Consider the following 71,394-nt stretch of genomic DNA (forward strand, 5'->3'; position numbering starts at 1 on the left):
TTGTGGCGTAGTTTACTGGAGGCATGGACATGGAAATATTCTATGATGTGTGTTGATCTTTCCCTGCTGCCTCAGTAAGCTGCAGGCTCCTTGACTAGCCAGGTCAGCCGTGGTCCCTAGCCAACTTGCGCAATGCTGTTTCACCGAACGACCACTACTACAACTCACATATTTCATAGCAGAGCTGTAACCCCACATCGTAGTCCAATTTTAGCCTCGCAGTAAGCTGTCGACAGTGATGATCATAGCCTTCAACATCGGCATCTCGGACCGACTGCGGTGTACACTAAAACCGCCGATTGGCTTATGATCCGTCCGTGATTAGTGTCCTTACTTCAGTTGCATTTGAGTACGACACGGCTATGGATGTACACTAATACCGCCACATTGGCAAATAATCGACTGTGTCGAGGCTATCAAAACCGTCGTGTAGGCACATCACCGCCTGTGTAATGGTCACCAGCAACATCAACCTTGTACTTTGACCTGACTGTCAGCGGTTGTTCTACACCAAAATTTGAAAAGAAGAACGCGGGAACTCGAAGCTTCTAAGATTGTATTGTCGGTGCAGAAAGTGACCAACACGTAAATATTTGTAGTTTTGCTGTACGTTGTGGATCGGAGGTGGCCTAACACTCAATGACACAGGATTATACTGGTTCAGCAACGTGCTCCTACGTTCAATTGAGTCGGTCGGTGACTTTATTCATGAGCCTAGGTGCTCGAAGTTGCTGTGGGGTTACAAACGAAAGGGAGAAAGATGGGGGGTACAAGAGGTTCCGGTCGGACTCTGGTCTGAAGGGGCGAGAGTGACGGAAGCCTCGCTATTGTCCTAAGTGTTCGAGCGTGTGCTCGGTATAACTTTAGAGTGTCTAAAGTTACAGAGGGTGAATTAATGTAGGTGAACTGATCCATCTCTTTTGGGAGAGATGCATCCCCTTTTATAGATAAAGAAGATGGCTTTACAAGAGAGAGAGAGAGAGAGTACGTATGCTAAGCCTTGTTGCCCACGCCATCGGGTACAAGATGATTGTAGGCTGCCTATAACACTGTTAATGTCACTGTTTAATGTAATGGCATGTGGGAGGTTGCGTCGTCTTCTTTCGGCATAGCTAGATGTCGATGCATGCTATACTGTTGATGCCCTAGAGGCATGTGATGGGTTTTACCGCGTTTCGCCTGTAAGGTAAATGTCGGCGCCCACAACACTGTTGATGTCCAGAGGCATGTGGGGGGAGCCTTTCCGTGTTTGTCTGGTATGGGAGTTGATGGCGCCTATAACACTGTTACAGAAAATGTCGGCGCCTACAACACTGCTTGGGTTCTGTCGTGCCAGGAGGATCGTAGGGTACTGTCTGGTAGGTGCACAGGGTATGGTCCCTGGTATTACAGTTTGACTTTGTGCGCCCTGCCTTACTTTTTCTGTCCGTTTCTTAGTTCCTTACCGAGCGGGCGTCCCCGGTCGGTTGGTCCCAATCGGCTTTGATTGCGCCAGTCGGAGATGAGCTGTAAGTAGGGGTTCGGCGTTTTTCCCGGTCGGAAGAGCAGGTCAGAGTCAGAAGTGGTGTTTTGGCTAGGCCTTCGGTCGAGAGGCCGTCCGAAGGTGGGCTGGAGACCGAAGTGAGCGCTCCGGTCGGAGAGGCGGGCCGGAGTTTAAAGCCGACGCCGTTCCTCTCGGCCAGGCCTTCCGATCGGAGACTGGATCGCCCTTCTGGCCGGTCGTTTTAGTACTTGGGCCGGCCCAAGAGTTGCGCGTTGGTTCGCAACATTGTCTGCTAAGCCGAGCCTTTGCTGGAAGCCAGGTCTATGAGGGACCCTGGTTTTTTGAACCCGGACAGGAAACCCCCCGATCCCCTCAGGCGATTTGGGTAGAATCATCTAGGGTTTTTTTGTCTCGACAGCGGGTGCGTGCGAGTGCACCCGCGGGTGTAGCCCCCCCGAGCTCCCAGGCGATTCGGGTAGATTGTCTGGGTGGTTTCATGTTGCCAGCGGGGGAGGTTTATTTAGTCAGTGGGTGGCACGCGAGCGCACCCGCGGGTGTAGCCCTCGAGCCCCCAGGCGATTCGGGCAGGATCGCTTGGGGGGTTTTGTCAGCGGGCATGTGTGCGTGTATTTGTCGAGACAAAGTCATCTGGCGTCGGTGCAGCCCATGCAGCGAGGCATTTCGTTTAGGGATCTAGGCAAGACGAAGCTCGCGGATCCTGGCATCGGTGCAGGCCGGCGCAGCCGAGGCAGTTAGTTTAGGTATCGGCGAGGCGGAGCTCGCGGATCCTAGCGTCGGTGCAGCCCGCCGTAGCCGGGGGGTAGTTAGTTTAGGGATCGAGCGAGACGGAGCCTCGTGGATCCTAGCGGCGGTGCCAAGCCACGTTGCAGCCGAAGGCAGTTAGTTAGGGATCGAGCAAGGCGGAGCTCATGGATCCTAGTGTCGGTGCAGCCGCGCAGCCGAGGCCAGTTAGTTCAGGATCATGAGAGACGGAGCTTGGCGGATCCCTGGCATCGGGCGCAGCCTAGGGATCGAAACGGACTCACAGATCTAGGCATCGGGCGCGCCGAGGGATCTAGGCGAGTTGGAGTCATGGACCCAGTGCCAGCTAGAGGAAGTTAGTTAGGGATCGGGCAGAGGCAGAGCTCGTGGATCTTGGCATCGGGTGCAGCCTGAGGGATCGAAACTGAACTCACGGATCCAGGCGTCGGGCGCACCGAGGGATCTGGGCGAATTGGAGTCGTGGACCCAGGTGCAGCCGAGGCATTTTTTGGTGTCTTGAGCCCCTGAGCCCCGTTGTCCTTTGGTAGGGTCGGTCGAGTTTGTGCGTTACCCTGTCCTGTGGTTTCTCGCAACCGAAGGGGCTAAGCCTAACGTCGCTTGCCTCGATCGCTCGGGCTCGAGTGACGCGCTAGTGAGCTCGCTGGCGGGTATGATCGAGTGAAATCCGGGTTCGTCGTTCGTGACGGGGTCGGCATAGCCCTCTTGTGACATTCCACTGCCCTCCTTAACCTACATCTCGGCAGAGGCCTGGGTCATTTTCGGAGATTCGACCCGGGTGGCCCGCTGGCCTCCCCTCGATGGAGATTCTGTGGGTTTGGTGGAGGTTTAGGATCGAACGAGAAGGTTGAGATGACCCTGTCCGCTTCAGGGCAGACTGGCGAGGGCCGCATGGAGCTCATCTATGTTTTCTCCCCTGGCTCTATTTTGACGTGAGGCGGGGCCTCAAGCCCTTCCTGGGCCGGCCTTCAACCCTGGTTGGTCGTTGCTCATGTTGAATGAGGCAAACTACCGCTTCGTGACGCAACACAGAGTATTGTGATGCATTGACTGCATACGCAATTGCTTTAGCCCCCGAGCCCCAGGCGATTTAGGGTAGAATCACCCGGGGGGCCGACGTATGAATGATTGCGTGTATGGATGATTTATATAAAGAACAGGAGCGGGGTGTCGATAATGTTACCTTGATGACACGATGATGGGGTTTGAGGAGCTCCAATCGAAAATGTCCGACTGGGATCCGTGCTCATCGTTTATGACGGAGTCGGCATGGCCCACACGGGGCATCCCTCTGCTCCTTACCTATCTCTCGGTGTTCGCCTGAGCGTCCGATCAACTCAGGAAGCCTGTTGGTCTCTCCTGGTGGAGATCCCGTCGCTTGGGCCTTTCCAAGTCCCACCTAGGAAGGTGGAGGGCCACCTGCACGCAGTGGCACCTTGTTTCTCGTGCCCGGTGTGAGGTAGTGGTGGGCCATACCTAGGCCATGTCCTGTCCGACCAGGTGCCATTCCGTCAAGCAGGGTGTGTCTTATTGGTCAGGGCGTGTCCCATCGTACCCCATCCACATTGAATGGGGAAGGGAGAGGGTTTTTTGCCCCTATCGTTTCACCTTTCCTCGTTCGCCATGCCTTTCCCAACTACTGTGCCCCTTTCTTTAGGTAGGAGACGGGAGAGGGCTTTTGCCCCGTTCCTTTGCCTATTCCTCATCTGCCATCTCTTCTCTTTCTTCCTTCTTGCCAAGAGCGTCTGAGTGTCGTAGCGGTTCCTAGGAGATAAAAAGGGGAGAGCGAGGGAGAGGGGAAAACTCACAAATCCATTCATGAATTTGGAGTGAAAGTTGGGCTGGAGGTGATCCGTTGTGAGGGAATCGGTGTTGGAGTCCTTCGCCGAGAAGGGGTTTCTGCCGCCGGAAGGACTGGGTGGCGCACTGGAGGGCTCCCGGGAGGGAGGATTTCCCACAACCTCGGGCTAGTAAGGTTGTTTCCTTCCTTGCCTTCCATGAGCGCAGGGTTAGGATACCCGCCGCACACTGGTTCCTGCGCGGGCTCCTCAATGAGTGGGATTTGGAGCTGCTAGCACCTCAATCCACTAGGGGTGCTGCATATCGCTGGCTTTGTCACCGTGTGCGAGGCCTTCCTCAGGATGGAGCCACATGTGGATTTCTTTCGGTGGATGTTCTCCGGGCGAACTTTGTCGATGGGGAATCCGCCGAGGCCACGCCGGTGGGGGGCTTTGCGCTACAGAAGACACCGAGCGCAGGGGGCTCGATACCCTGTGTATACCCCCTGCGATTCCAATTCGGGGGTGGCACGGGGAATGGTTCTACATTAGGAACCCGGTGGAGGCGTCATTTCCTCCTTTCACCGGTAGGAGGCCGGAGAGACTAGATAGCTGGTTGTGGGGCCCTGCTAGTCAGCAAAAGAAGAAGGTGGAGATCATCGAGGCAGAGCTCCAGAAGCTCATGCGGCGCGGCCTTGATGGGGTGCGGGTGTTCCACACCCTCTTTCCGCCATCGGGTTGCTCCGCTGTAGAGAGGACGCGGTCGACGTGGAAGTACAACGGGCCCGACAGACCCCGACCGTGTGTTGCTAGAGGAGCTGCCGAACGACGAGGTCTCGAGTCGTCTTGATCGGGTTGCTATAGCTAAGCCCAAAGAGAAGGTCGACGAAAAGCCCGTACCTCTCAATGCCGTGATGGTGTCCAAACTAGTATGCCCCTGTTTCTTTACTCATGTGTTCTTTTCCCCTTTGCTTTCCTATTTTTGATTTCGAGTCGCCTGTTTCGTAGAGACTTTGAAGCTTAGAAGTCCCGCCTACATCTTCCAAAGGGGCCGGCAGGGCACAGCTCGGCAGGCCACCCAAAAGGAGGCGGTAGATGCCAAGAAGAAGAAGAAAGCTGAGGAGGCTCGGTGGAAGTATGAGAAGGAGAAGGAGATCGCCCAGTGCGTGAAGGCCAGGGAAAATAGGAGCGACATCGAGTTAGAGCTCGAGTCGGAGGACCCCATAGAGGTGGGGGATGACATGATTTTCTTCGAGGAGGAGGAAAGCCAAGAGGTCATTGCGACCTCGACGGAGCATCGTGGTCCTATGGCCGCGCCTGCTGGTGGCGAGCAGGGGGCAGAGAGGCACGGTGTTGTTCCCATGCCAAGGAAGCGTGCTATGAGCGTGGACGCCATCAGCAAATGGGAGGCGAAGCGGACATGGTCACCGCGCCCTTCAACGGTGGTGCCGGCCTCATCCCCACCAATTGTGGACATGGCGGGACTAGCCCAACGGTCAGAGGAGCGGGCTCATACCCACAATAGGAGGATGCCCCACTAGCTGCTCCAGTCAGCGCGCCCCAAGCCGAAGGTCATGGTGTTTCGCAGGCTATGTAGGAACCGGTTGAGTCAACTGCTTTGGTTGAAGCGAGAGGGCACAGGTCGTGGCCTAGGAGCGGTCCTCGCCCTATGGGCCCATTGTCGTCGGGTTAGGGCTTCAGAGTCGTACCGCTTACATCCCGGTATGCCCTTTTTTGTTTCTTTTTGATCTTGCTGTTGAGTTTTTTGGAGTATGACTGACTTGTGTTTTTTCAGCAGTGGCCGGATGTTGACGGGGCTGAGCATCGCCCCAACTCCCATGCAGGAGGTTTGGAGGCCCACCTTGCAGCAAGCCATGATGAGCGGCGGGGAGGGCAGGGTGGTGGCGCGGATCCTTCCCTTCCGAGGGTAGCACCCCTCGGATCAGAAGCTAGTACGGCGGTAGTGGCAGCGTCAGCGTTGGCGGCGATCCTTGTGGCGACGGCAGAGGCCATGTCAGAGGGAACCTTTGTGGCCCCTCCTCCTCTGGCTGTGGTGGAAGAGGAGAGGGAGACCAGGTTCACTGCCTTGCCGGGCGGAGGGCCGCACGGTTCACCCTCCTGGTCAGAGCCGAAGGTGCCGGGAGATGTGGTCGGGCCAAAACCAGAACATCTGCCGGTGGCCCATGAAGACGAGGTGGTAGAGATCCCCTTCGACGATGAAGTAGATGACGCGGTGGAGCCGCTAGCGCCGTCATGGGAGCTGGTGGTGGTTGGATGGTCGGCCAGGGCCTTCAGTGGGTTCAGGGTGAGCCATAATCTGGTGTGGCCCTTCCCTGACTGACCCGAGGAAGGCTCGGTTCATCCTCCGCGATGAGGAGGAGGTGGCGCTCTAGCACTTCCTGACAGAGAGTGGAGTGTCGATGGAGTCCGATCTTGCCCAAACCAGGGCAAGGCTTGAGGATGTCTTGGAGTGGGTCAAGTCCTTCCATCGGACGGTTATGGTCGACCTACCCCACGCCGCAGAGGTAAGTCCTCTATGATTTGATCTTGATTCCTTGGTTCCTTGCTGGTTGCTTCATTATGTTAGCTCCTTGCTTCATAGGGCTTGGAGGGGATTTCATGCCGCAAGTCCCTTTCCTCCTGGAGGAGCACGCCCGAATGGCTGAGTTGGAGCACCAGCTGGAGTCCGCTCGCCGCGAGTCCTAGAATCGGGCGATAGAGGCGACCGAGGCACGGGCGGTGGAAGTGCTTGCAGCGGAACGAACGACTACCACCAAGCGGGGGCTTGAGGTGGCCAAGGCCCGCCAGGCGGAGACCAAGGCGGTGTTTGCGGATGTCCCTTGGCGGACACCAAGGCAACACTCCAAAGATCCCTAGAGACCTTGGAGTCAGAGCAAAATGCCCTAGAGTCGGAGTGAAAGGCCCGATCGGAGGTAGACCAGGAAGTGCTCATGCTTCGAGGCCGGGGTGATGGGGACAGAGGAGGCGAACGCCCGGCTACACGAGCAGGTGACTTGGTAGGCGGAGGGACTCTCTATCCTCGAGAATACCCACCTTGATAAGTACCTTTTTTGCTTTTGACGTGTTGGTTTCTTCGTTTAGCTTGATTCTAAGCCTGTCATCCTTTTTCTAGAGCTAGGTGGAAAGGTGGAATTGTTGGAGTAGGATCTGGAGATGGCCAAGGCAACATTTGGAAGGAATGCGGAGGCGCTGGCTAAGTCCCTTGAAGAGCGACATGCTCTTGAGGGGGAACTTGACCAGATACACAATGTTGCCTAGCTCGTTGTCTTTGAGGTCTTCGAGTCGGCGCCAAGTACTAGTGCGCCCACCTTCTGGCTGGCGAAGGTTCCAGATAAGGTGCGGGCCCTCATCATCGACGGGTTGTTCTATGGAGTGTCGGGGGTGTTGACTTCGGTGGCAACGTACCACCCGAACCTGGACTTCGCCACCATCTGCAGTGGGTATGCTGATGGCTGTAGCATAGAGGACATCTAGTCATTCAGGAGAGCTTGCTGCCACACACAAAGTTGTGGGCCGAGCAAGTCTCTGTGAAGTGGGTGATGGATGCTCATCGTGCGGACATGGCTGGAAGCGTGCGTTAGGAGGACATCGCCTAGCCTGTGGATGGCGTGGAGCCTGGGTCGGAGATGAACGTCACCCTGCCTCCGACAGAGCCGAATGTCGTCCAGCTAGGGAGCGAGCAGCCCATGCCTTCGCCAGTCGCACCAACAACAGATGCCGCTGGGCAGCATCAATAGCTTGTAAAGTATAAGTAGTTTAGTAGTTGTACAAAGTTAAGTTCATGGGGGAGCCGCTGTGTAAACATTCTTGTGTACTCAATGAATACAATCAGTTTCATTTTTTGTGATGGAATCACTCCGTTCGGGGAATCTTGTCCCATTCGTTCCTTAGTTTTACCTTAGCATAATTTTGTTTTTTATTCTTTCTTTTTCACACTTGCCCGTTCGTTCCGTAGGCTGCAACCTTAGGAACCCGAGCGTGGCCCCGAGGCTCAGTTGCTCGTAACCGTTGGTAGAGGCGGGGTGCGATTGGTTAGAATATTTAAAGCAAAGCTACGTAAGGTAATTTAAGGAACGAACTACCCTTTTGTTTGGGTAGGAAGGAGTTTTTACCATATGATAGTAAATAAAAGAGAGGTGATAGTGCACCCCCGTGGAGCCCCCCGAGTGACCCTAGGCCGAAAGTGTTAGGTCGGGGCACTTTTATAGTAGCAAACGTTAAGTAAAACAATGGTAAGACTGAATTTTAGGGGGAAGAAACGACAGTAGCTGTTCGCTGTTCCAAGTGTTGGTGAGAACATTGCCGTTGTCGTCCTTTAGTTGATAGGCGTCCGGTCGGATCACCTCAGTCACCGTATAGGGACCTTCAGTCGTCTGGATCCTTGTCCTGCTACACTCCCTTTCTTGGCCGCTGCTTCTTTGCCTTTTCCTTCCTTTGGCCTACCGGCCTATCATAGAAGGCACTTGTGGAGCTCGTAGTTCTTATAGAGGTGTTTGATGGAGTAGGCAGTGGTTGGTGCATGGGCTCTCCATGAGCTCGTTGAAGTAGTCCTGGAAGGCCCTGCTAGGGCTGCTTGTCCATGTGATCAGCCGTGGTGACCAACCATGGAGTTGGCCAGTCGGCGATGATCTTTTTTGTTCTTTTTGCCCCTCTGCGTGGAGGGGCCCTCGTCCTGATCCTCGCGCTTGGCTTGCCTCTGCCTTGGCCTACGTTGAAGCATTAGGGAGTAGCGCTCTCTGGATGCGTCGGGCAAAGGCCCATGGTCCTGGGCCATCCAGGCTAGGACTCCGGTCATCTGGCCGGCGACCACACCTAGGGTGTGTTCATCACCACTCCTCTTGATGGTCCTGGCCGGGGTCTATGTCGCCTGCTATCACATACGCTCGATGGACGTCATCATCTTTCAACTAACAGGGGATCCCACGCTATCCCAGAGTGTGGACAGGGCAGCGCCACGTGGGAAAAAGGATGCGGTAGGCAGAGGCAACAGAGTGACTAGTGGATCGCCTGCTGAAGCTGAAGCTGGTGGGAGCGGCCGGGCATGGACACCATCGTCTTCCTCTCGCCTCCTCTGCTGCTCATGAGCCACCGCCCCCACGCATCATCATCAGCTTACACTACTGCTAGTCGTCACCTGCCTCCTCTGGCTGCTGCTGCTGCATCATCCAGTTCCAGCCCTCGGCTGCTCATCAAGCAGCAGATGAGCAGCAGCATTATTGGTAATAATCATTCAACCCGGCAAAGATCACTATTACTGTCGTCTCGTGCATCTGCTGCTTCTTCTGCGTCAACGGCGACGGCGGCCGCAGCACTGGCACCGGCGCAGAAAGAGAGAGAGAAAGACGTCGTGTTCGTGGCTGGCGCCACCGGCAGAGTTGGGTCCCGGGCCGTGAGGGAGCTCATCAAGCTTGGCTTCCGTGTGCGCGCTGCCGTCAGGAACGCCCAGAGGGCCACGTCCCTGGTGCAGGTATCATATTCATCATGTATATAAGTATATTGTTTGGGAATGAATGAATTTGATTGACTTCATCATCATATCATATAATGCATGCATGGTGAATGAATTGTTTGCATTGATTTGCAGAGCGTCCAGCAACTGAAACTAGAGGCGCAGCTGGAGCTTGTGGAGTGTGACCTGGAGAAGCAGGCGCAGGAAGGCATCGTTTCAGCCATAGGCCATGCTTCCCTGGTGGTGTGCTCCATCGGTGCCAGCGAGAAGGAGATCCTGGATGTCACCGGCCCATACCGCATCGACTACATGGCCACCAACAAACTTGTACAGGCTGGTACGGTTAAGCTGCTAGTAGTTGCCGTAGGTTAATTCATTGTTTTAATAATAATAATAATAATAATAACTATATATATTCGTACTACATACTAACACTGTAGTATGGCCGCATTCAGCATCTGCTGCCAAGGTGGAGCACTTCATCCTGGTTACATCCCTGGGCACCAACAAGATCGGCTTCCCTGCATTCCTCTTGAAGTAAGTAAATAAACAGTAATTAATATGAAGTAATTTTAATTAATTGGTTGTGCTACCTACCTTGGGCACGCTTATTATACTATTGGGCTGGGTAATTAAATTAATAATAACTCCTGCTCGTGCTGGGCATATATATATATATATATATATATATATATATATATATATATATATATATATATATATATATAAACACAAGCAGCTTGTTCTGGGGGGTTCTGTACTGGAAAAGACGAGCTGAAGAAGCACTCATCGCAAGCGGCATTCCCTACACGGTATGTACCTGTACGTAGGCATGCATCATCGATAGATCTATCTTGGTTCATCACAATGCATGCGGCATGCTTTCAATGGTTGTACATGTACGTAGATCATAAGGCCCGGAGGCATGGAGAGGCCGACGGATGCTTTCAAGGAGACGCACAACCTGGTGTTGGCACCAGAGGACACCTACGTGGGTGGCCAGGTATCCAACCTGCAGGTGGCGGAGCTCATCGGATGCATCATGGCCACCAACAGCAACAGGAGGGCGGCCTACTGCAAGATCGTGGAAGCGGTGGCCGAGACCACCGCGCCGTTGCTGCCCATGGAGCAGCTCCTCTCCACAATTCCTTCCAAGAGGGAGAGGGAACCCCCTGCAGCTGACGATGAGCCGCCTGAGGACGAAACGGAGGCTGCAGAGGTGAAGCCATCAGATCCAAAGCAGCCAGAACCCCCAGCACCTGTAGCAGAGCCATCAGAGACAAGGACCGGAGGAAAAGCAGCAGAGCCAACACTCTCACCCTACACGGCGTAAGTAGAGGCACACACTTATATATGCAGAAGATTGTATTGTACTATATATGTCATATATCATACATGCCATGCATGCATATATACATACATACATACATACATACATACATGATACATATGCAGGTATGAGGCGCTGAAGCCACCTTCGTCCCCGTCCCCCAAACAGAGCAGCAGCAAGGCCTCCCAAGCCCAAGCGCAACAAATGCAAGAAACAGCGTCCTAGCTCAAGCCGGTCCCTCTCCCCATACCCCGCGTAATAAGCAACTTATAATTATATATATTATAAGAGATACATCTATCTTAAATTCTTACATGTAATCGATTGCTTGATTGATTCATGTACGTACGTTTTGTTTTGTTTCACATTCCTGGACTTGAAGAAGCCTCCAAGCTCGCCGCCTTCGCCTCCGTCTTCTTCCTAATTAGTACCAATGCTTCATCAGCATGTGCACTCTGCAATACGTTTTTAATTATATTGGGCTCCAATCCAATGGCATCTTCCCCGCCGCCAGCACCAGACCAATATTGAATCATATCATCGCCCCATCACAAGAAGCAACAGCGCCCACTTTCACCCTACACAAGGTATAGTACATACGCTGCGTAGCACATGCACACTTATATAAATTCAATGTCTTAAATTTAATTGTGTTTATTTCACCAATCAATATTATAATTCATTCATCTACATGCATGTAGTGTAGGCACGAGGACCTGAAGCCTCCAGAGCAAGCTCACCAACTCCGGCTGCGCCCAAACCATAGATAACACGTTACTCCCTTCGACCTTTGTCCTAAATTATAGGATATTTTGATATTTTTAAATTTATAGTTTTTTATTATGTATCTGGATATAACATATATATCTAGGTGTATAACAAAAGCTATGAACTCTAAAAAAACACTAAAACATCTCATAATTTAAAACAAAGAGTGTATGGAGACATAAATACTTCTAGCACTTCTCTCCATGCATGTCGTGAGTTTTGGCGGAGCAATATTAATGTGGCTCCGTACGAACGTACATGTCTCTCTGAGTGATACATGTGTGTATGTACTTTTTTTTTAGGGGGGGGGGGGGGGGGGGGGGGGGGTTGTTTGAGCTGGAGTTATCCCCACCTTTTCATTGCATTGGAGATACATTCATTTTAGGCTTACATTATGGAACAGCTAAATTACACCAATGCTCAACCACTGAGTGTTCTGCGACCGGGAACCGGTGCGACCACAGATGAGCTGCATCTCTGAAGTTTGTAGCAAGTTGACTGGTAGATGGCGGTAGATTGTTGAAGACCACGTCATTGCGGTGTTTCCACAGCATCCAGCAGACAAGATGTGTAAGAGTGCGTCGAAGTGCAGGGCGGCAACGTGGTTAGGCTTGGTTATAAGATGTGGCCTTGTTCGCTTGATCGTTTTTGTGACTTATAAGCCGGCTGATGCTGTTTTGTTGATAAGCATGGCGTGTACGCCGATTTTGTTCCAAAGCTGCTCCACAAAAGGACAGGTAAGGATCAGGTGTGTCGTTGTTTCTTGAGCACCGGCGCAGATGGGGCAAGTGTCGTCTTCCACAGGGTTTTTCTTCTTCAAATTTGCTCTGCACTTGATACGAAAAGTTGAACTTTTTTGGGGGGAGGGGGGTGCGGTTATTCCAGACGAACCTGGCATAGTCGGCGGGTGTACCATGATTCTTGATGGCTCGTTATATCTGCGACGTGCTGAGCTTATGATAACGAGCTGCTTCCATCAGGGGGCACAGTTGGTTATCCGAGGAGTTGCTCAGTTGCAGGTTGGCAAGGATTTCCTCCACTTGTGCCAATTCTCTGGCAGCCTACTGCGACAGCCTGGGCACCAGCAGCCTGCGGACACCCAGCGGCATGGCGTCCCTCACCGTCGATCCACCGATGGACACATGGCAGGCGAGGCTTGGAAAGGCAGCTGCAAGAGTCGCAGAGCCATGCCATTGATCATCCCAGAAGCTTGCCCATCTCCAACAATTTATGAGGTGATACATCGGTAGAAAGGCAGAAGGCTGCGGAGAGTATCCTAGTGCGCGCCAACCGCCTCACTACCAGTGAGGTTGTCCAAGTCAAGACCATTTCTAGCCCACTGAGCCCAGGCGGAGTCCTATGATGGGTGATGCAATCTGTGAATGAGTTTTAGGAGCAAGCACTGATTTTGCAGGCTCAGTTCACGGACGCCGAGGCCCCCCCCATCTCCTTAGTCTGACACACCACTATCCACGCAACAAGGCATTGGGAGCCTGTGGTTTTTCCGGTCCCTGTCCATAAGAAGGACGCCGTCTGGAGTCCAGGGCATCCAAGACGCCCTTAGGCATTTGATTGGCAGCCATCAGGTACGCCGCAGAGCCATCCAGAACCGAGTTAATCAAGATCACCCCACCCGGCCTCTGGCGTTCAAGAATTGATTTTGCCACCCCGCCAAGCTCTTATCCGCTCTTCCAATTAGCAGGCTGAACGCAGTAAGGTTCAGCTTAGTGTCCGACAGAGGCAAGCCTAGATATGTTTGCGGGAATGTTTCCAACTTGCAGTCCAGCAATCCGTGAAGTTCAGTGCACACTGTGGGGGAGACATTCATTGGGACCATAGCACTTTTGTTGTAGTTGATCTTCAAGCCAGTTGCATCTGCAAAATCATCGAGTAGTTGCCGCAATCGTCTCACCTAGGTTGTGTCAGTTGGCAGCAGAATGAGCGTGTCATCCGCATACTGTAACACCAGGCAGGGGAGGTCTGCAGCAATAGGATGCTTAATTGAGCCATCATGTTTAATTAGAGCTGGCAAGACATCAGACACGATCAGGAAAATATAAAGCGAGATGGGGTCACCCTGTCGCAAACCATGCTTGCACTTGATCCAGTTTCCAGGAATTCCATTAACCATAACCGCTGACATTGATGTCTGCAGGATCGCCTGAGCCCACTTGCACCACTTATTAGAAAAGCCACGAGTCTAAAGAATCCTGATCAGGCTGTCCCAATTGACTGAATCGAAGGCCTTGGCAAAGTCCAATTTGAGCACAATTGTCGGGATCTTCCTTTTGTAACAACACTGCACAAGTTCAGTCGCAAGGACAAAGTTTTCAGTGATCGACCTCCCCCGAATGAAACCGGTTTGATCCAACGCGACAATCTTGGTGATTTCACGCTGTAACCGAGCCGTCATGACCTTGGTGAGCAGCTTCACTGAAAGATTCTGTAGCGAGATCGGCCTATATGCATATGGGGTGATAACTCAGGTTTCTTGGCGAGAAGGACAACGTAGGCTCTGTTGATTCTAGCCAGGTCAGCTGCATGGTTGTAGAAGTCAGTGAGGAGACAATGAAGTTGGGGCAGAATTTCAGACCGTTCGTTTGGTCGTATTTGGCTTATAAGCCATGACTTATCGGTCAACGAACAGTATTTTTCTCTCACACCAAACCAGCCAATAGTACTTTCAGCCATAGCTTGTAGGTCAAACCAGCCCAAACGAACGAGGCGTTCCAGACTGCACAATAGAATGCTGAGCCAAACCCATCCAGTCTGGGAGCACTGTTTTTGTTCATGGACTGGACAGCGACTTTGGCTTCAGCTAGAGTGAAAGGGCTGGTAAGCATATCTGAATCAACTGAGCGAGCCCCCTGATAGAGTGACTGAAGATCGAATTGCCAGGATGCAAGTATCTCTGACCCTAACAGAGCAGTATAGTAATCTGTGAAGGTAGCCGATTTCCCCGTCTGATCCATGATCATCATACCGTTGCACTCAACCACATGTATCTGGTTGTGGCGTAGCTTACTGGAGGCATGGACATGGAAATATTCTATGATGTTGTTGATCTTTCCCTGCTGCCTCCAGTAAGCTGCAGGCTCCTTCACTAGCAAGGTCAGCCGGTCCCTAGCCAACTTGCGCAATGCTGTTTCACCGAACGACCACTACTACACTCACATATTTCATAGCAGCGTTAACCCACATCGTAGTCCAATTTCAGCCTCAGCAGTAAGCTATCGACAGTGATGATCATAGCCTTCACCATCGGCATCTCAGACTGACTGCGGTGTACACTAAAACCGCCGATTGGCTTATGATCCGTCCGTGATTATGTCCTTACTTCAGTTGCATTTGAGCACGACACGGCTATGGATGTACACTAATACCGCCGCATTGGCAAATAATCCGACTGTGTCGAGGCTATCAAAACCGTCGTGTAGGCACATCAACCGCCTGTGTAGTGGTCACCACCAACGTCACCTTGTACTTTGACCTGACTGTCAGCGGTTGTTTACACCAAAATTTGAAAAGAAGAACGCGGGAACTCGAAGCTTCTAAGATTGTATCTGTCAGTGCAGAAAGTGTCCAACACGTAAATATTTGTAGTTTTGCTGTACGTTGTGATCGGAGGTGGCCTAACACTCAATGACATAGGATTTATACTGGTTCAGGCAACGTGCCCTACGTTCAATTTGAGTCGGTCGGTGACTTTATTCCTGAGCCTAGGTGCTCGAAGTTTGCTGTGGGGTTACAAACGAAAGGGAGAAAGATGGGGGGTACAAGAGGTCCGGTCGGACTCTAGTCTGAAGGGGCGAGAGTGACGGAAGCCCCGCTATGTCCTAAGTGTTCGAGCGTGTGCTCGGTATAACTTTAGAGTGTCTAAAGTTACAGAGGGTGAATTAATGTAGGTGAACTGATCCATCTCTTTTGGGAGAGAGTGCATCCCCTTTTATAGATAAAGGAGATGGCTTTACAAGAGAGAGAGTACGTATGCTAAGCCTTGTTGCCCACGCCGTCGGGTACAAGATAATTGTAGGTGCCTATAACACTGTTAATGTCACTGTTTAATGTCAGGTGCATGTGGGAGGTTGCGTCGTCTTCTTTCGGCATAGTAGATGTCGATGCGTGCTATACTGTTGATGCCCAGAGGCATGTGATGGGTTTTACCGCGTTTGCCTGGTAAGGTAAATATCGGCGCCCACAACACTGTTGATGTCCAGAGGCATATGGGGGGAGCCTTACCGTGTTTGTCTGGTATGGGAGTTGATGGCGCCCACAACACTATTACAGAAAATGTCGGCGCCTACAACACTGCTTGGGTTCTGTCGTGCCAGGAGGGTCATAGGGTACTGTCTGGTAGGTGCACAGGGTATGGTCCCTGGTATTACAGTTTGACTTTGTGCGCCCTGCCTTACTTTTCTGTCCGTTTCTTAGTCCTTACCGAGCGGGCGTCCCCGGTCGGTTGGTCCCAGTCGGCTTTGATTGCGCCAGTCGGAGATGAGCTGTAAGTAGGGGTTCGGCGTTTTCCCGGTCGGAGAAGCGGGTCAGAGTCGGAAGTGGTGTTTTGGCTAGGCCTTCCGGTCGGAGAGGCCATCCGAAGGTGGGCTAGAGACCGAAGTGAGCGCTCCGGTTGGAGAGGCGGGCCGGAGTTAAAAGCCGACGCCGTTCCTCTAAGGCTAGGCCTTCCGATCGGAGATTGGATCGCCCTTTTGGCCTATCGTTTTAGGTACTTGGGCCGGCCCAAGAGTTGCGCGTTGGTTCGCAACGTTGTCTGCTAAGCCGAGCCTTTGCTGGAAGCCAGTCTATGAGGGACCCTGGTTTTATGAACCCGACAGGAACCCCCGATCCCCTCAAGCGATTTGGGTAGAATCGTCTAGGGTTTTTTTGTCTCGACAGCAGGTGCGTGCGAGTGCACCCGTGGGTGTAGCCCCCCGAGCTCTCGGACGATTCAGGTAGAATTGTCTGGGGGGTTTCGTGTTGCCAGCGGGGGAGGTTTTATTTCGTCAGTGGGTGCACGCGAGCGCACCCGTGGGTGTAGCCCTCGAGCCCCCAGGCGATTCGGGCAGGATCGCCTGGGGGGTTTTGTCAGTGGGCATGTGTGTGTATATTTTGGTCGAGACAGAGTCATCCTGGCATCGGTGCAGCCCGTGCAGCCGAGGCATTTAGTTTAGGGATCGGGCGAGACGAAGCTCATGGATCCTGACATCGGTGCAGGCCGCGCAGCCGAGGCAGTTAGTTTAGGTATCGGGCAAGGTGGAGCTCGCGAATCCTAGCGTCGGTGCAGCCCACGTAGCCGGGGCAGTTAGTTTAGGGTTCGAGCGAGACGGAGCTCGCGGATCCTGGCGGCGGTGCAGCCCGTGCAGCCGAGGCAGTTAGTTTAGGGATCGAGCGAGGCGGAGCTCACGAATCCTAGTGTCGGTGCAGCTCGCGCAGCCAAGGCAGTTAGTTTAGGGATTAGGAGAGACGGAGCTTACGGATCCTGGCGTCGGGCGTAGCCTAGGGATCGAAACGGACTCACAGATCTAGGCGTCGGGCGCGCCGAGGGATCTAGGCGAGTTGGAGTCATGGACCCAGATGCAGCCAAGGAAGTTAGTTTAGGGATCGGGCAAGGCAGAGCTCATGGATCTTGGCGTCGGGCGCAGCCGAGGGATCGAAACGAACTCACGGATCCAGGTGTCGGGCGCACCGAGGGATCTAGGCAAATCGGAGTCGTGGACCTAGGTGTAGCCGAGGCATTTTTTGGTGTCTTGAGCCCCTGAGCCCCGTTGTCCTTTGGTAGGGGTCGGTCGAGTTTTGTGCGTTACCCTGTCTGTGGTTTCTCGCAACCGAAGGGGCTGAGCTAACGTCGCTTGCCTCAATCGCTCGGGCTCGAGTGACGCGCTCAGTGAGCTCACTGGCGGGTATGATCGAGTGAAATCCGGGTTTGTCGTTCGTGACGGGGTCGGCATAGCCCTCTTGTGACATTCCACAGCTCCTTAACCTGCATCTCGGCAGATGCCTGGGTCATTTTGGAGATTGACCCGGGTGGCCCGCTGGCCTCCCCTCGATGGAGATTCTATGGGTTTGGTGGAGGTTTAGGATTGAACGAGAAGGTTGAGATGATCCTGTCCACTTCAGGGCAGACTGGGCGAGGGCCGCATGGGGCTCATCTACGTTTTCTCCCCTGGCTCTATTTGATGTGAGGCGGCCTCAAGCCCTTCTTGGGCCGGCCTTCGAACCCTGGTTGGTCGTTGCTCATGTTTGAATGAGGCAACTACCGCTTTGTGACGCAACATAGAGTATTGTGATGCATTTGACTGCATACGCAATGCTTTAGCCCCTGAGCCCCTAGGCGATTTAGGGTAGAATCACCCAGGGGGACCGACGTATGAATGATTGCGTGTATGGATGTATGAATGATTTATATAAAGAAAGAGCGGGGGTCGATAATGTTACCTTGATGACACGATTGAATGGGGAAGGGAGAGGGTTTTTCGCCCCTGTCGTTTCACCTTTCCCCGTTCACCGTGCCTTTCCCAACTGCTGTGCCCCTTTCTTTAGGTAGGAGACGGGAGAGGGCTTTTACCCCGTTCCTTTGCCTATTCCTCATCTGCTGTCTCTTCTCTTTCTTCCTTCTTGCCAAGAGCATCTGAGTGTCGTGGCGGTTCCTAGGAGAGAAAAAGGGGAGAGCGAGGGAGAGGGGAAAACTCACAAATCCATTCATGAATTTGGAGCGAAATGTTGGGCTGGAGGTGATCCATTCTGAGGGAATCGGTGTTGGAGTCCTTCGCTGAGAAGGGGTTTCTGCCGCCGAAGGAGGTGGCGCACTAGAGGGCTCCCGGGAGGGAGGATTTCCCACAACCTCAGGCTGGTAAGGTTGTTTCCTTCCTTGCCTTCCATGAGCGCGGGTTAGGATACCCCGCGCACTGGTTCCTGCATGGGCTCCTCAATGAGTGGGATTTGGAGCTGCAGCACCTCAATCCAATTGGGGTGCTGCATATCGCTGGCTTTGTCACCGTGTGCGAGGCCTTCCTCGGGATGGAGCCACATGTGGATTTCTTTCGGTGGATGTTCTCCGGGCGAACTTTGTCGGTGGGGAATCCGCTCGAGGCCACGCCGGTGGGGGGCTTTGCGCTACAGAAGAAACCGAGCGCGGGGGACTCGTACCCTGTGTATACCCCCTGCAATTCCAATCGGGGGTGGCACGGGGAATGGTTCTACATTAGGAACCCGGTGGAGGCATCATTTCCTCCTTTCACCAGTAGGAGGCCGGAGAGACTAGATAGCTGGTTGTGGGGCCCTACTAGTCAACAAAAGAAGAAGGTGGAGATCATCGAGGCAGAGCTCCAGAAGCTCATGCGGCGCGGCCTTGATGGGGTGCGGGTGTTCCACAGCCTCTTCCGCCATCGGGTTGCTCCGCTGGCAGAGAGGACGTGGTCAACATGGAAGTACAACGGCCCGACAGACCCCGACCGTGTGTTGCCGGAGGAGCTGCCGAATGACGAGGTCTCGAGTCGTCTTGATCGGGTGCTATAGCTAAAGCCCAAAGAGAAGGTCGACGAAAAGCCCGTACCTCTCAATGTCGTGATGGTGTCCAAACTAGTATGCCCCTGTTTCTTTACTCCATGTTCTTTTCCCCTTTGCTTTCCTATTTTTGATTTCGAGTCGCCTATTTTGTAGAGACTTGAAGCTTAGAAGTCCCACCTACATCTTCCGAAGGGGCCGGAGGGCGCAGCTCGGCAGGCCACCCAGAAGGAGGCGGCAGATGCCAAGAAGAAGAAGAAACCTGAGGAGGCTCAGTGGAAGTATGAGAAGGAGAAGGAGATCGCCCAGCACGTTAAGGCTAGGGAAAATAGGAGCGACATCGAGTTAGAGCTCGAGTCGGAGGACCCCATAGAGGTGGGGGATGACATGATTTTCTTCGAGGAGGAGGAAAGCCAAGAGGTCATTGCGACCTCGACGGAGCATCGTGGTCCTATGGCCGCGCCTGCTGGTGGCGAGCAGGGGGCAGAGAGGCACGGTGTTGTTCCCATGCCAAGGAAGCGTGCTATGAGCGTGGACGCCATCAGCAAATGGGAGGCGAAGCGGACATGGTCACCGCGCCCTTCAACGGTGGTGCCGGCCTCATCCCCACCAATTGTGGACATGGCGGGACTAGCCCAACGGTCAGAGGAGCGGGCTCATACCCACAATAGGAGGATGCCCCACTAGCTGCTCCAGTCAGCGCGCCCCAAGCCGAAGGTCATGGTGTTTCGCAGGCTATGTAGGAACCGGTTGAGTCAACTGCTTTGGTTGAAGCGAGAGGGCACAGGTCGTGGCCTAGGAGCGGTCCTCGCCCTATGGGCCCATTGTCGTCGGGTTAGGGCTTCAGAGTCGTACCGCTTACATCCCGGTATGCCCTTTTTTGTTTCTTTTTGATCTTGCTGTTGAGTTTTTTGGAGTATGACTGACCTGTGTTTTTTCAACAGTGGCCGGATGTTGACGGGGCTGAGCATCGCCCCAACTCCCATGCAGGAGGTTTGGAGGCCCACCTTGCAGCAAGCCATGATGAGCGGCGGGGAGGGCAGGGTGGTGGCGCGGATCCTTCCCTTCCGAGGGTAGCGCCCCTCGGATCAGAAGCTAGTACGGCGGCAGTGGCGGCGTCGGCGTTGGCGGCGATCCTAGTGGCGACGGCGGAGGCCATGTCGGAGGGAACCCTTGTGGCCCCTCCTCCTCTGGCTATGGTGGAAGAGGAGAGGGAGACCAGGTTCGCTGCCTTGCCGGGCGGAGGGCCGCACGGTTCACCCTCCCGATCAGAGCCGAAGGTGCCGGGAGATGTGGCCGGGCCAGAACCAGAACATCTGCCGGTGGCCCATGAAGACGAGGTGGTAGAGATCCCCTTCGACGATGAAGTAGATGACGCGGTGGAGCCGCTAGCGCCGTCATGGGAGCTATGTGGTGGTTGGATGGTCGGCCGGGCCTTCTAGCGGGTTCAGGGTGAGCCATAATCTGGTGTGGCCCTTCCCTGCTGACCCGAGGAAGGCTCGGTTCATCCTCCGCGATGAGGAGGAGGTGGCGCTCTGGCACTTCCTGACAGAGAGTGGAGTGTCGATGGAGTCCGATCTTGCCCAAACCAGGGCGAGGCTTGAGGAGGTCTTGGAGTGGGTCAAGTCCTTCCATCGGACGGTTACGGTTGACCTACCCCACGTCGCAGAGGTAAGTCCTCTATGATTTGACCTTGATTCCTTGGTTCCTTGCTGGTTGCTTCATTGTGTTAGCTCCTTGCTTCGTAGGGCTTGGAGGGGATTTCATGCCGCAAGTCCCTTTTCCTCCTGGAGGAGCACGCCCGAATGGCTGAGTTGGAGCACCAGCTGGAGTCCGCTTCGCCACGAGTCCTAGAATCGGGCGATAGAGGCGACCGAGGCGCGGGCGGTGGAAGTGCTTGCAGCGGAACGAACGACTACCGCCAAGCGGGGGCTTGAGGTGGCCAAGGCCCGCCAGGCGGAGACCGAGGCGGTGTTGCGGAAGTCCCTGGCGGACACCAAGGCGACACTCCAAAGATCCCTAGAGACCTTGGAGTCAGAGCAAAATGCCCTAGAGTCGGAGTGAAAGGCCCGATCGGAGGCAGACCAGGAAGTGCTCATGCTTCGAGGCCAGGTGATGGGGACAGAGGAGGCGAACGCCTGGCTACACGAGCAGGTGACTCGGTAGGCGGAGGGACTCTCTATCCTCGAGAATACCCACCTTGATAAGTACCTTTTTTGCTTTTGACGTGTTGGTTTCTTCGTTTAGCTTGATTCTGAGCCTGTCATCCTTTTTCTAGAGCTAGGTGGAAAGGTGGAATTGTTGGAGCAGGATCTGGAGACGGCCAAGGCAACATTTGGAAGGAATGCGGAGGCGCTGGCTAAGTCCCTTGAAGAGCGACATGCTCTTGAGGGGGAACTTGACCAGATACGCAATGTTGCCTAGCTCGTCGTCTTTGAGGTCTTCGAGTCGGCGCCAAGTACTAGTGCGCCCACCATCTGGCTGGCGAAGGTTCTAGATAAGGTGCGGGCCCTCATCACCGATGGGTTGTTCTATGGAGTGTCGGGGGTGTTGACTTCGGTGGCAATGTACCACCCGGACCTGGACGTCGCCACCATCTGCAGTGGGTATGCTGATGGCTGTAGCACAAAGGACATCTAGTCATTCAGGGAGAGCTTGCTGCCACACGCAAAGTTGTGGGCCGAGCAAGTCTCTGTGAAGTGGGTGATGGATGCTCGTCGTGCGGACATGGCTGGAAGCGTGCGTCAGGAGGACATCGCCTAGCCTACAGATGGCATGGAGCCTAGGTCAGAGATGAACGTCGCCCTGCCTCCAATAGAGCCGAATGTCGTCTAGCCAGGGAGCGAGCAGCCCATGCCTTCACCAATCGCACCAACAACAGATGCCGCTGGGCAGCATCAATAGCTTGTAAAGTATAAGTAGTTTAGTAGTTGTACAAAGTTAAGTTCATGGGGGAGCCCCTGTGTAAACATTCTTGTGTACTCAATGAATACAATTAGTTTCGTTTTTTGTGATGGAATCACTCCGTTCGGGGAATCTTGTCCCATTCGTTCCTTAGTTTTACCTTAGCATAATTTTGTTTTTTATTCTTTCTTTTTCACACTTGCCCGTTCGTTCCATAGGCTGCAACCTTAGGAACCCGAGCGTGGCCCACGAGGCTCAGTTGCTCGTAACCGTTGGTAGAGGCGGGGTGCGATTGGTCAGAATATTTAAAGCAAAGCTACGTAAGGTAATTTAAAGGAACGAACTACCCTTTTGTTTGGGTAGGAAGGAGTTTTACCATATGATAGTAAATAAAAAGAGAGGTGATAGTGCACCCCCGTGGAGCCCCCGAGTGACCCAGGCCGAAAGTGTTCAGGTCGGGGCACTTTTATAGTAGCAAACGTTAAGTAAACAATGGTAAGACTGAATTTTAGGGGGAAGAAACGACGTAGCTGTTCGCTGTTCCAAGTGTTGGTGAGAACGTTGCCGTTGTCGTCCTTTAGTTGATAGGCGTCCGGTCGGATCACCTCAGTCACCGTATAGGGACCTTCAGTCGTCTGGATCCTTGTCCGCTACACTCCCTTTCTTGGCCGCTGCTTCTTTGCCTTTTCCTTCCTTTGGCCTACCGGCCTATCATAGAAGGCACTTGTGGAGCTCGCAGTTCTTATAGAGGTGTTTGATGGAGTAGGCGTGGTTGGTGCATGGGCTCTCCATGAGCTCGTTGAAGTAGTCTGGAAGGCCCTGCTAGGGCTGCTTGTCCATGTGATCAGCCGTGGTGACCAACACGGAGTTGGCCAGTCGGCGAATGATCTTTTTTGTTCTTTTTGCCCCTCTGCGTGGAGGGGCCCTCGTCCTGATCCTCGCGCTTGGCCTTGCCTTTGCCTTGGCCTCCGTTGAAGCACTAAGGGAGCAGCGCTCTCTGGATGCATCGGGCAAAGGACCATGGTCCTGGGCCATCCAGGCTAGGACTCCGATCGTCTGGCCGACGACCACACCTAGGGTGTGTTTCACCACTCCTCTTGATGGTCCGGCCGAGGTCTATGTCGCCTGCTATCACTGTCGCTCGATGGATGTCATCATCTTGCTAGGACCAACATCGGTTGCTGATGATGCTACAAGCGTCTTGGTTCGGCCTGAGCCACTCGCGTACAGGCGGTCGGTGCAGAGCGGGCGCCAGGTCAAGCCTGGGCATAGATACGGCCTCCTGTGCCACGCTCGGCTACTGTAGCAGTGAGCGGGTGGAGCGATTCATCTAGTGTGTCCCACTCCCCTGGTGGGGAGAGAGGCCGCGAGTCGATGTCGTGATGCGGAGCTCTCCGCCTATTGAACGGTGGTGGTTTCCACCAGTGCCCGGAGGTTCCGGTGGATCGCCTGTTCCTAGGGGTCATTCGGCTTGGGAAGGCCACGCAGAAGCATTGCCATAGCAGCGATGTTTTGGTCAGCCCGAGCAAACTATGGGAGATTGTTCCCCCCATCCATGATGTTGCGCTGGACCTGGCAGGCGCGACCTCAGGCGCCGCTCGCCGGTTTATGTGCACGGGGTGTAACGTGGTGCGCCGAGCACACCGGCGTAGGTGGCGGTTGGTTCTGCCGTCGTTGTCGTATCTCCTCGCTGTGCTCTCGTGTGAGCGCGAGGGTCCCCGCACGAGGCTCTGGAGGGGTGTTAGTCTACAAGGACTCCACTACCACCGGTGGCTGTCCCAGAGCGTCTGTCATAGTGCACTCCCAGGACAGACGGTGGCTAGGTGCCACATCGCCGATGCTGGAGCCATCACTCTCAACATCGTCATCCATGAGGTTGAGGAAATAGGTGGGAGCATAGCTCGCCATCCCCATGAATTTGGACGTGAGTGGGGGCGGCACCGGCATCCTTCGGAGCCCCCGGGCGTACACATCCATGGGGGACATGAGGCCGTAGGGGAACCAGTCGCATGGCGGTCGTGGCAGGGATAACGGGGTCCCTCTGGATAATTGGCGAAAGATAGTGAATAGCGAGAAAATAACATGTATATTAGTCACAGCGGGGTTTGAGCAGAGAGTTTGCTCAGAATGAAGCACAGGCGCCTCATCGTTGAAGTCGTTGGGTGTCCCAGAGCCGACGGAGGGCGCCCCTCCGATAGGCACCGGGATGGTTGCCTCCTCACATAGGTGTAGTATGCCGAGTGGGTCAGCACGAAGTCTAGGCTTCCAAAGAGGAAGGCCTGGGACGACTCGAAGACGGGTGGGACCCGCATCCCAATAGGTGGGAGTGCGGGAAACTCTAGTGAGCTGAAGCGAGTCATATCGCTTGAGCCCACCATGACGAAGGTGGTGGAAAAGTGGGTCATCCGATGACCAAAAAGTGTTGAACGTACAACGTCTTCCCCTTGGACAGCGCCAACTGTCGGTGTAGAAAGTGACCAACATGTAAATATTTGTAGTTTTGCTATACTGTTGTGATCGGAGGCTACCTAGCACTGAATGACACAGGGTTTATACTGGTTCAGGCAACGTGCCCGTACGTCCAGTTTGAGTCGGTCGGTAACTTTATTCGTGAGCCTAGGTGCTCAAAGTTTGCTGTGGGGTTACAGATGGAAGGGAGAAAGATGGGGGGGTACAAGAGGTCTGGTCGGACTCTGGTCTGAAGGGACGAGAGTGACGGGAGCCCCGCTATGTGCTAAGTGTTCGAGCATGTGCTCGGTATAACTTTAGAGTGTCTAAAGTTACAGAGGGTGAATTAATATAGGTGAACTGATCCATCTCTTTTGGTAGAGAGCGCATCCCTGTTTATAGATGAAGGGGATGGCTTTACAAGAGAGAGAGAGAGAGAGTACGTATGCTAAGTCTTGTTGCCCATGCCATCGGGTACAAGATGATTGTAGGCGCCCATAACACTGTTAATGTCACTGTTTAATGTCAGATGCATGTGGGACATTGCGTCGTCTTCTTCCGACATAGCAGATGTCGGTGCCTGCTATACTGTTGATGCCCAGAGGCATGTGAGGGGTTTTACTATGTTTGCCTGGTAAGGTAAATGCTGGCGTCCACGATACTATTGATGCCCAGAGGCATGTGGGGGGGGGAGCCTTACCGTGTTTGTCTGGTATGAGAGTTGATGGCGCCCACAACACTGTTATGGAAAATGTCGGCGCCTATAACACTGCTTGGGTTCTGTCGTGCCAGGAAGGTCGCAGGGTACTGTCTGGCAGGTGCATAGGGTATGGTCCCTGGTATTGCGGTTTGACTTTGTGTTCCCTGCCTTACTTTCTCCATCTGTTTCCTGGTCCTTGTCGAGCGGGCGTCCCCGGTTGGTTGGTCCTAGTCGGCTCTGATTGCACCAGTCAGAGAGGAGCTGTAAGTAGGGGTTTGGCATTTTCCCTGTTGGAGAAGCGGGTCGGAGTCAAAAGTGGTGTTTTGGCTAGGCCTTCCTGTCGTAGAGGTCGTCCGGAGGCGGGCTGAAGACCGAAGCGAGCGCTCCGGTCGGAAGAGGCAGGGCCAGAGTCAGAAGCAGGTGCCGTTTCTCCTCGGCCAGGCCTTCCGGTCAGAGACTAGATCAGCCCTTCTAGCCTATCGTTTTAGGTACTTAGGCCAGCCCATGAGTTGCGCAGTTGGTTCGCCACGTTGTCTACTGGGCCGAGTCTTTGCTGGGAAGCCGGTCTATGAGGGACCCCGATTTTATGAACCCGACAGTATCATCAAGAAATCGATCAGATGTGAATCGATATCGGCTGGTTTTGATGCAGTGTCAGAATCGGCTATTTTATAGATGACGTCAGCAGACAACGTCAATGGACTATGTATGGATGGCGTCGGGGAAAATATGTCGGACTCTACAAAAAGGAAAAGATTGGGGTCCAAGTTATTTTTAAGTTAGGAATGTTTTCTTTTATTCCAAGAATTGTAATGAGTCGTATTTGAGTAGGATTCATGTTTAAGTTCTGGGTATAAATATTCGACCCCGGTTATTGTGAAGAAAAAAGAAACAATCTCTCAGTCAATCAAAATCAGTCTTTACTTTTTCGGCTTCACGCCAACCCTTAGGAGTAGGAGTAATATAGCTTTTCAGTAAGTTCTTTAGCAAACAAGGCTGCATCGACTGATCGACCTCTAGCTTGCTTATGAGTACCGTCACGACTTGTATTGTGCTTGTAAAGCTGCATCAACTGATTGATCTTTTATGAGCCATAATATAAGTTAATTATCGATCTGTATCGTAATTTGTAAGGCTGCATCAGCTGATTGATCTCTTACGAATCATAATATAGATCAAAGTTATCGATCTTGTGTTAAATAACTTGTTGTTTAATACAATATCACCATTTATCGAATCTGCTAAGATTAGTAAGATTTTCCTTGCTATTTTTGGTTGATTCACCAGTTATCGATCTTGTTATAATTATGTTTTATTAATTATAACAAATCACCCGATTGAGATAGAGATAGATCGGCATCATATCATCTTAATTGGTCATCCTTTGATCTGGTTACGCTTTAAATCTTATAATTGATGGCTTAATTTCGCTAGATCGGCTGTTTTATCTCTATTCCAATCAAACATAGTATGCATCCAAAGACATGTTTTAATCTTGAATAAACTCACTAGTTAATGAGATCTAATCTAATGACACCACCATAGCTGCATCGATCCGGTCGAACCTCACTAGTAAGACTTTAGATTAGAAATTATTGATTAGTGGTCTTGTTCATGATCAAGATATGTACTTTGTTTGTTTGCTATGACTGCATCGGCTATTTTAGTCGTTTTGTCGATACTCTCACGTATATAGCATGTTTTCATGAATCTGTCAACATATAGATGGTTTTATAGATTCTTTGACTTTAGTTTATTATCATTATCATAGCTGCATCGATCCGATCGAACCTCACTGTTGATGATAATAGATTAAACTCAAAGCTGCTTGTAGAATCATTTATATTAGATAGTCGATTTGTTCGCATGTTATATTATTTTCATCAAAATAATCGGCTTGACGCTTTATATCAATCATGTTCCATTTAGCCGATGATGCTTTCTGATGTTCTATGAGCATCGGTTATTTCGGTTCGTATCATTATCATTTAATATTAGCTGATAATCCTTGATTTAAAGATCTTCATTCATGGATACGCTGGATATCGACTATTTAGTCGATAGCCTCATTGAATCGGCTACCTGGCCACATATTGGAACTGTCTGGTGCAACACCGACATGTTCTACCTTAAACTACTGAGTATTCTCTCCTTGTCAATTACAGGGTCAAATTGACTGGCATGCCTTTGGTCCCAAAACTGACCGTTCTTGTGTTGAAGCTAAGCAGATCTTCGGATTTACTCTGTCAAGATCATCCGGCTTGCTGTGTGTTGATCACATCGCCACATTTTTATGTCAACAACGGTGTGGGTTCACTATCGGTTCGACGGGTGAGACGCCTATGTAGAGGTTAACACCACCGTCGCTTCAGCGTATGATCCGCTAGTACAAAGGTCATGGTTACCGTCGCCTTGCACCATGATCCACCTTTGATGATCGTTTAGTCGCTGTCGGGTTACTAAAGGATTCGACGGTGATATACTACATCCACTACAACATCTTCACTATCCGAGGCAACTTCATCCACTACAGCATCTTCACTGTCCGAGGCATTCAAAAAAACTGGCAGGCGGACTTTCTTGCTTGTTCAGTAACATTTCAACACCAATGGTACTTCTTTTCTGCATTAGATTAAGGCTAGACTTGCTTCTCGGTTCAAAGTTCTGGCAAGTTTAACATAGTTTGACACAGACATGCAAATAACATAACATACTATATTAACATGGGTTCCTACTACATGAGCTCAACACATACACTACATGACTTCGTGCCATCCCACAGATCAAAACCAGTCATGGCTACTACTACTACTAGAACTATTGATACAGGACAACGAACAGTATCTAGAGCACACAAAATCTCAATGTCGTTGAATCGGTTTGGTCTTGTTGAGATAGTTGAGGTCATAAGGACTTCCGATCATGTTGAGACGGTGAACCATCTTGAAAATGACGTAGTCTCCATTGGCAATTCAAATTCGACCATAACACACACACACACACACACACATATATATATATATATATATATATATATATATATATATATCAAATCTGACCATAAGCATAAGAGCATTATATAAACTACCATTACAAGTCCAATTCACAAGAATATATACAATCCATCATTAAATAAACATAATTCATAAGTCTAATTCGTTCCACAAGTCCAAACCGTCCCACAAGGTAAGACCAATGTCAAATTTCATACACATTGTTATCAACGGCCTAGAGCTAGTCTTTCAGTCGCACGAAGGTGTTGGTACTGAGGATTTCTACTTTAAGTCAAAATCTCGGTCATGGCAGGCTTGATCTGTTGTTGACTGGAGCTGCCTACGGGGACGTACATCCTGCTCGCTTGGCTTATAAGCCGTACTTTTTTAACCGACAAACATTATTTTTCTCTCATAATAAATCAACCAACTATACTTGACCAGCCAAGCGGGGCAGTAGCGTCTCATCCGTGGAATCCTCCGGCGTCCTGAAACTTAGCACAACCTTTTTTTCTGCATCACGTGAAGTTGAAACTGCGTACCAAAGCTAGACAAATAACCCACGCTGGCATGCCGTAGCTTTACCGTTTCGGCTTATTTTTAAATTCCTTTCCCGCTGCCATTGACTTTTAAGCTATGCATCTACGACTGTTGAACTCAACAATTTCGTTCTGCCAATTTTCCATTCCTTCTAGCTCCCATGGACTTTTAAACTATACAGCTGCTTTGTTTCATCTCATTTCCGTGCTTCTAGACTCGCCTACTGTATCGCAACGAGGAATTGTTTCACAGTTTTTCCGCTGTTGTCAGCTCTTTGGATGATGCATAGCTCAGTTTTTTCCTCTCGATGTACGAGCCGCAAAACGCAACATTTTGAAACTTTCCGGCGAACTGTCTCCTACCTAGCTAGGGACACCAGTCTAACAACGGCGTCCAAGAGCAAGGTAGTAAAACATGTGCTTTTGGTAAAGAAGACACGTGTTTGACATTTGATTAGGAGGCCTTTGCAGGTTTTTTTGTCGGTTATCCACTAGCTTCATACATGCGCTATCCTCTAGAGGCTAGGTGTAATATATCTGGTGTTACGAGCTCGTTTAGCGCCGCGATTTAGACCTAAGACAAAAATTATCGAAACAATTTTATCGGATTTTAACATTTAACTGATGTTTAAAAGTATCGCTCGTGGCGAGTTATATTGAACTAACTAGTCGGGTAGTTCTTGGATGTTAGTTCGAAACTAAAAGTTATAATTTTCTAAGTCGGAAACGATTGACAATGACGTGTTAGCAATTAAATTCTAGCTAAATTTCTTAAACACTAACTTTATATTCTTGTATCGCTAGTTGCTTCATGGTGAGTACTTTGGCGTGGAGTGGATCGTAGAATGGTCTGACGTAGCGGGTTATCCTAGAATTGCTCGGAACTCGTTAGAACACGCGAAGAACCACGTTCGGTGTTCTGCTCGTGAACTGGCGCGCTGCGCGACGAACCCATCTTGGCCTTCTCGTATCTTTTTCCCTAGTCGCTCTTTGGTCGCGCTGAGTGCTTCCCTAGCTAGCTGGTGGCGTGGACTTTGGGTTAGTGAAGTTGGCCGAACCGTAACCACGCTGTTTGGTGGCCTTGGCATCGCTTTAAAAAGCGTGCACGGCACTGGTTTCGGCCGTTCGGCCTTTGGCCGTTGTCACCACGCGTCTCAGCGCGTTCTGCCGTGTCTGGCCGCGCCGTGGCCTAGCTACCGGCTGGGTGCCTGGCCGAGCCAGCCGCCGTCGCCGCGCTGCCATCACCGAGCGTCTAATAGCTCTCCTACCGTGCCTTGCCCCGCTGCCCCTTGGGCCAGCCTTGTGGCCGTCGGCTGCTCTCCGGGCCCAACATGGCCACTGCCGCTCCCTGCTGTGCGCGAGCTATTGCCGGCCGAGCGCTGCTCTCACGCCGTTGTTACCTCACTGCTGCGTTGCTGGGCACGCATGGGCAGTCGCGCTGGGCCGCTGTGCCCGCGTCTTGTTGCATCCCGTCGCGCCATGCTCGGCCAGCGCCACGCAAACCTGCCGCATTTACGTACGTCATGACATCGTGCGTTGCATGCGGCTGTTGCGCCTACGCTGTGGCCGTCTCATCGAGCTACCGCCTTGTCGGATGGTCATTGCCCTTCCCGCGCGCTCGTCGTTTCGCTTCAGCCGCCCGCTCCCGGACAAGCCAGGTGGTCCCGTCGAGTAGCCGCCCATCTTCCGCTGTCCAATAGCGCAGTCGCCTTGTCACTCGCACGCCACTGCAAGTCAAGCACGCCTTGTGTCGCGCACTGCTGCCCATTGTGCCTTGCCGCGCCCTCGTGCTGCTGTCGGCAGGTGCCGTTCAAATTCGCAACGCGTGGTCTGGCTCGAGTCGATTCTTCGCGTCAGTAGCTAGGCCACTAAGTTAGCTAAACACCCAACCCGCATAGAGGACCATAGGTGCACGGTTGCCGGCCAATTTAGCATTTCCGTCGCCGCCGGTCAGCTCGCCGCCGTTACAGAGCACGTTTGGGGTAAGTCTCCACGATCGGTATTAGTTTGATTGCTCGCACTCTTGGACTACCCTTGACCTATTGGTGTCGATGCTCGTCATAGTTTGGCGGGAGATGTCGCCGAAGATGGAGTGGCGCACAGGTACCAGTTCGGTGCGCCACCGCCCCTTCACCGCGCACGTGGCCAACCCCCTCCGCGGCTTCAGCTGCACCAACCAACTAGTTGCAGCTAGACCTAGGTGAGGCCTGGTAGCTTCACTACCCCTCCGCTCTCCCGGTTTCGTAGCCATATCGCCGGAACGCGCGCGCCTTGGTCGCCATTCGTGTCTACACATGGGCAGACATGCCCCTGCACGCCGCTGCCCTAACCATGGGCCGTTGCGGTCTTGTGTGGCCACGCGGACCCCGTGCTAGCTCTGCATCGCTCGCAGCTGGCGTCCCGTCGCCATGGAGCCTCTCCCAGTCGGGTTTGGCCGCTAGTCGGCCAACTCTGTGCCGTGCTATGTTCCAGGAGCAGTCGGGGATGTTGTAAATGCGAAGACGAGTAACTTTGGGGCCATTAATGCAAAACCTGTGACTGAAGTAAATAGCGTCAACAGTCGTAATGCGAATTAGAATGACGACAAGGTCTCTTTTGCTAAATAAACATCCCGCCCTGGGCTTTTCCTAGCTGGGCCGGCCTGTCAACATCGCGCTTGGGCTGTCCGCGCGTTGCTGCCTACCGCCTGTGGGCCATCTGCATGCCGCCTAGGCCGCGCGCCCGCTTGGGGCTGCTAGGCCGCTGCGCCGCTGCTTGGGCTGACTGGTGCCACACGCCTGGGCCATGCATGCGCCTTTGGGCCAGGCTGGTTCGCCGGTCATGGGCCGCGGTGCTCCTTCCCGTTTTCCAGTAAATAAGAGTAGGTTTATAATATAAATTCTGAGCGGATTTTATTATTTAGGTATAAAATCATTTAGGAGACCAAAAATTATGAAACCGGTTTTGTTGAGTCTCTAAAACCAGGATCTACCTGTTAGTATATTTTGTTCACATAGTTTGATAATATTTTTGGAAGCTATATAATTAATTTAAGGTACTTAATATTGTAAAAATATAAACTTGTAGGAATTGTTGTGATTAATTGGTAATAGTGTTGGGTCTGAAATTTTTACAGTAGGCTCCTAGCAATATTAGGTACTCACTGTAATTTTTGTAGCTCCAAAATAATTAGCTTGCTAAATAGATAATGATGCCCTATTCTGAATAAAGGTTAAATCGATAGAATGCAATAAAGAAACATCTTGGGTTTATATAAGTAAAATAATTGTTGGGAAATAACGTCTTATTCGACAACATGGATATGTAGCCTAAGTATGGTCATCGTTAGAACTAGCCCATTAACTCGAGAGGCGTACGTCGTATTTTACGAGTCACGATTGTAGTTGATTAATTACATCTTTGCATTGCATCGCATGCATATCATATAGGTACGATGATGAATCAACGGATCGATTGAAGGGTGATTGAGAATCAAAGATGATGTAAGGGTATTCTCTCTAGGAGATGATGCAATGGGTTTTCTATTCAGTTGATGGTGGATGATCTGAGGATGCAGCTACTAACTTTTTAATATATATCTTACCCAGGCAAGTCCTAGGTGCATAACCCCTACTTTCCTACAGTTTAAATTATATTTGTGCATTAAGTTTTAAGGAGTTGAATGAAACCCACTTGCATATATATCTTTATCCTATGAGTCTTACTAGTATGACATGATCATGTAGAATGCTATGCTACAGGTCTCCGGTAGAAGTCAAGTGATGGCTGTCACTCGCGAGAGATAGAAAATATATTATTGGATTATTATCACTTGGAATATATAAATGGTGGAAAGAAAAATGGTGACCGGGCAGGGATATGGTTTGGGTATTGGTGGGTGTAAGAGGTTGTATCGCCGTGGACGCGGGGCATAGCTTGGTTACACTGCTTTCCCTGTCTGTGTCGGTTAAGGACCGATCGTTGCATAAGGCATCATGGGCAAGTCACAGATTTATTATCCCGAGCACATACTTGTGTATGGGCGCTTGGAAGACTTGTTGCTCTCTTGTCGTGGGTTCCGGCTCTTTCCGAACCGACTATCAGGGTTTCTTTTTGGTGGAGGAGGTCCTTGCACCGCACTGAGTCCAGGACTCAGGGGTGGGGGCTTGGAGTCCTAGTTTGGATGGGGACCAATGACCCTAGGATAGAAGGGTGATAGGTTGGTGCTGCTTGTGCCTTGGGTACAAGCGAGGCGTGTGTTTTCGGGGTACCCAGCTGGGGGCATTGATTCGCGAATCGCTAGGAAATCCGGTACGGCTTGTTTTGTGTCTAGCACCGTAGTAAGAACTGAAAGATGAAAGATGGAAGGAAAAGGAACTCTGATCGCTTACCACCTGCTTGAAAGTAGCACATGTGCTTACATAGAATGGTTAGTTAATGAACTAATGCGGCTATTAATAAAAATCGAATATAAGGACACACGCTTAGTAATGCTTCCTGCAAATGCAATAAACCCACAAGCCAGATAGCCTTGCATATCCTTGGAGTCTTTTCTTTCCTCCTGTCAGGTAAGTCTTGCTAAGTACAATTGAGTACTCAGGATTTTATTCCCCTGTTGCAGGTGACAGGTGGATGCTAGAGCTAACCCTTGTGTGTGGGTACCTCCTGGTGGGCTCAGCGAGGATTCAGTTTACGCTGCGATCGTAGTTGTTATTTATAACTCTCACCAAATGCTTTTATAAATGAACGTTTATAACCTGTTGTCCTAGTTTACATATCAATGCTTCATCATGCCATGAATAGCTATTTAATTCTGCTGTAATTCTGATCACATGTTTATATTCCGCTGTTCAATTAAATTGTTATAACTTTGATAATATGATTACATTCCGCTGCTATAATAATAAATGTTATACTCTAATGTACACGTAAAGTGATATAAGAAATGGTTAAGAATGATGTAAGCTTTATTATCTTATTTGTGATCCTGATGGCAAAAATGTGGATTTTCGGGTTCTTCCCTAGGGGTGTGCCCGACGGAACCGAGTAATTTAGTGTTCTCCCCTGAGTGCTTAGTGTCTAATGGAAGACGAGCACTCCTAGGAGACATTAGATTAGACGGTTCTACCATAGGTGGTATCAGAGCATAAACGAGGAAATAAAGCTTCGAAAACCTTTTCTTAAATAAAATTTGACAACAAATTCTTTTTAAAAAGTTAGGGCGTTCAATTGCGAAGTTATATAAGTAGCCCTATTACTGTGGTTATGTATCTAGGATAGATGGCACTCTGCTAACTTAGGTAGACTTCATCAATTTTTCTGCAGGTACACTGACTCGAGCATAGTCCGATAGCATCGACTAGCTACAGGGAGAGAACGATGTGCCAAAAATCTGAGAACGGTTGCCTTATATGTTGGCAACAGTGGAAGGACGTATAGGATGTGCATTCATGCATATCCCATTTGTGCATTGTAGCGCTCGTATTACTTGCAGATACGCCATCCATAGGTGTCATGCGTGTCGTATTGTGCACGACTGACTCGTCCTTGTTCCAGAGTTAGGTCTGCACTGTGGCTTCGTGCTCTACGTTTCGCTCGTGGTTCACGCCCGTTGTGACCCATGTCTCCCCGTACCCCTTTTCTGTGCTCTTGTTAGACCCTTGCCATACAGTCGTACTAGTCAGTAATGGCATCGCACGTCATTCGCCTCGAACGCGCAGAATTTGGTCGATTTAGTCGTAGTGATCCCGCACAGGAACCCTGGTGGACCACGCTAGGACCACTGAATGCTCCGCCTTTATAAGTAGAGCCTGGCTTAGCCATCGGTACCACCACTATGCGCACTTTAGCTCGCTTAGCTTTTCCTTTGAGCCAGCTTGTCGCTTAGCCTTTCTCACCACCACCGCCAGAAATGGCAGGAGCCTGGGTTAGTAGTTACTGCCTGAACGTTGAGGATTTTCCCAGAATCCTGCATGCCACCCTGCAAAAGCTCAGAGTCAAAGATCATTCCGGAGTATGAGGAGCATGGCACCGAGCGGTGTGAGGTTACCGTCTACATCGAGAAGAGTGAAGAGTTCCCCAACCTCACTGAAGCCTGGAGTGTGACCACAAATGGGTTTCGCTTCGTCGACACCTACCATGTTATGGCCCGTAATGCCTTACGGTACCTCTACCAGATCTATGAAGAGCCCATTGCCCATACCCCCATGAGGTTCTTTCCACCTTTGGACAAGAATCGGCGGGCATGAAGGGCTCACATGGAGGCTTTGCAAGGGTGAGATGCGCAAGATCACAGTCCTACAGTGGTGCGCTTGACCACGTACCTGCTTGCTTTGGATGCGTAGTATGATCGGCAAGCCTTGGAGATGAGGAAGTGTCTCTGTCGAGCTGAGGAAGCTGAGATCTTCACTCGGATGCTCTAGGTGCAACTTGTCGAAGTGCATGCCAGTGCTGCAGCTGCTGAGAGTTAGGAGACTGCCATGTCAAAAGCTCTGAAGGAGGCTAAAGATTTGCATGTCCATTAGCTAGGTGAGGCCTATCTGTTCACTAGGGCCAAGCGAAGGACGCTGGTTGATGAAAGGCATGATGCCTCGATCTTGGAAGGGATCCCTATCCACCCGCCTAAAAGAAGGAGAACCGATGATGCAGAACTGCCAGCACCTCCACCTTCAGAAGTGTTAGAAGTAGAACCCTTGATTCCTCTCACTTAGCCAGCGCCAAGAGAAGATGCAGATTCGTAGCCTAGGCAGTAGAAGAATTCGCCGAGCCCAGGAATGAAGATGCGTGGTCCAAGGTAGAATAGTTGCCTTGGGATGCTGTACCCATAGTAGTAGTGCTTTCCGTCGCTGTCCTCTAGTATTGTACTCTTGCCATTGATTTCGTCCATAGTTGTTGAGATCGTCCGACCAGTAGGTGAATGCTGTATCGTGAATGTGAGCCCGAATGCCTTGTACGTTGTACCCGTTATAAGACCATTCGGAATATGCATTGTGTTATTTCACTATGTTTATTGCAGTCCATCTACTTTAAATCTCATTAGACGTGCTCTAAGTTTTCAAGGGCGATGTTAAGCGGGTTATAAGAGAAGTTGTTATTCAGATACCAGTAGACCTGTCATGGTTGGAGAACATTGGACACTATATTGGCTAATTGTGGATGTCTGAAAGCTCTAGTTTGGTTTTGGTTAATTGATAAAACCCTAAGTGCTAACCTAGTTTATCAAAGTGGTCATGAGATAGGTAGCACTATTCCAAGTGATGAAGCAATGACAAAGATCATGACAATGGTGATGGCATGGTTATGATCAAAGGCTTGAACTTGGAAAAGAAGAAAGAGAAAAACAAAATGCTCAAGGCAAAGGTATAAAATGTAGGAGCCATTTTGTTTTAGTGATCAAGACACTTAGTGAGTGTGATCATATTTAGGATAGATAGCCGTACTATTAAGAGGAGTGAAACTCGTATTGAAATGCGGTTATTAAAGTGCCACTAGATTCTCTAATTCATTGCATATGTATTTAGGATCTAGTGAAGTACTAACACCCTTGAAAATATTTGTGAAAATATGTTAACATATGTGCATAAGGTGATACACTTGGTGGTTGGCACATTTGAGCAAGGGTGAAGGAGATAGAGATGATAAAGGGCCAGTCTAGCTATTTTTCTACTAACCGGACGCTGGTCACAGGGGGACTGGCATGTTCGGTTAGGCATGGCAATGATGATCCAGCGTCGGTCATATGACCAGACGCTGGGCCTCTGACTGACCAGATGCTGGAAGGATGCGTCCGGTTAGAGCTGACGTGGCTGCACTGATGTCAGGGTAACTGACCGAACGTTGGACGCATCCGGTCTAGTTTTTCAGTCTTTGGGAGCTTACTAGAAATGACCGGACGCTGAGGGTTCAGCGTCCAGTCACTTATGACTGAGCGTCCGATCATATCATGGCCATTGTGATCAGACAACTCCTGTTGAACACAGGATGACATGTGGCCGCCATCGGGCAACTGGATGCGGAGCCCTGCGTCCGGTCAGTAGGACCGAAGCATCCGGTCACCTCAATCAGTGCCTAGTGAAGGGGTACAATGGCTCTATTTCATGGGGGCTTCTATTTAAGCCCCATGGCCGGCTCTAGCTCACTCTTGCATATTTTCATTGACATAGCAATCTTGTGAGCTTAGCCAAAGCACTCCCACTCATCTCCATCATTGATGCATCATCTTTGTGAGATTAGGAGAGAATCCGAGTGCATGGCTTGAGTGATTGCATCTAGAGGCACTTGATATTCGTGTTGCGCTGCGTATTTCACTTGTTACCCTTGGTGGTTGCCACCACCTAGACGACTTGGTGCAGCGGTGGAGGATCGGCACGAGTTGGTGATTGTTCGTGGCCGCCTTCGGTGATTGTGAGGGGAGTTGTACCTTCCCCGGCGGAGTGCCGAAAGGTAACTCTAGTGAATTGCTCATGTCATTGAGTTACCTCACTTGTGAGTAGGTTCTTGCGGTGTCCAATTGTGTGGACGAGGTTTGTGAAACACCTCTTAGCCGCCGAACCACCAAGTGTTGGTCGACACAATGGGGACGTAGCGTGTTGGCAAGCACGTGAACCTCGGGAGAAAATCGATTGTCTCTTGGCATTTGCATTCTCCCGGTGATTGACGTAATCTTCATCGTGTGATTGATTCATTCCTCTACACGACAGTATAATCACCCTACTCACTCATTTATATTCTTGCAAACTAGTTGTGACAAGCTCTTTAGTGTAATTAGAATTGAGAGCTTGCTTTGTTGTTTTAAGTTCATCTAGTGGAGCTCTTTAGAGTAGCAAGTTTGTGAGCTCTTAGTGAGTAGTAACTTTGCAAGTTGTGTGCCTAGTAATCTTTGCAACTAGAATTGTTAGATAGGTGGCTTGCAACCCTTATAGAGCTAGAGTAAGTTTGTATTTTGCTATTTGTCATACTAATCAAATTGCTCTAGTTGATTTATAGATTTTCAAATAGGCTATTCACCCCCCTCTAGCCATATTAGGACCTTTCAATGTCCTAGCAGAACACTTGAATCTCTTTAAAACAAATCCGCCGTTAGATTTGAATTCCTTGTCCCTTGTTGTGAAGGGAAACCTTGTTGTTTGAATCTTTCCTTGCAATACTCCCCTTATTCTGCAGTCTATGACCCCACAGCCTTCATGGCGTGTAAGTTGGTAATAGTTGCCTAGTTAATAGCTTATGGTGTCATGATGACACCGAGGGCTCCCTATGGAACAGCTACCACATGGTGACGCTGCTCGGCACGCACTGGTATCGAGGTTGTTGACCAAGTACCTATAGCAAGTTATACCGCCGCACTGTTTTGTTTTAAAATTTTCTCCTTAGAAATGTTCAGGTGTTTAAACGAGAAATCCACAACGGGTTGATGCAGAATGGTTCTCTCAAGGTAAACAAGGGGATGTGGTTTTGGAGGAAGAAAGTAAGACATGGTCTTAGTCTACATGAAAGACGGATGTGGACAAGGAAGGAAAAGGAAAAGAAGAGTAGTAGAAAAAAGGTTAGTCGTGGATAATCAGGAGTAATTGTAAAAGTCTGAGTAAATGTCATGTCCTAAGCTCTGTGTTCAGTTGACCGCACTACGCATGCTGGGTCACTTCGCTGCTGTGCCCTATGAATGTCGTCTGTGCCGAATCCATTAACACTCTGCTTTTGCGTGGCCATGGCATCGTGCCGCACTTGCCGTCTTTGTGTATTGTGCATTTCTCCCTTTTCTAGCATCTGGTCAGCTCTCGACTCTCATGCCTCATCCCTCGTACCGGACCAGCCTTCCCCTTTCTCGTTTCTCTTGGAAACATGGTCGCCCGCATGCCTGCCTCATCGAGCGGACCCCCTCTCCTCTCCTCTCCCTTATCTTCTGTCCGCTCGAGCAGGAAGTGCACCATGGCTGTGCTTATCCCCATAACATGAACCATTTGTGTATCTCCTCCATGCCCTCTCCACTTCCTATGTGTTGTGCCCCACCTCCGTTCGCCTCTATAAGATACCCTTGGTCCTCGCTCTTCTTCTTCATCCCCATTCCCCTCACATTCGGAGTAGAGCTACGAGATCCAGTCGTCGTCTGAGGAACTAGGTTCGTTAGTCTGAGGTGATGGTGAAATCTGAGAAGAAGAAGGATCTGGTTTTCGAAGAAGTTCAAGTTTCCTTTGATTAGTTGGTCTTAGGATTCATGATGTTTTACTTCCCAGTTGACTGTTTTTGGATCTATTGGTGCTACGCTATGTTTTGGATCCTCATTATCTTGTTGTTTCTCCATTGCCCTCGTCTATCTCGACTTCTGGATTAAGTCTCGGTTGTATTAGGTTGCTCTGAACCATGTATCTCTAAATCTCCGTGTGGTTTAGTATTCGAAGTCGTGTAATCTTTCGTGTAATCCCTGATCCACGATAGGTAATCAGTGTTTTCCCCTCTCTAGGTTCGTGCTTCGAATCTCGGGTCGAGATTCTTTTTAAGGGGGGTTGGTTGTAACACCTCTAGTGTTACGAGCTCATTTAGTGCCGCGATTTAGGCCTAAGACAAAAATTATCGAAACAATTTTCTTGGATTTTAACATTTAACTGATGTTTAAAAGTATCGTTCGTGGCGAGTTATATTGAACTAACTAGTTGGGTAGTTCTTGGATGTTAGTTCGAAAACTAAAAGTTATAATTTTCTAAGTCAGAAACGATTGACAATGGACGTGTTAGCAAGTAAATAGCGTCAACAGTCGTAATGCGAATTAGAATGACGATGAGGTCTCTTTTGCTAAATAAATGTCCTGCCCTAGGCTTTTCCTAGCTAGGCCGGCCTGCCAACGTCGTGACTTGGGCCGTCCGTGCAGTTGCTGCCTGCCACTTGGGCCGCTGGTCGGGCGAGCCTGTGGGCCATCCGCCTGCCTGCCTGGGCCGCGAGCTCGCTTGGGGCTGCTAGGCCGCTGCGCCGCTGCCTGGGCCGACTGGCACCACACGCCTAGGCCACGCGTGCGCCTTCGGGCCAAGCCGGTTCGCCGGTCGTGGGACGTGGTGCTCCTTCCTGTTTTCCAGTAAATAAGAGTAGGTTTATAATATAAATTTTGAGCGGATTTTATTATTTAGATATAAAATCATTTAGGAGACCAAAAATTATGAAACCAGTTTTGTTGAGTCTCTAAAACCAGGATCTACCTGTTAGTATATTTTGTTCACATAGTTTGATAATATTTTTGGAAGCTATATAATTAATTTAAGGTACTTAATATTGTAAAAATATAAACTTGTAGGAATTGTTGTGATTAATTGGTAATAGTGTTAGATCTGAAATTTTTACAGTAGGCTCCAAACAATATTAGGTACTCACTGTAATTTTTGTAGCTCCAAAATAATTAGCTTGCTAAATAGATAATGATGCCCTATTCTGAATAAAGGTTAAATCGATAGAATGCAATAAAGAAACATCTTGGGTTTATATAAGTAAAATAATTATTGAGAAATAACGTCTTATTCGACAACATGGATATGTAGCTTAAGTACGGTCATCGTTAGAACTAGCCCATTAATTCGAGAGGCGTACGCCGTATTTTACGAGTCACGATTACAGTTGATTAATTACATCTTTGCATTGCATCGCATGTATATCATATAGGTACGATGATGAATCAACGGATCGATTGAAGGGTGATTGGGAATCCGAAGATGGTGTAAGGGTATTTTCTCTAGGAGATGATGCAATGTGTTTTCTATTCAGTTGATGGTGGATGATCTGAGGATGCAGATACTAACTTTTTAATATATATCTTACCCAGACAAGCCCCGGTGCATAACCCCTACTTTTCTACAGTTTAAATTATATTTGTGCATTAAGTTTTAAGGAGTTAAATGAAACCCACTTGCATATATATCTTTATCCTATGAGTCTTACTAGTATGACAGGATCGTGTAGAATGCTATGCTATAGGTCTCCGGTAGAAGTCGAGTGATGGCTGTCACTCACGAGAGATAGGAAATATATTATTGGATTATTATTACTTGAAATATATAAATGGTGGAAAGGAAAATGGTGACCGGGCAGGGATATGGTTTGGGTATGGATGGGTGTAAGAGGTTTTGTCGCCGTGGATGCGGGGCATAGCTTGGTTACACTGCTTTCCTGTCTGTGTCGGTTAAGGACCGATCAGTTGCATAAGACATCATGGGTAAGTCACAGATTTATTATCCCGAGCACATATTTGTGTATGGGCGCTTGGAAGACTTGTTGCTCTCATGTCGTGGGTTCCGACTCTTTCCGGACCGACTATCAGGGTTTCTTTTTGGTAGGAGGAGGTTCTTGCACCGCACTGAGTTCGGGACTTAGGGGCGGGGGCTTGGAGTCCCAGTTTGGACGGGGACCTAGGACCCCAGGACAGGAGGGTGATGGGTTGGTCCTGCTTGTGCCTTGGGTACAAGCGAGACATGTGTTTTTGGGGTAGCCAGCTAGGGGGCATTATTCGTGAATCACCGGGAAATCTGGTACGGCTTGTTTCGTGTCTAGCACCGTAGTAAGAACTGAAATATGAAAGATGGAAGAAAAATGAAATATGATCGCTTACCAGCCTGCTTGAAAGTAGCACATGTGCTTATATAGAATGGTTAGTTAATGAACCAATACGGCTATTAATAAAAATCAAATATAGGGACGCACGCTTAGTAATGCTTCCTGCAAATGCAATAAACCCACAAGCCAGATAGCCTTGCATATCCTTAGAGTCTTTTCTTTTCTCCTATCGAGTAAGTCTTGCTGAGTACAATTGAGTACTCAGGGTTTTATTCCCCCTGTTGCAGGTGACAGGTGGATGCTAGAGCTGACCCTTGTGTGTGGGTACCTCCTGGTGGGCTCAGCGAGGATTCCTTTACGCTGCGATCGTAGTTGTTATTTATAACTCTCACTAAATGCTTTTATAAATGAACGTTTATAACCTGTTGCCCTAGTTTACATATCAATGCTTCATCATGCTATGAATAGCTATTTAATTCCGCTGTAATTCTGATCACATGTTTATATTCCACTGTTCAATTAAATTGTTATAACTCTGATAACCAGCCTGTTCGGTTGGCTGATTCATGAAGAAGTACTGCTGGCTGGTTTGTGTGAGAGAAAAATACTGTCCCGGCTGAAAATTTACGGCCGTTTACGACAAGCCACAGCCAAACGAAAGGCTGAATATGATTACATTCCGCTGTTATAATAATAAATGTTATACTCTGATGTACACGTAAAGTTATGTAAGAAATGGTTAAGAATGATGTAAGCTTTATTCTCTCGTTTATGATCCTAATGACAAAAATATGGATTTTCGGGTTCTTCTCTGGGGTGTGCCCGATGGAATCGAGTAATTTAGTGTTCTCCTCTGAGTGCTTAGTGTCTAATGAAGGACGAGCACTCATGTGAGACATTAAATTAGACGGTTCTGCCATACTAGATTCATCGGATTTGGTTGTGGCGGCTTTGTAGCAATTGGTACAAGCACAAGTGGAAGGCTATCTTCTTCTGAGCGAAATGGGTGGTGTTCTAGTCTTTCGATCATACTCACCAGAGTGTGCGTGGTTTTTCTCTTTCGTGGCTGCGTATTTGAAAAGCAGAGGCCGAAAGTAGCCTTTTCTTTCAAAGCACTGTGTATCAATTTGATGTATTGCTCTTAGAAAAGTAATAAAAGCTTCTTTTATAGAAAATGCATTTATAGAAACTGACATGGAGATTGTCCGGTGGCAGATGTTCAGAAGCAGTCTAGATTGTCGAGTAGCAGAGGACGCAGCAGGACATTGGCTCCCACCCGCTCTAGCCTGCGTCTGGCCGCTCGTCCGTCCCATGTGCCGGTGGCACAGCGCGCCCAACGCAAGCTTATGCGTGAGTTGGACTTCATCAATGGCCAGTCGCTGGCGCTGGATGCAGCAGTCACAGAGTTCGTTGACATGTATGGAGAGGATCTCCCGGAGCAGGTGGTCAAGGCGAAAAGGGCTACGACGAAGATGGGCAACAAGGAGCTCTCCAAGGCTCTAGCTGCAATGGCAGCGGAATGGGGGCGGTCGAGATGGAGGTCCCATGATGGTGCTCATGCATTGTATGATTATTCGAGCAGTAGTCGGTGTCACATCAGGCAAGTTAGGTCTCACCTCTAAGCTGTGTTTCAGAAGTAGTTGGTGCTGGGAGGGGTGTCATCCAGGAAGCCCCCTATTTGAGCAGATTTGGTGTGTTTGGGATCAGGATCATGCTGCTGTTTCGATGGGTTGCACATGTGTTACTTGGGGGGTCAGTGAGTTCCGGGTGTCGGATGAAAATGGTTGGTAGTCAGTTCGGCGAGTTAGAAGATGCAGATCGGTTGTTTTTGAAGGCTAAGTTGTTATGGCCTCTTGTTGTACCCCCGAGTATGTGAGTAGTCCGTTTAGTTCTTTTCGCCCAGCAGCTTGACAATCTGTCAAACCTGGGAAGCTGTTTGCGCTGCTTGCGCATGTAATTCTCTTCTCTCCTTATTAATATATGCCGGCTATGTTCCAGATCTTAAAAAAAAAGACATGGAGATTGTGATAAAATGTACCAATAATACAATGCCTCATTTTTGCCTGCGTGTACCGCCAAGCAGCTGAGCCGTTCAGCTTCCCCAATTGTATTATTGTTAGCGTAAATAATGACCACAGATCAAAGCGCTAGCACGTACAGATAGTATGTCCCAAAAACGTGAGCACCGGTCGATCCGGCTATGTTGAAACTGCAAGCACCAACGGAAGTCTCGACCGAAACACGTATGATAACAAAAGCTCTTGGAAAGGCCTTGATAGTAGGAATTGGTATTGTCTAACAAAAGGCCTAAGGGTATAAATATGAATATTTGTTGAAAAAAGATTAAAAAATAAAAAAAATATACAGGGCTAGTAACAATCCCATCCCAATCCAATCCCCGATCTCGATGTCGAGTTGTTGGGCAGATTGGCACTGGGGTCTGGGACAGATCTATTAAGAGTTGAGCACGGGGCATGCATCAGTTCAGTTGAATGATTGGGATGGCAGATCGGGAGAGGGTGGCTCGCGTTCCTCCACGCCGCTGCTGGTCCTTTAATTTCTTACTTTATTTTAACATTTTTTATTATTTACTAGCAATAAATAAATAGATAAGCCCCTCCACTTCGCTTGACGCCGACCGGCGAACTGTTAGCTACGGACACTACCGTTACGACTTGTCTAACATAAAACAACGGCGTCCATGCATGCACGCACAACGACTGCTAGTATGCTCCATCCATTGCTATAAATCTAAGCACGGCGGAACTAGCTAGTAGCTACCCAGACCAGCAGACCAGAAATGGAAGCAGCAGCTGTCGCCCCCGTGGCCCTGCTGCCTGCCGGCGTCCCGCTCCTCCTCGTCCTCCTCCTCGCGCTCTCCACCCTCATCATCACCAGATGGAGATGGAATAACCGTAACAGCAGGCTGCCCCCGAGCCCGATGGCGCTCCCGCTCATCGGCCACCTGCACCTCATCCGCTCGCCGCCGCACAGGGCCTTGGACCGCATCGTGGCGCGCTATGGGCCCCTCGTCTACCTCCGCCTCGGCCCCTCCACGCACTGCGTCGTCGTCGGCACCGCGGACGCCGCACGGGACCTCCTCAAGCACGAGGCCAGCATCCCGGAGCGGCCGATCACGGTCGTCACGCGCCACCTCGCCTACGACGACGCCGGCTTCGCCTTCGCGCCCTACGGCCCGCACTGGCGCTTCATGAAGCGCCTCTGCATGTCCGAGCTGCTGGGGCCGCGCACCGTCGACCAGCTGCGCCCCGTGCGGGAGGCCGAGCTGGCGGCCGTGCTGGGGGCGGCGCGCCAGGCGGCAGCCAGGGGTGAGCGCATCGACGTCAGCCGCCACCTCATCAGCATGTCCAACAACGCCATCATGCGCATGGTGGCCAGCGCGCTGCCGGGCCACATGACGGAGGCGGCCAGGGACTGCGCCAAGCGCGTCGCCGAGGTCGTGGGGGCCTTCAACATCGAGGACTACGTGGGACTCTGCCGGGGCTGGGACCTGCAGGGGCTCACGCGGAGGACGCGCGAGGTGCGGGACAAGTTCGACGCGCTGCTGGAGATCATGATCACGGCCAAGGAGGAGAAGCGTCGGAGACGGCAGCAGGAGCAGGGGGAGACCAACACCACCACCACCAACAACAACAACAACGACCTGCTGGACATCCTCATGAACGCGGCGGAGGACAAGAACGCCGAGGTCAGGCTCACCAGGGAGAACATCAAGGCGTTCGTCCTCGACATCTTCACCGCCGGCTCCGACACCACCGCCACCAGCGTGGAGTGGATGCTGGCGTACCTCATCAACCACCCGGCCTGCATGGACAAGCTGCGCGCGGAGCTGGACGCCGTGGTGGGCGCGTCGCGCCTGGTCGGGGAGCTGGACGTCCCGCACCTGCCCTACCTGCAGGCCGTCTTCAAGGAGACGCTGCGGCTGCAGCCTCCCGCCGTGTTCGCGCAGCGGGAGACCATCGAGCCGGTGCACGTCCGCGGCTACGTCATCCCGCCCAAGACCTCCGTCTTCTTCAACATCTTCTCCATCGGCCGCGACCCGGGCTGGTGGGAGGACCCCCTCGAGTTCCGGCCGGAGCGTTTCATGCCCGGCGGCGCCGGAGCAGGCGTCGATCCCAAGGGGCAGCACATGCAGCTCTTGCCGTTCGGGAGCGGCCGCCGTGCCTGCCCCGGCATGGGCCTCGCCATGCAGGCCGTGCCGGCCTTCCTCGCCGCGCTGGTGCAGTGCTTCCACTGGGCGGTGCCCATCCCGCAGGGCCAGTCCACGGCGCCGCCCTTGGACATGGAGGAGGAAGCGGCGCTCGTCACCGCCCGGAAGCACCATCTCATCCTCATCCCAACACCGCGCCTCAACCCGCTGCCGCTGCCGCTGCCGGCAACAGCTACCTAGCAGCTACTACCTCCGTACAGCACCTCACCAGATACTCGGAATACAACTTTTTTTTTGGGGAAATAAAAGCATGAAAGTCCAGAAACTATGGGCTAGGAATACACTTTATTTTAATTTTAGCCTTGTAGTAGTATATATACTACGTTCCTTCCGTCTTGAAAAAAACAACTATGAGTTGCGTGTTACGAAAAATAGTTTATATTTAATCAAGTTTTTAATAAATACTATTTAAAGTTATGTCTTTAAATTAATTTATTATGAAAATATATTTCATAATTATCAGATGTTATTTATTTAGTATCATAAATATAGATATTTTTTAATCTATAATTGATCAAACTTAAAGTAATGTAATGTGATACTGTGCTAAAATTATATTTTTTTTAAGACAGAGGTAGTATATGACTTGCACTCAGACAAAGCAACTTTGTGCAACACGCTGGTAATTAATTCCTGGGAGTATCACAATAACCACACTATCCTTCAAGCCATTGAAATTGCTCTTGGTACCATGACACAGAATAATATATTCCAGTGAAAGCCATCAACATCAACCGGATGACAAAGCCATCATGTCGCCCACACTTGCGTCGTCGTCATCGACGTTGCCCCACGTCAATCCAACCGCTGCCAGGTGCCAATGTGCCATGCATGCAATGCAAGGCTGAAAGCCGCAGTCCGCTGCAAGCTAAGTTGCCGTCGCGCCGCACGTGCCTCCTATCAACGCTAGCCATGGTAGTCGTCTCGCCAAGGTGAGCAGTAGCCTGAGTCAGACAAGCCAACTGTGACTAAGATGAAAGCGATCAGGAAACCCCCTTAATCGTCTTATACTTGTACAATTGAATACGAAAATGACAACAAAAGCGGTAAAGCCAGACACGAAGATGAAGACAAACTTATGAAATATCGAGAATTTCAAAAACAAACTAATTCGAGCGAAATTATATCGAATATGGTTGGTATATAAAAATCAATATAAAATATTGACCCGTAGAACCACGTGCATAACAATTAACAAGTACATGACTAAGTGCATAACAATTAACAAGTGTTACAATTTTCATATAAAAAGTATCTCCACTATATAAGAAATATATGATTTTTCTAAGGCAACAAGCGCGAGTGTGCGATTAATATACTACTAAAACTCTGTTTAATTTTTTGAAGACTTAACAACCTCGAATGGAAAAACTAAAAACTAGAAAGTTGTATATCTCCTCGAGAGCTACAATTTTCATATATTTTTTCTAAGGCTAGACCCTTTTAGTAGACCAAATACGGTATAAACCGAATTTAAAAAATGGAATATTCCAAACAAAAAGTAGAAAGGTAGAAAACAGTCGGAAAACGCATAAACCGTTTTCAATCCATTTTCAAATTTGGTATTTCGTATTTCGAACCGAATTCGAATTTGTCCAAAAATTCGGATTTGATCGAGTAAAATATAGAAAACAATACAGTTCGGTTCGGAATATATTCCGACCGTTTTCATCCCTGGCTATGACCCTCGAGATCTAGATGCATGCATTGCAACTATTAGCAACCTAGTCATTTTTATCAAAGATAACATAAATGTCAAGGGGCCTTTCCAACTATCATCCACACTCCTTGCATCGAAACGGCTAACTGTGCAGGACCGCCCGTCACCTCACCATACGAGCTATCTCGGCAAAGTACTTCTGTTGTCCACCTTGTGGCAGAAGCGCCTAATCTAATGCCTCCCAGGAGATACTTGTCTTCCATTAGACACAAAGTACTCAAGGGAGAACACCAAATTACGCAGTTCCGTCGGGCACACCCCAAGGAAAAACCTAAAAATCCATATTTTTCCATCAGGATCACAAATGAGAGAATACAACTTACATCATTCTTGACCATTTCTTACATCACTTTTAATACAACATCAGAGTATAATATTTATTGTTATAACAGCGGAATGTAATCATATTATCAGAGTTATGAACAATTTAATTTAACAGCGGAATATAAACATGTGATCAAAATTGCAGCGGAAATAAATATCTATTCATGACATGATGAAGCATTAGTATATAGACTATGACAACAGATTATAGAACTTCCATTTTGAAAAACATTTAGTGAGAGTTATAAATAAGACTATGATCGCCGCGTAAAGAAAATCCTCTCTGAGCCCATTAGGAGGAATCCACACACAAGAGTCAGCTCTAGCATCCACCTGTCACCTGCAATATGGAGAAATAAAACCCTGAGTACTCAATTGTACTCAGCAAAACTTACCCGACAGAAGAAAAGAAAAGACTCCAAGGATATGCAAAGCTATCTGGCTTGTGGGTTATTGCATCTGCAGGAGCATTACTATAAGTGCGTCCTTATATTTGATTTTTATTAGCAGTGCATTAGTTCATTAACTAACCATTCTATGTAAGCACCTGTGCTACTTTCAAGCAGGTGGTAAGCAATCAGATTTTCTCTTTCCATCTTTCGTCTTCCAGTTCTTACCACGGTGCTAGAGTTTAGACAAGTCGTACCGGAACGCCGGCGATTCACAAATCAATGCCCCCAGCTGGGTACCTTGAAAACACACGCCCCGCTTATACCCTAGGCACAAGCAGGACCAACCCACTACCCTCCTGTCACGGGGTCTAGGTCCCCGTCCAAACTGGGACTCCAAGCCCCGCCCCTGAGTCCCGGACTTCAGTGCGGTGCAAGGACCTCCTTACCCAAAAATCACCCTGACAGTCAGTCCGGAAAGAGCCGAAACCCATGACAAGAGAGTAACAAGTCTTCCAAGCGCCCATACCTAAGTATAGTGCTCAGGGATAATAAGTCTGTGAGTCGCCAAGCGTTCAATGCAATGGACGGTCCTTAACCGACACAGACAGAGAAAACAGTGTAACCAAACCATGCCCCGTTGGCCGCGGGACACAACCTCTTACACCCAACATTAACCAAACCATATCCCTGTTCGGTCACCATTTTCCTTTCCACCATTTTATATATTCCAAGTGATAATAATACAGTAATATATTTTCTATCTCTTGCGAGTGACATGCAATCACTCGACTTCTATCGGGGTCCTGTAGCATAGCAATCTACACGATCCTATCATACTAGTAAGACTCATAGGATAAAGATATATATGCAAGTGGGCTTCATTCAACTCCTTAAAACTTAATGCACAAATATAATTTAAAGTGCAGAAAAGTAGGTGTTATGCACCAGGGCTTGCCTGGGTAAAATATAATCAGAAGTTAGCTTTCCATCATGGCGACACGATCTCCAAAAGCACCATTTCTCCAGCAACTCCCTGATGACTCCGCGATCCATCGACGTCCCTATTATGATATGCAATGTGATGCAATGCAAAGACATAATTAATCGACTGCAACCGTGACTCGTAAAATATGATTTACGCCTCTCAAGTTAACGAGCTAGTTCTAACGATGACCGTACTTGGGCTACATATCCATGTTGTCGAATAAGGCATTATTTCCCAACAATTATTTTAGTTATACAAACCCAAGTTGTTTCTTTATTCCATTCTATCGATTTAATATATATCCAAACTAGGGCTCAATAGTTAACCTAGGAAACTCATTATTCTGGAGCTACAAAAATTACAGTGAGCAGATAATAATATTAGTAATTTACTGTAAAATTTTCAGAGTTAATACTATCACTAATTTATCACGGAAATTCCTACAATTTCACATTTTAACAATATTAAACATTTTAAAATAATTAGAGCAACCCTGAAAAACATTTTAAAACTAGATGAACCAACTATGCTAATAGATAGATCATGATTTTAGGAACTTAACAAAATTAGTTTCATAATTTTTGGACAATTACACAAATTTATATTGATTTTACAAGTTTATTCCTGAAACCAAATTAGCAATCGCTTAGAAAACCAAAGGGGCCAGCGGCCACCAAAAAGGCCCAGCGGCCCACGGTAATGGCATGGTAGCCCGATGCATAGCGCGCGGCCTAGGCGAACAGCGCATGGCCTAGTCAGGCGGCACGAGCATGGCCCAAACGGGCGAGCACGCCCCAAGCGAGGCGCGGAGCAGCGGCAGTAGGCCGGCCCAGCCAGAACGTGGTCCGCGCGCTGACGACTTTTACAAAAAGTCCCTAGGATTTCCCTCTAACTACGACAAGGTCCAACTACTATTTCGTACACCCACTGACAAGTTCATTTACCCCCTGGCTTCCACATAATTCACGCGCATACGTCCCTAGAGGTAGGGCACCATGATAGGGATGATTCGACGGTGGCCAAGACCGGCCGGGGAGGGAACGACGATGGCAGAGGGGTGGTGCAGGGGCTTTGTGGGGTCACGCCGCCCCAGTGGGCGCAAATGGCGCCACTGGAGAAGCCCTGTGGCGACTCAGGTAAGCACAGCAGAGGTGTGTAGGGCGATCACGGACGACACGCACGACGGTGAGGGCATCGGGCCTGATTCCACCCCAACAGTGTACGCGCAGGGCATGGGAGGTCGAGGTGGAGCCGCTACTGGTCGTGTTAGGCTTGGGGTGCTCCGAGCCGAGCTGGGCACAAACACACCCATGGCGGCCAACGACTAAAATGGCACGCACATGCACACCATCGAACTAATGGCTTCCAGTCCACTTCGAAGCTCACTATGACTACTTCACGGTGCTAGGGATTCAAGGAATTGGAGGGATATACCTCTTGTACGACAAATTTTGGACCAAAGGAAGGGTGGTCGTGGCGCTATGGGGCGCAGCGGTGAGCGGCATCGGCGGCGCGAAGCGGTGGCATCACGGCCACGGATGACGAAGCGGCGCGGGGAGGTGCATAGCCACAACCGGGCTCACCTGGCCATGGTGCGGACCAAGGCGGAGCTCAGCACGGTAGCCATACGTGGCCGCGACAGGGGAGGCGACGACGGCGGCCACGGCACACCGGAGGTGGCTGTGGTGACGTGGCGTGAGCATCGCGGTCATAGCCGCGCTGTGAAGCTGTGGTCTAGCATGGGGAAAGGAGGGGCAGTGCTCACATGCGTTGGCCGAGCGACGACCAAAGGCGCAACAACAACGGGGCACTGTGGCCTAGGCGTCGAGGAGCAGCAGATCCACACGAAGCCAAGGGGCACATGCGCATGCGAGGGGAAAAGGGAGAGGCAACGGGTGAGTGGCACGGAATGGTGGGCGTGGACGGCGTACGCGACGAGGATGCTGCGTCGATCGCGTGCGTGCCTTGATTTGGTGGTAAGGCTTTGGACTGCTTGCCTGGTAGAAAGAAAAAGGGGAGCAGAGAAGCAGAGGCAGACAGAGGTAGTAGAGACAAGACAAAGGCGTGGGAACTCGGTGACTTGGAGCTTTGCTCGCCAGCCAGGCAGACAGCGGAGGCAGGCAAGACAAGCAATAGAGACAAGCAAGGCAGGCAGCAGAGGCGAGGCATTGATGGTGCTGCAGGGTGATGCGACGACGCTATCAGTTGGATGGAGGCGCTTAGCGGGGCGTGGGCACGACAGAGCCACGTGCTCCCATTAAAATTCAAACAAGACGCTAGCGAGGGAGAGAAAGACAATGGCGCAGGCAAACAGACACGCCGGAGTGTAGAGCCACGATGGGAGACGGGGCGGTGCATAATTACAAAGCAAGGCGAGTACGCTGTACGCCGCGCCAGGAAAAAGTAAATGAAGTTGCTGCGCTATCTCTTGATTGTTACGTGATTTCTCACCAATCACGTTAAATTTATGAGGCGGCCAGACGGGCAACTATCGCGGGTACGTTACCAACTTATCATAGGGACTAAAACGAGTCTATACGTAAAAACATGTCACTAGACCAAGGCTTTTCAACTGAGCGCACTTATCAAAATAAACACGTGAGTATATATATATATATATATATATATATATATATATATATATATATTATATACCTATAGATATTTCTATCGGTTTACTAATTTAGACCATTAGCAACATCTAGGCACAAGGAGATTTTCAACAAAGCTCAAATTTAAATTAGATTCAAAAGCTATATATATATCGTTCTATTTATTAATGGACTTTATTTTATTTATAAAAGTTGCTTTTCATGCTTAATCTAATAGAACAAACCATTCGTCATTTACTTGCTAGAATCATTATTGGATATTCCTAAATATCTTTATACACTGAGTAATTTAACTTGGGCATTTATTTGAGTCCACAAAACTAAGTCACATAGGATTCACTTATCACATCAAGTACGTTTTAAATAAAAAATCCGAGAAACTCATTTCGAAAATTTTTCTTAGGCCTAAATCGCGGTGCTAAACAAGATCGTAACACCAGGGTGTTATAGCCAACCCCCCTAAAAAGAATCTTGTCCTGAGATTCGAAGCAAGAACCAGAAGAAGCAAAACGCGATTACATTTCATAAATCAGAGGTTACACGAAAGATTACACGACTTCGAATACTAAATCATACGGGGATTTAGAGATATATGGCTAAGAGCAACCTAGGACAACCAAAGCTTAATCCAGAAGTCAAGATAGACGAGGACAATGGAGAAACAACAAGATAATGTGTATTCAAAACATGGCATAGGTCCAACAGATCTAGAAACAGGCGACTGAGAACTCAAACATCATGAACCCTAAGACCGAACTAACCAACGGGAACTTGAACTTCTTTGAAACCAGATCCTTCTTCTTCTCAGACTACACTATCACCTCAGACTGACGGACCTAGCTCCACAATGGTGACTAGATCCCGTAGCTCTACTTTGAATGCGAGGGGAATGGGATGAAGAAAAAGAGCAAGGACCAAGGGTATCTTATAGTGGCGAACGGAGGTGGGGCGCAACACACCGGAAGTGGAGGCGACGTGAATGGCATACATAGATGGTTCATGATGTGGGGATAAACACGGCCAAGGTGCGCTCCCTGCGCCAGCGAGCGGAGGGGAAATAAAGGAGGGGAGATAAGAGGGCGCTCTTGACGAGGGAGGCATGCAGGTGGTCGTGTCCCCAAAAGAAGAAAGAAGGGAGGGGAAAGAGGGGGGGGTCTGGTACGGGGGATGAGGCATGGGGGTCAAGAGCCGACCGGATGCTAGGAAAAAGGAAAAGTGCATAGTGCAGAAGAACGACGAGTGCGGCACGATGCCATGGCCACACAAAAATGGGGCTAAATGTCCCGACATAGACGACATTCATAGGGCACGCAGCAAATAACCCGGCATGGGTAAAGTGGTCAAACTAAGCGCAGGGCTTGAGACATGACATCTACTTAGGCTTTTACAATCACTCCCGACTACCCATGGCTAACTTTCCTTACTACTCTTCTTTTTCCTTCCCTTCCTTGACCACATTCGTCTTTCATATAAACTAAAACCATGTCATACATTCCTCCTCCAAAACCTCATCCTCTTGTTCACCTTGCGAGAATACTATTTCATCAGCCCATTGTGGATTTCCCGTTTGAACACCCGAATATTTTCAAGGAATATTTTGTATCAAAAGCGGTATGGCGGTGTAGCTTGGTAAAGGTACTTGGTCAACAACCTCAATACCAGCGCGTGCCGAGCAGCGTCACCATGTGGTAGCTGTTCCACAGGGAGCCCTCAGTTTCGTCGTGGCACCATAAGCTATTAACCAGACAACTACTACCAACTTACACACAATGAAGGCGGTGGGGTCATGGACCACAGAATAAGAGGAGTATTGAAAGGGAAGATTCAAACAACAAGGGTTCCCTTCACAACAAGGGACAAGGAATTCAAATCCAATGACGGATTTGTTTTAAGGAGATTCAAGTGTTTTGCTGGGACATCCACAATTAGTCGATACAGTGTCCTATGCTCTCCAATCATGACTGGTTTGCTGACATCTGAATAGTAACTTATCTGGTAACCCGCTTAATATCGTCCTTGAAAACCCTAAACACATCTAATGAGACTTAAGGGCAGATGGACGCTATAAACATAGCAAAATAACAAATGCATATTCCAACGGTCTTATACGGGTACATCATATAGGCATCCAGTCTCCCATTCATGACACATCATTCACCTTCCCTACAGTCGAACTACCTCAATACTACGGACAAAAAACAACTGGCAAGAGTACATCACTAGAGACAACGACAAAAAGCACTACTACTACAGGTACAGCATCCTAAGGACAGCTAATCTACTCAGGACCATGCATGTTCATTCTTGGGCTCAACGGATTCTTCTACCGCCCTGGCTATGGATCTGCATCTTCTCGTGGCAATGGTTAAGTGAGAGGAATCAAGGGTTCTACTTCTGACACTTCCGAGGTGGGGGATGCTAGTGGCACTGCAACACCGGTTCTCCTTCTTTTGGGCGGGTGGATAGGAATCCCCTCTAAGATCGAGGAATCCTGCCCTTCAGCATGCCAGCGTCCTCCGCATGGCCCTAGTGACAAGATAGGCTTCTCCCAACTGATGGGCGTGCCGATCTTTGGCCTCCTTTAGGGCTTTCCGAAATGGCAGTCTCCTGACTCTCAGCGGTTGCCGCACTGGCATGTGCTTTAGCAAGCTGCACCTGGAGCATCCTGGAAAAGATCTTCAGCTTCCTTGACTCGACTGGAGGCATGTCCTCAGCTCCAAGGCTTGCTGATCATACTGCTCATCCTAGAGCAAGCAGGTACATGGTCAAGTGCACCACGATTGGACTATCCTCTTGCACATCCCACCCTTGCAAAGCCTCCATGCGAGCCCTCCATGCCCGTCGATTCTTGTCCAAAGGTGGAAAGGACCTCATGGGGGTATGGGCAATGGGCTCTTCATAGATCTGGCAAAGGTACCGCAAGGCTCTACGGGCCACAACCCAGTAGGTGTCGACAAAGCAAAACCCGGTTGCGGTCACATTCTAGGCTTTAGTGAGGTTGGGGAACTCTTCACTCTTCCTGATGTAGATTGTAACCTCACACCGCTCGGTGCCATGCTCCTCATACTCGGGATGATCTTTGACTCTGAGCTTTTGTAGGGTGGCATGTAGGATTCTGGGAAAACCCTCAATGTTTAGGCAGTAACTACTAACCCAAGATCCTGCCATCCCTGATGATGGTTGCAAGGAAGGCTAAGCGAAAAGCTTGCTTAAAGGAAAACCTAGACTAGCTAAAGTGCGCGGAGTGGTGGTACCAATGGCTAAGTCAGGCTCTGCTTATAAAGGCGGAGCGTTCAGTGGTCCTGGCGTGGTCCACCAGGGTTCCTGCGTGGGATCACTTATGAATAAATCGACCCACTTTTTCCGCACGTTCGAGGTGAGCAATGTCCGAGGCCATTACTGACTAGTATGATTACAGGGCAAGGGTCCAACAAGAGCGCAGAAAAGAGTACGAAGAGACATGGGTCGCGACAGGCGTGAACCACAAACGAACGTGGAGCATGAAGCGATAGTGCAGAAATAACTCTACACTAGGAACAAGTCAGTCTTGCATAGTACAACACGTTTGACACCTATGGAGGCCGTATCTGCAAGCAATATGGGTCCTACAATGCACAAACAAGATATGCATGAATGCACGTCCTATACGTCCTTCCACTGTTGCCAACATATAGGGCAACCGTTCTCAGATTTTTGGCACATCGTTCTCTCCCTGTAGCTAGTCGATACTATCGGACTATGCTCGAGGTCAGTGTACCTGTAGAGAAATTGATTAAGCCTACCTAAGTCAGCAGAGTGCCATCTATCCTGGATATATAACCATAGTAATAGGGCTACTTATATAACTTCGTAGTTGAAGGCCCTACCTTTTTGAAAAGAATTTGTTGTCAAATTTTATTTTAGGAAATGTTTTCGAAGCTTTATTTCCTCATTTATGCTCTGATACCACCTGTGGCAGAACCACCTAATCTAATGCCTCCCAGGAGATACTTGTCTTCCATTAGACACTAAGTACTTAAGGGAGAACACCAAATTACGCAGTTCCTTTGGGCACACCCCAAGGGAGAACCCAAAATCCATATTTTTCTATCAGGATCACAAATGAGAGAATAAAGCTTACATCATTCTTAACCATTTCTTACATCACTTTTAATACAACATCAGAGTATAATATTTATTGTTATAACAACAGAGTGTAATCATATTATCAGAGTTATGAACAATTTAATTCAACAGCGGAATATAAACATGTGATCAGAATTACAACGGAAATAAATATATATTCATGAAATGATGAAGCATTAGTATATAGACTATGACAACAGATTATAGAACTTCCATTTAGAAAACCATTTAGTGAGAGTTATAAATAAGACTATGATCGCCGTGTAAAGGAAATCCTCTCTAAGCCCACCAGGAGGAATCCACACACAAGAGTTCGCTCTAGCATCCACCTGTCATCTGCAACAAGGGGGAAATAAAACCCTAAGTACTCAATTATACTCAACAAGACTTACCCGACAGAAGGAAAGAAAAGACTCCAAGGATATGCAAGGCTATCTAGCATGTGGTTTATTGCATCTGTAGGAGCATTACTATAAGTGCGTCCTTATATTCAATTTTTATTAGCAGTGCATTAGTTCATTAACTAACCATTCTATGTAAGCACCTGTGCTACTTTCAAGCAAGTGGGAAGCAATCAGATTTCCTCTTTCCATCTTTTGTCTTCTAGTTCTTACTACGGTGCTAGAGTTTAGACAAGTCATACCGGAACGCCGGTGATTTGCGAATCAATGCCCCAGCTGGGTACCTTGAAAACACACGCCCCGCTTGTACCCCAGGCACAAGTAGGACCAACCCACTACCCTCCTGTCACGGGGTCTAGGTCCCCATCCTAAACTGGGACTCCAAGCCCCTGCCCTTGAGTTCCGGACTCAGTGCGGTGCAAGGACCTCCTTACCCAAAAATCACCCTAACAGTCAGTCCGGAAAGTACCAGAACCCATGACAAGAGAGTAACAAGTCTTCGAAGTGCCCATACCTAAGTATGTGCTCAGAATAATAAGTTTGTGACTTGCCTAGCATCCAATGTAATGGTCGGTCCTTAACAGACACATACAGGGAAAATAGTGTAACCAAGCCATGCCCCATTGGCCGTAGGACACAACCTCTTACGCCCACCAATACCCAAACCATATCCCTGCCCGGTCACCATTTTCCTTTCCACATTTTATATATTCCAAGTGATAATAATACAGTAATATATTTTCTATCTCTCGTGAGTGATAGGCAATCACTTGACTTCTATCGGAGTCCTGTAGCATAGCAACCTACATGATCCTATCATACTAGTAGGACTCATAAAATAAAGATATATATGCAAGTGGGTTCATTCAACTCCTTAAAACTTAATGTACAAATATAATTTAAAGTGCAGAAAAGTAGGGGTTATGCACCGCGGCTTGACTAGGTAAAATATAATCAGAAGTTAGCTTTCCATCATGGCGACACGATCTCCAAAAGCACCATTTCTCCAGCAACTCCCGATGACTCCACGATCCATCGATGTCCCTATTATGATATGCAATGCGACGCAATGCAAAGACATTATTAATCGACTGCAACCGTGACTCGTAAAATACGATTTACGCCTCTCAAGTTAACGAGCTAGTTCTAACGACTGATCATACTTAGGCTACATATCCATATTGTCAAATAAGGCGTTATTTCCCAACAATTGTTTTAGTTATACAAACCCAAGTTGTTTCTTTATTCCATTCTATCGATTTAATATATATCCAAACTAGGGCTCAATAGTTAACCTAGCAAACTCATTATTCTAGCGCTATAAAAATTACAGTGAGCAGGAAATAATATTAGTAATTTATAGTAAAATTTTTAGAGTCAATACTATCACCGATTTATCACGGAAATTCCTACAAGTTCATATTTTAACAATATTAAATATTTTAAAATAATTGGAGCAACCTTGAAAACATTTTAAAACTAGATAAAGCAACTACGCTAATAGATAGATCATGATTTTAGGAACTTAATAAAATTAGTTTCATAATTTTTGGACAACTACACAAATTTATATTGATTTTACAAGTTATTCCCGAAATCGAATTAGCAATCGCTTAGAAAACCAAAGGGGCCAGCGGCCACCAAAATGACCCAGCGGCCTGCGGTAATGGCACGGTAGCCCGGTGCACAGTGCGTGGCCCAGGCGCACAGCGCGTGGCCTAGGCGTAGGCAGCGGCCCAGCCAGGCGATCATGGCCCAAGCGGGGCGCGGAGTGGCGGCAGCAGGCCGGCCTAGCCAGAACGCGGCCCGTGTGCTGATGACTTTTACAAAAAGACCCTAGGATTTCCCTCTAACTACAATAAGGTTCAACTACTATTTTGTACACCCACTAACAAGTTCATTTACCCCCCCCGGCTTCCACCTAATTCACGCGCGTACGTCCCTAGAGGCAGAGCACCATGTCGGGGACGATTCGACGATGGCCAAGACTAGCCAAGGAGGGCACGACGACGGTGGAGGGGTGGTGCGGGGGCTTTGTGGGGTTGCACCACACCAGTGGGAGTAAACAGTGCCACCAAAGAAGCCCTGTGGTGGCTCGGCCACGCACGGCAAAGGCATGCAGGGTGGTGGCGGACGACGCATGCGACGGTGAGGGCATCGGGCCTGATTTGTCCCCAACAGCGTACGCATGGGGCACGAGAGGTCAAGGCGGAGCTGCTACTAGTCGTGTTTGGCTTGGGGTGCTCTGAGCCGAGCTAGGCACGAACACACCCATGGTGGCCAACGATGAAATGGGACGCACATGCACACCATCGAACTAATGGCTTCTGATCCACTTTGAAGCTCTCTATAACTACCTCACAGTGCTAGGGATTCAAGGAATTCGAGGGATATACCTCGTGTATGATGAATTTTTGGACCGAAGGAAGGGCAGCCGTGGCGCTATGGGGCACAGCAGGGAGCAGCATCGGCTGTGTGGAGCAGTGGCATCGTGGCCATGGACGACGAAACAGCGCGGGGAGGTGCACGGACACAACCGGGCTCACCTAGCCATGGCGTGGACCGAGGCGGAGCTCGACATGGTAGCCATACACGGGCATGGCAGGGGAGGCGACAGCGGCAGCCACGGCGTGCCGGAGGTGGCTGCGGTGATGCGGCGCGGGCAACATGGTGACGGGCGCGCTGTGAAGCTACGGTCCAGTGCAGGGAAAGGAGGGGCAACACTCGCACATGGTGGCCGGGCAACGGCCAAAGGCGCAGCAACGGTGGGGCACTGTGGCTCGGGCGCCGAGGAGCAGCAGGTCCATGCGGAGCCAAGGGGCACGCACGCACGTGAGGGGAAAAGGGGGAGGCGATGGGTGAGCGGTGCGGCATGGCGGGCGCGGACGGCGTACATGATGAGGATGCTATGTCGATCGTGTGCGTGGCTTGCTCTAGTGGTAAGGCTCTGGACTACTTGCCTGGTAGAAAGAAAAAGGGGAGCAGAGAAGCAGAGGCAGACAGAGGCAGCAGAGACAAGACAAAGGCGTGGGAACTCGGTGACTTGGAGCTTTGCTCGCCAGCCAGGTAGACAGTAGAGGCAGGCAAGACAAGTAATAAAGACAAGCAAGGCAAGCACTAGAGGCGAGGCATTGATGGCGTTGCAGGGTGATGTGACAACGCTATCAGTTGGATGTTGGCGCTTAGCGGGGCGTGGGCACGACAGATCCACGTGCTCCCATTAAAATTCAGACAAGGCACTAGCGAGGGAGAGAAAGATAATGGTGCAGGCAAACAGACACGCCGGAGTGTAGAGCCACGACAGGAGACGGGGCAGTACATAATTGCAAAGCAAGGCGAGTACACTGTTCACCGCGCCAGGAAAAGTAAATGAAACTGCTGCGCTATCTCTCGTCTGTTACGTGCTTTCACACCAATAACATTAAATTTATGAGGCGGCCAGACGGGCAGCTGTCGCAGATATGTTACCAACTTATCATAAGGACTAAAACGACTCTATACGTAAAAACATGTCACTAGACCAAGGCTTTTCAACAGAACGCGCTTATCAAAATAAACAGGTGAGTATATATATATATATATATAGATATTTTCTATCGGTTTACTAATTTAGACCATTAGCAACGTCTAGGCACAAGGAGATTTTCAACAAAGCTCGAATTTAAATTAGATTCAAAAGCTATATATATATCATTCTATTTATTAATGGATTTTATTTTATTTATAAAAGTTGCTTTTCATGCTTAATCTAATAGAACAAACCATTCGCCATTTACTTGCTAGAATCATTATCAGACATTCCTAAATATCTTTACGCACTGAGTAATTTAACTTGGGCGTTTGTTTGAGTCAACAAAACTAAGTCACACGGGATTCACTTATCACATCAAGTACATTTTAAATAAAAAAAATTCGAGAAACTTGTTTTAAAATTTTTCTTTGGCCTAAATCGTGGTGCTAAACAAGATTGTAAAACCAGGGTGTTACACACCTCTTCCTACGCTAGCCATTCTTGCCAACTCCATGGACACCCATGGCGCACGACCCTACCATACCATCGTCCAACAACTGACACATAGAAGCCATACCCTAAATTCCTCAAATACCGTTCATGCGTGTTCATCCTAGCCACCAATGGCAGAGCTAGTGAATCTCACTACTGCAGAAAAGGTTTGTATCAACGACTCAATTTTTTTGTAGGGACAGATAGGGATGGAGACGCCTCTATAGTGGGCGTGCTCTGGACTCACGAGACCAGCCACCCCTACAAATGGTACAGTAGGGGCGGCTGGTGATACGAGCCGTCCCTATAAATGGGTCCATTTGTAGGGGCACCTCACTCACCAGCCAACCTTGGTGTTGCAATTTATAGGGATGACTCAATCACCATCCGCCCTTACAAATGCTGCAGGTACAAAAGGCTACCGCCCCTAGAAATACTTAGATAAATAGGAAATAAAACTTGTTAAATATTTAAGGCCTAGCGGCCTAGGCCTGGGCCACGTATCCGTCTCCCTCTGCCCACCGGCCCAAGTCAACCCACTTAGAAACCCTAGACTATATAATTGATACCCCTCATCCCTATCCCTTGTTTCCTTCTCCCTCCCTCAGCTGCACCTCTCTCTCTAGCACAGATCGAACGCGGGATGCAGCCCCTCACCCTCGCCTCACGCGTGCCCCATCCGGCCGCCACTCTATCTATCTCCTCCCTCCCTCAGCCGAACACAATTCTATCTCTCGAGCACGGGCCCGACTTGTGTGCGTGGCCCCCGTGCCCTCGCCCGCGCCATCGTCGCAGCTACCGAGGAGATGGGCTCCGTCCTTTGCCACCACCGTCCTCCGCATTGGGACCCTATCTTCCATCACGGCCACCACCGTCCACCGCATCGTGACCCCCGCCCTCTACCGTGGCCACCGATGCCCTCCACGCCAACCTGGTCGCCCCCTCTTGGGAGATCTAGGAGCAATGAAGCCTGCATTGGCCCCGATGCCCGTCCTGCATCGGCCGCAAGCAGAAGCCACCGGCAGCGCCCTCTCGCGTCGGTAGCAAGAACTACAAGCAAAAGGTGCGCCGTGCTGCCTCTCCCTTCTCATGCCCAACGAGGTTTATTTCTAGGGACCAGAGTGGATCTAGTATCTCGATTTGAATATCTTCCCTGTTCTAGTGCTAGCCTATCCTCAATACCTTCTCTAACCTAGTACTAGCTGGTGATTGGGAGCAGAGTAGCTTGGATTTTTTAGAGGTACAGATCTAGTGCTAGCTTGTGACTGGACTAGAGAGGAGTATTTGATTAATACCTAATTTTGACGGATCTAGTATGTGACGGATCCAGAGCAATATAAGTTGAAAAATCTGTACTATCCTAGGTGAGTATTTGATTAATACCTATTTTTTTTACCAAATAACAAACATTTTAAACCATGTTTTGATCAGCCAGGAATTATAACCAAGTCGATTTGGTTAACTGAATTGCAAAACTATGTTTTATGACAACTTGTAAAGATAGGTCGTAGTTCAGTCTTGCTTCTGTTATAGCCATCTAGCTTCTCTAGTATTTTTTTCACCTACAAAGCTAGGAAGTAGTTCAGTAGTCATGCTTCTGCACCCATGTATTGTTTCAAGAATGATGATGCTGAAGTTCAGTCTGGCATCTTGTCTGCCATATTTTTTGTAGGCATATATAATTTAAATTTCTATGATGGTTAGTGTACATCGACGGATGATGGTTAAACATGCTTTTTTTTGCGCCTTGTATTGTTTACCAGGTGAGGCCATACTCTTTGGATTATTTTAGAGCATGTCCATCTAAGTCAGTAGTAAGAAATGGGTCTGCAATTTGCTCCATGAGAAGCTACTGTATGTAGTGATATATGTTTGCTAGCTGTAGTGGGTTGTGAGTTAGAATGTTTATTTTTTGTTGGGCTGATCTATATTTTCTGTTTGAGCTGTCACAAATCTATATCAGAAACCTTATATAATTTGTGAAATCTTGAACCTTTCAGGACATCGGCTGCTAGCACATGAGACTTTAAATGAATCTCAATCACTTCTGCTGGACTGAAATGTATAGTGAATGCTGGTGGCACTATAATAAGGTGGTAAAAGTCATAGTAAATCACAGAAAAATCATAAAATTGGAAATGCTAATTTTGTTGGACTCCACATGAGTAGATCTACACAGTGAACATATAATATGGTATACTTTAGTATAAAGTTTTTGTTGTAACTTTAGATCTATGCTTTTATGTAATTACATGGAATAATTCATAGCTGTAGTTTCTATGGTCCAATTGTGGTGAAATTTTTATGGTGGGCTAATTATTGTATGCTTAAACTGTAGTAAAAATTTTATACTCATTGGATCATGTATAACTTAGTTATAGATTTTATTTAGGTTTATGCTTGTTAAATACTCATTGGACCCTTGTGCTGGTCTCTTGTGGGAGATCCTGTTGCACCACATTCTAGCGGCCAGCTTGACCGGGCGTAGGCCCACTGAGCGGCCCAGCCTCTAGGACCGATGGGTCCGAGGCTAAGCTGTCCTCCAGTGTAGAGTGTTGAGTTGTGATCTAAATTCAGTTATGTACAAGATAAATGCTAATTTCTGCTGGAGCGAAGCGAGACCCGTCGTCGGGAGGCTTGGGCCGAAGTATATGAGGCCCTCCAGATGAGGAGAAGATGAAAGGTATGGTTCAGTCTAATGTGTCGTCCTCCAAGGGCGAAGTGTTGCAGGTTAGAGGCAGGCCCGAGCAGAAAACCTACAACAACAACAATAATCGAGACAAGAGCAAGAACGGTAAAGGCCGTTCGAAGTCCAGAGGCTAGGGATAAGTTCTGCAGGTATTGTAAGAAAGATACTTATGTCATTGATGATTGTTGGAAGCTGCTGAATAAGGAGAAAAGAAACGGTACGTATAAACCGAAAAATAAATCTGATGGTGATGGTAAGGCCTCTGTTGTCTCCGCTGTTGATAATTCTAATTCAGGAGATGTTCTGGTTGTTTTTGCTGGTTGTGTTGCTGGTCGTGATGAATGGATACTTGATTCTACATGCTCGTTTCATATATGCTCTAATAGAGATTGGTTCAGTTCTTACAAGTCTGTGCAGAGTGGAGATGTCGTGCGTATGTGAGATAACAACCCACGTGAGATCGTGGGCATTGGCTCCGTTTAGATCAAGATGCATGATGACATGATACACACACTGAAAGATGTGAGACACATACCAGGGATGGCCAGAAATCTCATCTCGCTCAGCACACTTGATGCCGAGGGGTACAGACACTCCGGTTCGGGTGGAGTGTGTAAGGTATCAAAAGGCTCTCTCATTCATATGATAGGTGATATGAATTCTACAAAGTTATATGTTCTTAGAGGAAGTACTTTACATGGTTCCATCACTGCTGGTACTATTTCTAATGATGAACCAAGTAAAACTAATCTCTGGCATATGCGTCTTGGGCATATGAGTGAACTTGGTATGGCAGAATTGATCAAGAGAGACCTACTGGATGGCTGCACTGTGGGTAAGATGAAGTTCTATGAGCACTGTGTTTTTGGTAAGCACAAGAGGGTAAAATTCAATGCATCTGTTCATACCACCAAAGGTACACTTGATTATGTACATGCTGATTTGTGGGGGCGTCTCGTAAGCCCTCTTATGGTGGTGCTCGTTACATGCTTACCATTATTGATGATTACTCTAGAAAAGTGTGGCCTTACTTTCTGAAAAATAAAGATGATACTTTTGCTGCTTTTAAAGAGTGAAAAGTTATGATAGAAAGGCAAACTGAAAAGAAGGTAAAATTGCTTCGTACTGACAATGGCGATGAATTCTGTTTGGATGCTTTTAATGATTACTTCAGAAGGCATTGTCAGGCACCACACCATCCCGTACACTCCTCAGCAGAATGGTGTGGCTGAGCGCATGAACCGAACCATCATCTCGAGGGCTCATTGCATGCTGTCCAATGCTCGTATGAACATGCATTTTGGGCTGAGGCTGCTAACACCGCCTGTTACTTGATCAACTGGTCACCTTCTATCCCACTTAATAAGAAAACTCCCATTGAGGTATGGTCTGGTATGCCTGCTGATTATTCAGAGTTGAGAGTTTTTGGTTGCACTGCTTATGCTCATGTTGATAATGGAAAGCTAGAACCTAGAGCCATTAAGTGTCTGTTTCTTGGTTATGGTTCTAGAGAGGATATAAGTTATGGAATCCTAAAACTAAAAAGACTTTCATGAGCAGGAACATTATTTTCAATGAATCTGTTATGTTTAATGACAGCTTGTCCACAGATATTTCACTAGTTGGTTCTAATGAGGAGCAGGAACATGTTAGCGTGCAGGTGGAGCACGTAGATGATCAGGAAACTGAAATTGTTGATAACAATGTTCATGATATTGTTCAGCACTCACCTTCTGTTTTGCAGCCTCAAAATTAGTCTATTGTAGATCGCAGAACAAAGAGGAGTTGTGGACCTCGTGCATGTTTAATTGAGGAATGTGATATTGTTCATTATACCTTTAGTTATGCTGAATAGGTTGAGAACATTCATGAGCCAGCTATGTACACTGAAGCTGTTGTTTCTAGTAACCGTGAGAAGTGGATTTCCGCTATGCAAGAAGAGATGCAGTCACTTGAGAAAAATGGCACTTGCGATGCTGTGCGCTTGCCTAAACACAAGAAGGCCATTCGTTGCAAATGGATCTTCAAAAGAAAGGAGGGTTTGTCTCCTAGTGAGCCTCCAAGATTTAAGTCAAAGTTAGTAGCAAAAGGTTTCAGTTAGATTCCTATCGTTGATTATAATGATGTGTTCTCTCAAGTTGTCAAGCATAGTTCAATTCGTACATTTTTCGGTATTGTTGCTATACGAGATCTTGAGCTTGAGCAGTTAGATGTAAAGACTGTGTTTCTACATGGAGAGCTCGAGGAGGAGATATACATGGACCAGCCAGAAGGGTTCATAGTACCTGGTCAGGAGGATCATGTTTGCAAATTAAAGAGGTCCTTATATGGTTTGAAATAGTCTCCTCGTCAATGGTATAAAAGGTTTGATTCTTTTATGATGTCACATGGTTTTAAGAGGTCTGAATTTGATAGCTGTGTGTACATTAAATTTATTGATGGATCACCTATATAGTTGCTGTTATATGTTGATGATATGTTGATTGCTGCCAAGAGCAAGAAAGAAATCACTACGTTGAAGAAACTGTTGAGTAGTGAGTTTGAGATGAATGGTCTTGGTGTTGCTAAGAAGATTCTAGGTATGGAAATTACGAGACAGAAATTCTGGTTTGTTATTTCTTAGTCAGCAAAGTTACATTAAGATAGTTCTTCATCGTTTCAACATGCATGATGCAAAGTCTATTAGTACTCCTATTGCTCCTCATTTCAAATTATCAGCTTTAGAATGTGCTGGTATGGATGAGATTTTGAGTACATGTCAAGAGTTCCATATTCTAGTGCTGTTGGTTCTTTGATGTATGCCATGGTTTGCTCTCGTCCTGATTTATCATATGCTATGAGTTTGGTTAGTAGATACATGGCTAATCCTAGTAAAGAACATTGGAAGGTTGTTCAGTGGATTTTTAGGTACATTCGTGGCACAAAAAATGCTTGTTTGAAGTTTGATAGGACTGATAAGGGACTCACTGGCTATGTGGATTCAGATTTTGCTGCTGATTTGGATAAGAGGAGATCTCTCACAGGTTATGTGTTCACTATTGGTGGTTGTGCTATGAGTTGGAGGGCAACATTGCAGCTCGTTGTTGCCCTGTCTACCACTGAAGCAGAATATAGGACTATTGCTGAAGCATGTAAAGAATCAGTTTGGTTGAAATATGTGTTTGCTGAGCTTCATGGAGATGATTCTTGCATTAATTTATTTTGTGACAGTCAAAGTGCTATATGTCTCACTAAAGATCAGATGTTCCATGAGAGAATGAAGCACATTGATGTCAAATATCATTATGTTCACGATGTGGTCGCACAAGGTAAGTTTAAGGTATGCAAGATAAGCACACATAATAATCCTGCTGATATGTTGACAAAGCCAATTCCTATTGCTAAGTTTGAGCTTTGCTCAAGCTTAGTTGGTATAACTGTTTAGCCCAAGAGGCTATTTTGGCACTGGAAGTATTTCTTTGTTGTTTCAGGGTGAAGGTTCGTTTTATGCTACAAGAAGGAATTTATGTCAAGGTGGAGTTTGTTGAGTTATGATCTAAATTCAGTTATGTATAAGATAAAGGCTAATTTCTGCCAGAGCGAAGCGAGGCCGCCCCATGGTACGGATCATCACCTATTAGGGTTTTCCATCTATATATACTTCATGTAAGCCGTTGTCTTAGGATAAGAAAAGTTGTAAATCCCCGACGTTTGTAACCTCACCCGATATAGTGAAGATTTGCTGGCTGGTGCCCGTGGTTTTTTCCTTCCACCTTGGGAGGGTTTTCTATGTTAAAATCTTGTGTCCTCTATACTTAATCTACTGTTCTTTGTTGTTTATATTGCCTATCATTTATAACACGGAGCGCAGTGCCGGGCAGTGGTTCTTAGTCAGTTTGGCAGGCTTGATCTGTTGTTGACTGGAGCTGCCTGCGTCTCATCCCTGGAATCTTCCGGTGCCCTAAAACCTACCACAACCTTTTTTCTGCATCATGTGAAGTTGAAACTGCGTACCAAAGCTAGACAAATAACCCACGCTGGCATGCCGTAGCTTTACCGTTTCGGCTTATTCTTAAATTCCCTTCCAGCTGCCATTGACTTTTAAGCTATGCATCTGTTCAACTCGCCAATTTCGTTCTGCCAATTTTCCATTCCTTCTAGCTCCCATGGACTTTTAAACTATACGGCTACTTTGTTTCACATTGATATTCCTAGAAGCTTTGGCCTCTTGGTCCATCTTCCTAAACTGCTCTTTCTTGGTATAGTAGCCACTGGGGCCTAGATGATGGTAGTGTTTGTTCCTCTTCGCCAGCTTTGTGTTAGGGCACTGAGCTCTAATGCCTCCGGTCAAGTCTTCTGAGCCATGAGCTCCTCCCCTTGACTAGGAGTTATGTTGCCGAACTCATTGATGGGAGTTAACCCCTTTTGTATATACTTATTGTTGAGCTCTGACCTCCAACATCGGAATGACTCTCCCATGATCTTAAAAGTATTTTTTACCAGTTCTTGCTTGCCCTCCGGAAATCTAAAATTGAGCTTCAGCTGCTTATCCCATAGTTCATCATTTTTTTTCTCTGGTACCTCTTTCTAGTTAGGGATTGCTAGATTTAATTTATCTCTTACTAGGGCCCCGATCACATTACAGAATCATCCTCTGAATTCCTTTGGCTCAAGGATCTCTCCTGCTGGCCTGACCTCTGTTATCGTATAGCATGCCTTATCTAAATATTGGTTTGTTTTTCTATACCCTCATTTCCTCTTTGTCTTGGTAGTCATGTTCATGGTTGTGTCTTGAGGTTGTGGAGCAGAGCCTCAATGTCCGCTCTGTGGCTATTGCCTCTGCTCTCCTTTCTTCTACTCCGTCTTGCCTGGCGAGATGTCGCAGACATCGACATCGTCTTTTCCGAGTTTCACGAGGGACCTGTATATACGATAGGTCAAAGTGTTAGTAGAGGTATCATAGCCAAAGCTTTAGCAAAATTTACAAGCTAAGACTATATCCCTTCCTCCTCATTCGGGTTAAAATCCTTTTCCAAATCTTCCTCCGTTGGCCTCCTTTTGGCTTCACATGGGAAAGGATCCTCAGGACTTACATATCCCTCTTCTGAGTCCTCGTTGTCATCGTCTTCGTCATCATCACCCTCTTCTTCTTTGCCTTCAGCAGCCTCTCCTACTCTTCTGTCTGCTCCCCCATCCTCCTCGTCACACTACTCCTGAGTAAGCGTCACTTCTAGATCATTTTCTAACTCATTATTGAACTGCTCCTAAGTAAGCTGGTCCTCTAGTACTTGCTCTTCATAGGTTGGTTGCTGATCATGCTCGAGGCATCGAGCTGCACTATCTGCTGTCCGTGACATTATTTCGTGCTTTGTTCTAAAAGATGCAAAAAAAGTGTGCTTTAGGTATGCGAGAAGGTATAAGAAATCAAAAAGGTCTATAAAACAAATTAGTCCTATAAAACAACAATATATAAAAAAATGAGTAGTAGCGGTAGTAGAGGCCTCAGAAACATGTCAATCATCATTTGATCATGAACTTGGAGCATCAAGGCATCATAACAGAGAAGAGAGGAGAAGGTAATGTAGGGGCGGCTGATAATGATGCCAAGTTCCTCACAAGTTCTTGATCATCAGCTCATATTCCATATAATGTATGGACTTGGGCAATTTCATCATCGGCAAAACAAAGGAGAGGAGAGAAGAGGGGAGACTTGTCCAAAAAAGCAACAGTTGCTTAGCAAACATAGAGCAGCAGCTGATGGCAAAAATATCCAAAAAACAGAGGAGAAGGGAGCTTTTGATGAGCATTATCCTCACCTGATGAAAAGACATTGAAAGCATCTAGGCCCCTAGTTGGGTTTCGGTGATTAATGATAATACGAGATTACTATGACTAACGTGTGTTTTACAGAGGCAATTAAGTTAGGTCATGGTAATGGCAATTGATTGGGCAATCATGGTTGTCATGCCCCTACGATAGAAATCATTTCGGTTTTCAAAGGATGGACGACAAGGTTAAGGATGGACTAGTTCTAAGTGTCCTTTGGTGTTGAAGAGACACTTAGAGTAGTTTAGGACTATGTTTTTTCTTTAGCCATACTATTAAGGGGGGTATGGACTAGTAGCTTAACCTAGGTGAGTCTAGTGGGTTAGGTGTGGTGCGCACTTGTCAAATCTAGCACTAGGTAGCTTAGGAGTAGCCCTAAGATCAATTGGAGCAAACATCATTCACATATGATTTCGAGTTGGAAGTGAATAGAGAGTCAAATGACTAACCGAACGCTGGTCTGGTTGTGACCAGATGCTGAAGGGTGAGTTTGGTCAGTTCATTTGATCAATTGGAGTCATCGGGTTATGACTGGACGCTGAGTGAAAAGTGACCGGACGTTGGGTGCCAGAGTCCGGTCAACTCCAAAGAGGTTCCAAAGAGGGAGTTTCCTGATCGGACGCGTTCGGTCAGTGCTGACCGGACGCTGGTCAGGATTTGGTTACTGACCGAACGCTGAATAGCGAAGTGACCAGACTCTGGGTGCCAGCGTTCGGTCATCAGTAAGGTTCTAGAGAGCAGTTTTCATGATCGGACGCGTCCGATCAGTGCTGACCGGACGTAGGTCAGAGTCCGATCACAACTTAATGGCTCTATGGTGGGGATAACTGATCAGAGCGTCCGGTCACCATGACCGGAGCGTCCGGTCACCCCATAGAGTGCTGACTCAACCTCCTAACAGTTCATTTTGAATGAGGGGATATAAATACTTCTTCTATTCATCCAAGGGAGGTCTCTTGCCCATTTGTTCAGCTGTGAAACACCCTTGAGAGTGCAAAGGAGAGCAAGAGCCTAGTGAGGTGATTGAGATTTGAGAATCCAAGATTAAAGCCTCATTAGTGCAAGGAGAGTAGCAAGTGTGCATCCACCCTTCTCATTAGGCTTGTTGTGGTCAAGTGAGAGTTCGTGCTTATTACTCTTGGTGATCGCCATCACCTAGACGGCTTGGTGGTGATTGAGAGTTTGGTGATCATCCGACGGAGCTTGTGGATGACCCAACTCAAGTTGTGAGTGGTTGTGGGTGATTCACCATGACGGAGTGTCGAAGAATCAGCCCATAGAGAGCACTTGATCCTTGCACGGATCAAGGGAGAGCTACACCCTTGCGCGGGTGCTCCAACATGGACTAGTGAGGAGTGGCAACTCTTCGATACCTCGGCAAAACATTGCCGCGTTCCTTCTCCTCTCTTTACTTTAAGCATTTACATTTGAGCAATTCAATTCTTGTCTTTACATTCTTAGAATTGCCATGCTAGAGTAGAATTGGAACCTAGGGTGCAAAACTTTTGTGCAGTAGATCAATAGAAACACATTCTAGGCACAAGGGGTGAAGTGGGCTAAGTGTAGGGTTTAATTATTGTAAAGAATTTTAGAATTAGCCCAATTCACCCCCCCCCCTCTCGGGCATCTTGATCCTTTCGGACATGTAGAACAGTTTCAGATACACAGAGAAATACAACTTCATAAGCTTATTACCAAGAAGCTTGCAACATTCAAATGCAATCGAAAAATTGAGATAGCAGGCTCTATTTGACAAGAATAAGATACCAAAGTGCAAGCCTGCTGCATTGCTCAAAGGAAACACTAGTCGGTAGATACTTAAAACGTAGATGCACAGATGGAATAGAACTAGAAAGAGAATTATCTATTAAGAAATAAGTTCAGCAGCATCTTACAAAAAACACTTGTGAACTTGCAAGCTATTGAAGCTAAGCATATGAACAATCCTTTAATCTTATCTTTTCTATCATTCAAATGAGGTGTACCTATGGTTATTGTATGGTTCTGGCGAATGCTTTATGTCATGGCTTGCCATGGTGCCATGCACACAACACTCCATGTATACACTAGAGTATCAGACAATGTGATTCCCAGACATCATCATGAAACAAAAAAAGGAAGCTGCCTGCCTGCCAGACCAAGTAGTAGAGGAACTTTTTTTCGAATTAGGGATATACCCCATTTCCATTACTATGAACGGAAATACAACCGAGTTTAGGATTTGTTTAGAGTAGTAAACAGAACAAACAGAGTATCATGCGACAGCAAAAGAAGGTGGAGTTCGAGCGCCACGCCAGATTACATTCCAAAAGCTGATAGTAGAGGAACTTATCATCAAAATTCAGAAATCATTTAATTCTAGCTCGCGCTAATAGCATAATTTCAGTTTATAACAATAACAAAAACTCATACTGTATGTAGAAGTGTAAAGGTCCCTTTCCGTAAAACAAAAAAAGGAACTGTAAAGGTCCCATGTAAAACATGATAATTCCTAACCCTTTAATTGGGTCCAAGCTTATGGCATGCTACAAAGCCAAAGCTATATGGCCAGTATAACCATTAAGCAAACCTATTTGGACCTCTCTAGTTATATCGTGTCCAAGTAAAATCATTGACACTATATGTCCAGTATCAAGATATTTTGGATGAATAATATGTGCGGCAAGTGTACAAGGAAATATGGAGCTGTATATACGGAAGTTCACCGTTCACCATCTGTGAAGCTACACTTCTGAGCTCTAAAGATTAAAGGATTGTTTCCAAATGTGGCTATAAAATGAAAGGGTATCAGTGCCATCACGTATGACCATGCATCATACGTGAAATGAAGCATCATAGTCTGCTAAGAAAATTGTTCACCTAAATAAGAAAGTAGGTCGCTTACATAAAGCCTACATGGCCAATGTT

General features: G+C 48.4%; 2 protein-coding genes and 1 long non-coding RNA gene across 6 annotated transcripts; all 3 read left to right on the plus strand.

Moving 5' to 3' along the window:
* Positions 1-9,024: 9,024 nt before the first annotated feature.
* Positions 9,025-11,866, plus strand: LOC136541354 (protein TIC 62, chloroplastic-like). 4 transcript variants are annotated; one of them, XM_066533197.1, is made up of 8 exons: positions 9,025-9,529; positions 9,647-9,848; positions 9,952-10,048; positions 10,251-10,323; positions 10,419-10,840; positions 10,967-11,096; positions 11,227-11,428; positions 11,548-11,866. In XM_066533197.1, the coding sequence occupies exons 1-6, from the start codon at positions 9,104-9,106 to the stop codon at positions 11,064-11,066; spliced, it is 1,320 nt and encodes a 439-aa protein (XP_066389294.1). In that variant the 5' UTR covers positions 9,025-9,103; the 3' UTR covers positions 11,067-11,096; positions 11,227-11,428; positions 11,548-11,866. The 4 variants fall into 4 exon arrangements, with proteins under 4 accessions (XP_066389294.1, XP_066389295.1, XP_066389293.1 ...); XM_066533198.1 differs by having other exon boundaries at positions 9,026-9,529; positions 10,967-11,095; positions 11,207-11,428; positions 11,543-11,866; XM_066533196.1 differs by having other exon boundaries at positions 9,026-9,529; positions 10,967-11,095; positions 11,207-11,428.
* Positions 11,867-19,828: 7,962 nt separating this feature from the next.
* On the plus strand, positions 19,829-21,878 carry LOC136544956 (uncharacterized). Its single transcript, XR_010780877.1, has 3 exons — positions 19,829-19,977; positions 20,054-20,780; positions 20,858-21,878. It is a non-coding gene; the product is annotated as an uncharacterized lncRNA (long non-coding RNA).
* A 22,081-nt stretch (positions 21,879-43,959) lies between these two features.
* Positions 43,960-45,834, plus strand: LOC136544957 (cytochrome P450 93G2-like). Its single transcript, XM_066537014.1, has one exon. It carries the CDS (start codon positions 44,001-44,003, stop codon positions 45,609-45,611), a length of 1,611 nt encoding a protein of 536 aa, XP_066393111.1. The 5' UTR covers positions 43,960-44,000; the 3' UTR covers positions 45,612-45,834.
* Positions 45,835-71,394: the final 25,560 nt, after the last annotated feature.

Source organism: Miscanthus floridulus, chromosome 3 (genome assembly GCF_019320115.1).
Source record: "Miscanthus floridulus cultivar M001 chromosome 3, ASM1932011v1, whole genome shotgun sequence".
NCBI lineage: Eukaryota > Viridiplantae > Streptophyta > Magnoliopsida > Poales > Poaceae > Miscanthus > Miscanthus floridulus.

Bases quoted from the DNA above. Each gene is read 5' to 3' on its own strand.
- LOC136541354 (XM_066533197.1), top strand. From the start codon at position 9,104: ATGGACACCATCGTCTTCCTCTCGCCTCCTCTGCTGCTCATGAGCCAC. The intron at 9,530-9,646 runs GTATCATATTCA...ATTGATTTGCAG, and splicing joins GGGCCACGTCCCTGGTGCAG to AGCGTCCAGCAACTGAAACT. The intron at 10,841-10,966 runs GTAAGTAGAGGC...ATACATATGCAG, and splicing joins ACACTCTCACCCTACACGGC to GTATGAGGCGCTGAAGCCAC.
- LOC136544957 (XM_066537014.1), top strand. From the start codon at position 44,001: ATGGAAGCAGCAGCTGTCGCCCCCGTGGCCCTGCTGCCTGCCGGCGTC.